The following is a 72,089-nucleotide window of genomic DNA, read 5'->3' on the forward strand; positions in this document are numbered from 1 at the left end:
TAAGTTTTGTCTCTGCATACGGGTATTAGTGTTGATGCCACTCGCAAGTGACCAGTCGGACCACACTAATTCCATCAAGAACGAAGATATGGTTAGTGGCATCCATTCCTAATCCATCTCAATTGTTGGGCTGGTGACCGATTGACACTGCAAATCGCATATGTAGGATACTCACCTATTTTTATTAAAATTAAATAGTCTACTTCGCACAATATTATTGTAGAAGCCCTAAGGCTGTGCCCCCTGCTCTTTTTCGACCCGCATCAACGTGGGAATTCGTTTTCCTTTTATTATCAAAACAATCTGTCAAATGTGACTCCCGTGGCTTATACTTTAAGGTTAAGAGTCATTAATGGACGTCTACAAAATTATACAATACTAATTCAATTCTAATTTATTAAACTAAATTTTTAAAATAGTTTTAGCTTTAAAAGTATGCCACGCTAGACACAATACTAGAGTAATATTAAACTTTTGTTAAAATTCTTATTGGTTTCTAAATATTTATTTATAATAATACTACAAATAATTAAAGTAACAACAACTACTTGTTTAACAACATTTATGATAACTTTAATGAAGTAAAATGGCCGAATGGTGCTGAGCTATTTTTTCCGTATAAAACATAATATACAAGGTTCAATAAAAATATACACGGAATGTTTGAAGTTGTCGAAACTTGATACGTAATTTCCTTGCGCTGCTCATCACTTTGCTCCTCGCGCTGCCGCCATCTCGCCCGATGTTGTCCTCCTGCCCACACACTGCTCTACTCACGCAATCAATCGCCATGCTCCACACTCGTCATTTGTCTTTCTATATAATGGACGATGAAACTGTGACAGCGTGCGCGCTATGCATTTTTAGTATAGTTAATTATATCAATGTCATACAATGAAATATATATCATTCAAAAATGACGCGTGCGTCTTGTGGCAAGCGCTCGATGCGTACTGCGATCGCGTGATTATGTGGCCAGTCACTCGCGCTCATATTGCCGGTCCTTTGACTCGCGCATAAAATCCGACAAAATAGGGAGCGGCGAGCACGACGAGGAGCATGACGAGTAATGTTGCCACACTACGTCTCTGCCTCTTTTTTTCTCTACTTCCCATGCCACTCGTCGAGTGTGTAGCAGGCCCGACCCATAAGAGCCTCGTTTTTCTAGATTGGTCCACATCAATACGTATCTTTTTTGGGTGATCCCGTGATTAGATTCATTTTGACGTTCCGGCTACCATTGCAGAAGCCATCTTCAGGGTAAACAGTGTGTTTATTTTTACTTTAGTTTGATAGTCCCTTAAAAAAAAAAGCACGGAACTTCCTCTGCTCAGCCAATTCTACGGTGGTTTGAATGGGATCTTCTTGAATAATTTGATGAGGCGGTGCTCATTGAAGTCCACGGGTTGTCCGGAATGCTCCAAGATGAAATTACTGTCTTAGAAACGCAAAAATCATCGACAATATGTCCTTTTGTTCACAGCATCTTCACCTTACACTGCGCAAATATCGTGAGAAGCTTTTTTGCAACTTTATTCCCTAGATTGAACGCAAAAAGAGGGAGGTGCAAAGAATACTTATTTTTGTCTATCTGACACAATATCTCGTAGAGAAGAAAATTTTATTTCAAATAAAGTATAACTTTGACCATTTTGTTATACTTTTTGTGGTCATTTTTAAATTAGAATTAAAACGGACAAAACTTATGTTAACACCTAATAAATAAAGTCACCAATCTATAGCAAGATACGTACAATTATAATACATTAATTATAGAATATTAGAATTATTAGTCGAACACAGCAGTTGCTAATTTAAAAAATATCATTAATTATCATAAACATTTTTACTACACATAAATAACTAACCGATACATGCTATCAAGAGTAAAATGAGAATCTACCCAGCATGCCAATAATGACATATGGCGTTGAAGCAAGGGCATACATTCAGGACTGAACAAGTAATGAGGACTTACGAGATGAAGACACTGAGGATGATAGCAGGAAAAACTTTAACACCAGAATAAGAGAGACATGCGAGGTTGAAGATAGAAGATAGTAAGATGGAGCAGACAATGAAGGAGGGACTGATACGATTATGTACAAAGAATGGACACCACCAGACAACCTCATTTCGCACTGCATAATCAGCCTCACAGGACTCCTCCTCATAGAAGACCTCCCAAAAAGGACAGCTGAAAATCTAACTCACATGAAGAATAACCCTTTGGATAATAGACCACATAGATTGATAGCAAAGAAGAATACGAACTACATACGAAAAAAGGATGATTTTTATGTAGAACTAGAAATAAAACTCAATTTCAATTCTAGTAAATGATCAATTATCATGGATTTTTTTATTAATGATAAATTAATCTGAAAAATCACAAGCCGGTCGGTACTATTCTTATTAAAATCTGTTAAGAAATAAGGGAGATATAAAGGATTAAATTCTAGTAGCTTGAATGGTGCCAAAAACAAACAATTCGTGACGTCATCAAATATGACGTCTTCGGATGTTTAGTGACGTCATCGCATTTTTTTTCATCGATGTCTATGGATTTCATAGAGTATTGTAGATATCTTCCTTTTTCTATGTGTCGTTTCCTTACATTTACGGCGTCCTATCCACTTATCCAACGCTACGAGTTATGATTTATAATTTTCATGATAAACTGATAATTCAATTTATCATTATCATTATAAATTAATATTTAGAAGAGGTTGAAAACCATTAAAAAACAAAAAAAAATCGAGATGCAAGATGTAATCCGTTTTCACTTTCATCTGCCAGTGCCTGGAACTGGAGTGTGGAGTGAGTAAGGGGGGGGGCTTAAGATAATATGCATAGACAACTCTCCTTATATTTCTACCGGAGGCCTGTGGCATTACCAACATTAAAATGAATGCATTACTTGTGAACTACTGTGACAAAATTTATTGCCAACTTACGAAACGATGGTTTTCGAAAGACCTTATTTTCGAAACGAAAATAATAAATGAAAATATTAATTATAAGGGTTTATATAAACACTAAAAAAATCTTTAAAAATCAAAGTATTTAGCCTACATAATGTTTCATACGTATAATAGCGTATTGTATAGTGGTTTAAACATTTACATTATAATGTTATTCTTAGCTTACGTTTGATATTAAAAAAGAGAAAGACGGTAGGTATATTATTTAGTAAAATGCCAAGCAAAGCTGACTACAATACACATATTTAAATACTTACTATGGAATATTATATTTTGATAAATATTTGTATACAGAGTGTTTAAGCGTCGAACATTTGGGAAAAAAATATTATAAATGAAAGAAAAAAAGCAGAGTGCGTGTTCTGTGTCGCGCTGGATAAAAACTACAGTTCTGAGAATGAAAAACAACGAGAACCTTGGACAAGTGTTTTCGACTCAACAACAAATTTCAGGTAGAATTCCCGAAAAAACAAACCGAGTAGAGATGAGTCCGCTTTATAGAGTAGTGGTTAATTATGCCTTCAAAAATGAATTAAAATAATTGAACCAAATAAAAAAATTTGGTTCAAACTAGAGATAGGCATTACAGTTATTTAAAAGTAGTAGCTGAGTCAGTTACTGTTTCACGAATTAAACTGTTTTATTACACAGTTTATAAATAACGGTTTATAGGAGCGGAACGTAGGCAAAACATCTGTCAAAAACAACGGCTGAAACAGTTTCACGAACATAAATTAAACCTTCTTTTATATTCTTTCCATTATATATATATTTTCTTTTTTTCTAATTAAATAAAAACATACGAACGAAAAACAAGTCTGGATATATGTAACCGATTCTCTGGGTATCCATGTTGCTTTAAACAGTTTTTTTAGAAACAGTTTCTCAAAGCAGTTTAATTTGTGAATTAATAATATCCTTTTAAATTTATTTCAACAGAGAGGGAAAACATTTTTGAGAAGGGAATATGGAAATCTAGAACCATTTTGCCATACTCAAACATTCTTAATAATAACAGCCAGTCTGCAAGCATTTGGCCATACTCAAAGATTAGTTTTAATATCCTGGCTAGTTTTTCTTTGTAGTAACCGTTTAATTTGTTTGTGAATCTTTTACAGGTGTTTCAATTTTTACCACCTCTAGTTTTAACATTTTTCAATGAAAACATATTTTTTGTATTTTTTTGGGACGAATATTTTAATTGTAAATATATCATTTCTACAGTTTGTTTATGGCAAAATTTTAATATTCGAATCGGCAATTCGACATTATTAAAATTTTGGTAAAGTGGATATGTGCTTATGTGTTGTTTTCAAAATATTGTTTTTTTACTATTATGTATGTGAATATTTATGTATGTGTATATTTATGTGTGTGTGTAGGTATATGTACACCTACTATTAAGGAATGTAAATTAATGTCTCGACACGGGGAAAAAAGTATTATGTAAAATAAGAAAATAAAAAGTTTGTATATGACCTCACTTATCTAACATAAAATAAAGAACTGTTTAAAAAACAAATCAATAAAATGCAAATGAACTTTTTTGACTAGAATATTTTAAAAAAAATCATAAATTGACCTCTGATTGAATGAATGTAATCCATAAGGGTTTTAAATAAATTAATAAAAAAAACAAGTGGAGATAAATTTGCTCTGTTGTGCAGTAGTTGGCTAGCTCGCCTACCATTTTTAAGGTTCTTCTCGTCTTAAATATTTTTTGGTATTTGTAATGTTATTTTGGTATAATAAATAATTTTAATTGTTTTTATTGATAAAGCCTTACGGCTTACATAAATTTAACAAAATATTTTTTACTTTTGAAATTCATGTTCTACTGTTAATGATAATATTTTAATCATCTTTTGTAAAGGTTGTCTGAGTCTTTTGTTTAGTTTTGACTTGTAGTTTATTGTATAATTTTAGTCCCTTGTTTATTAGTCTCGACTGTCCTTGTCTCGTTTTAAAAGGTTGTATTTGATATTGTTCTGATATTCTCGTATTGTGCCCATGTTTACTACAGTTTTTTTTCAAGTTTTAGTTCTTCGTCTACAATTACATCAGTGGCTGATTTATGAATACATTTTAAGGATTCTAATTTAAAGAGTTCAGTTGCATTTAATTGCTTAGTTTGTTTAAAGAGTTCTTTAGTTGATGTTAGATAGAAGAGGTAATATACTACCTTTAATATTTTATTTATCGGTGTTTGTAGTCTGTTTATGTCATTTTGATATTCCCCATAGTAGTTGCATATAACATATTTTAGTTCTTACATAGGCTTCATACATTGGAATTTTTTCCGTTTTTAGAACAAAGTTTTTGATTTCAAAAAAAGACTCTATAATGTTGCCACTTTTCTAATTAAATTGTTGATATGAATTGTCCATGTCAATTGTCTGTCTATTGTTAGTCCTAAGTATTTTAACATGTTTAACTGAAGTTAATCATTCATTATTTTATGTAAGCATCTACTTTATGTCATTTTTTTCTAGATTCAAAATGGATAATATTGCTTTTTTTTATTAAGTGTAAGTAAGTTTGTGTTGGTCCATTTAGTCAACATAGTTAGGTCTTCGTTTATGTCATTGTTTGTTAATACGTCAATTTGATTTTTACAGAATAGTCCAATGTCGTCGGCATCCATATTATTTTTTCCTTTAAAATTGTACAGTGATAAGTTTTTAATATTCAATATTATGTTCCAAATATTTCCATTGACAAAAGTGTATGAATTTAAAAAGTAAAATAATTTTGTTAAATTAATGTAATAAACCGCAAGAGATTATAAATGAATTTCAAAAAATAAAAATAATTTAAAAAAATGTAATCTTATGATTTACCAAACACTCTGTATACAAAAATGTATGTTTAAAAGTTACTCAAAAGCGAAGTGAAGTGTGATTTTATGATCGAATCTTGACAAAAAACATAGAAAGTGATGATCTTAATGGCGTAATTACATTTATTCTCTGTTGGCGTTCACTTGTCCTTTGTAATGTAAACATTTCTTACAAATATCGTCAACTTTCTTCCTAATGGGCGAACCTTTCTCATTGGAAGTGCTCGCGGAAGCGTCGTTTTTATTGTCTACATCAAACGACCCTTCGCTGAATTGTTGGAAAAAACGTTTGATATATCCCCCGGTGCCCTTTTCTCTGATGGAAAGAGGTACAAACACGTCTAATTCTTCATTAAGCAATAATTTATCGTCTGATTCTGGTGAGTTTGGTACATTTTCTACATTTCCCGCTAGTTGTTTGACGTTTCGCGTGCCTACATCGCCCCTATCGACAGAATCCGAAACTAACATTTTTTCAACGGCAATATCACCTTTATTATCGGTTGCACAGCGACCTCTTTCGGGTAGCTTAACATCCAAATTATCATCTTCTGTAACAACCACAATAGTATTGGAATTTTTTCGGACGATTTTATCGTTTATTTCGTAATTTTTTGTCGTTTCTGGTAGCGTAAAATCCGGTTTGTCGACAGTTTGGTTTTTTATGAATCCCGTGAGAGTTGTGTCGACCGAGCGCGATCTGTAATGCCGACCCGATTGTGAAGGAACATTTAATTGGTTTGAGTCCGAGGTATTGTAGCTGAGATCTTCTTGTACAGATGGCTCTTGAGATGACGCGAGGAGAGATCTTTCGCCCGGACTAGACCCTGTAATGAAATATAAATTAATATTAAAAATTAAATCTCGTAATTACATAATATTAACCAATAAATCATCAAGGAGTTTCCAAATTAAACACCACCCCCTAAGAAAAATCCAGTTCTGAATCCCTCTTCTGTGAATGATTTTTTTCCTTGAGAGCTTAAAGGAAAGTTTGATAAATATTTATTTGAAAAGTTTTTCTAACACTTTTTTCTGGCAAAGTGAATGAAACTGAAAAAAATACATAGGAAAAAAACTCCAAAAAGGTATAAACTGTTAAAAAAATAATTAGTGTACTGAAATAATCTATGAAATAATAAAAGTACAAGATAAAACAAAAAAAAAATAATACAACACCCTGACTAAAAAAATGCCCGCTGGATCGAAAAAAATACGTGAGTGGCGGTTGTGTTTGAACCACTTTTTTAAAGTTGCCTTTTTTTCAATATTATTTAATTATCAAAATGTTCTCTGATGATTTAGGAAGACGGGTCTTCAAAATTTGTTAAATTTTTCGTGATTTTGTTAAACTATATTTCTAATATGCGAGCGCTCAGAAATTAACTTTACACATAATCAGTATTTTTTAATACTTCTGGGTCTAATCGGACCCATCTCCGGAAGTAACTCGTCGTGTTTAAAGCTATCAAAAAATATCTTGTTTACACTTCTTCTTCTTAAACTTGACACTTATATTGTCATTTCAATCCTTATGGTGGAACTTCACGATGATTAAGATAACACAGTCTATCAGGAAATAGCGAGAACGTATTCCCCATTAGTAACAGCGAAACCGTTAGGAAGACCCACGGTCTTTAACAGTTTTCTGGTATGTGGAGGAAGTGCTTTCACGGTTGATTTTTGTGAAGTTAAATTGTGAAACCTTTGTTGCATGTTGAACTTTGTTATTGTTGATTTTATTTTATTTATTAAAAAAAAACAACAGCTATTTTTACCCAAAAATAAACCAAAATTAAAGGCTAATTGTAGTTTTTTATTATAAAAATGCAAAAAAGCAGAATGCAAGGCTGAGTTAAGCATTATCGACAAAATTAAGAAAGGTCTTTTGCGATGGTTCGGTCATGTGGAGCGAATGAATGATAAAAGAACGGCTAAAAAGATTTATGATGCGAATGTGTCTGGTTGTAGAAGTCTGGTTGTAGAGGAAGGCCGAGAAAGACATGGCATGATCAAGTACAACAAATTCTTGAAAGTGGTCATGTGAAAAGTCGGAATAATCGACGTGCGTGCATGAGAAGATGTATGAATGTGAAGGAAGCAAAGGAAGTGTGCCAGGACAGAGTGGTGTGGCGTTCTATCCTCTCTGCCTACCCCTCCGGGGAAATGGCGTGATGGTTAGTTAGTTAGTTAGTTAGCAAAAAAAAATATCCGTGAAAAGCCACTCCGTATAACTCTACTTGTAAAAAATATATGTATAACAATATTTTTTTATTTATATCCCTACAGAGATGAGGTAGAATTTTTTTCAAATTCAGGATTATGGATATTCGAGCGTTTACAGGGCGTATGACCTGTCAATTGGTGACGCGAGAGAGAGGCGCGAAAAATATTTCCTCGATAGCCTAGAGAGCGCATGAACTGATCCAAGATGGCCCAACAATGTCAGCCAACACACATTACTAAGGACGTTTACTGCCATTTAATATACGATGGAAATCGACTCACCTGTGTTGAAGTGTTCCCCCTGGCTCCACCAGATATTATTTGCGGGAATGATGCGGATGTTAGGTTCTTTCTTTATTCGGCTTTGTGATCAGGATTGGATATTGGATGCGGTGATGATAATATTGCTGACACTTTAGCGGTAACTTTATATGATAGCGGTAGGAATATTATTTTTCGTTGTAGTTTATCGTGCGGATCACAGAAGACATTCATTTGTTTGAAGAAAAAATACAGATGTCAGTTTTATTTGAAAATGGAATTTGTGAATTGTTGCAATGCGGTAGGTACTCCCAGGCTGCTCGGGTTCCTACTTCTCAAGGAAAAGCCGACAACCAAAACATATGAACGGCAGTAAACATTCACGCGTAACCAATAATAATGAAAAAGGAAATTATAATTTGACTTTCTTTTGTGACTAAATGTTGACTTTTTCTCTGATAAACAAAATACAATATAATAAATACGTATCCAACCACCATTATATATAAAAAAAACAAGACTTACAATGACAAGATGTCTATGGGTCATATCATATTTCTAATAGTTACAAGATCGCTGACGACAGACATTATTTGATTTGCATCCATTACCTGCAGAAAATTAAAAATTTAATTTACATTTCTTATTAGTATGGATATAAAAACTTATATTGAAATTGTTTAATTATAAGATAACCATAAAATAATCACTTTTTTGCTTTTTTACCTACCGACCGGTTTCAAAGCCAAACAAGCTTCTTTATCAAGGTATACTTAACTTACGAATTTTATCGAAACATTTGACCCTACAGCTCCATATTTTTCAATACTGTAATATTTAGTTATCACTGTAAAAGTTAAATAGCATAGAATTCATTAGTTACGTACCTATACCATGATAAAGAAGTCTACGTAGCTTTGAAACCGGTCGGCATTAAAAAAAAATTGTTGAAAACAACTACTACTACCATCACGCTATTTCCCCGTAGGAGTAGGCAGAGCTAATGGACCGCTACACACGTCTATCCTCGCATACATTTCAAGCTTCTTCCACATTCATAGATCTTGTCACACATGCCCTTCGGTTCTGCTTGCTTTTGATTTGAGATTTGAGATTTTTGAAGTCTGAATCTCTTAACAACAATAAAGGTTTCAGCTCTTTAACTTCACTAAAATCAACAAATGGAAGAAATTAAAAAATATGAATGTTCAAGTCTTAAACTTATTTTTGGAAGCCACCAGATCTGTATTTCCGACAGGACCTATAACTAGGCCACGGATAGTAGCGAGAAGCTCCGCTCGGTAATCGTATAGAAGGAGAAAGGGACAAAATCACAGGATGTGTTTAGATGTTTGGTTAGGATATCCGCAGCAGCACAAACGGGAGTCAACAATATTATAAACAAATAATTTTTGATTAAATTTACCACGACCTGATAAAAACAAATCAACAGGTGGAAGAATTGAATAAATGTGAAAGTTCAAACATAGGCAAAATGGTGAATGTTACACAGTGTGTAAAGTGGCCACTTTAACCAGCCAATGACAGGTCATAAGCCCTGTAAATGTCTAGACTTCCCTATTCTTTTTTCCAAGGTATTCTCCATCCCTGTTGTAATTTGTTAATCTTAATGACTCCCGAGGGAGTGAAATCCAGTCTTTTGTCTACAAACATTTAGACAAACTCAAATATTGTGATATAAAAATATAAAAAATGTTTTTCTTACTTCATCCATTTGGCTGTTCGCTGACTACACGAAGATTCTCAAACAAATTGGCAACCCTTCCGATTGTTCACTATTACAATCTGATTTATTGTCTTTTAGCACTTGGTGCTCATCCAATAATCTACATCTCAACTTAAGTAAATGCAAGGTTATGAGATTTTTTCGTCTGGAAAATCCAATCAAATACGACTAGTCTATGAACGATGAAATGTTATCATCTGTGTCTAGTTTACGAGATTTAGGTATTATATTTGATGCTAAACTGTCTTTTACGATTTATATTGAACATGTTATCAATAAATCCCTAAAACTCCTTGGATTTATTAACAGCAACACAACCGACTTCAAAAATATAAATACCTTAAAACTCTCTTCTGTTACCTAGTTCACCCGCACCAAAAGTATTCCTCTGTTATCTGGTCTCCAAATTATGATGTTCACATCAAAAATATTAAATCAGTTCAACATCGATTTTGAAGAAAGATAGGCTGGAGGTTGGGCTTATCCAGAGACCAATAAACGTAAAATGAGTTAGAAACTAGCCTAAATATATCATATCCTCAAGACCGTCGCAATAAATCCGACCTTCTAGTCCTATTTAAAACTTTCAACTCACTCTTTGATGCGCCCGAACTACTGAGCTCTATAAAATTAAATATTCCAACTAAAAACCTCAGACAAAACTTACTCTTTCACACCGATAACCATAGAACTAACTATGGTTTTCATTTCCCTATGCTCAGAATTCTTAGGTCTGCCAACAAACATATCAGTCTTGATTTCTTTGATAACAAGTTGTCTTCTTCCATACGATCACTTAATCAAATTCATTATTAACACCTCTCTCCCACTTCCACTCCCACCAAGTCTACTATTTACTTATGTCAATTTAACATTACACATTTAATTTTATAGATAAAGCAAAATGAGGAAATTCAGTGCTTCGGGGAAGTGGAAAGAAAAAAAAAATTACACCCGGAAAAATTAGAGCATTTAATTAATTGTATGGCGAAGTTTCTAGAAAATGTATGAAAAAATTAATAAAGACATTTTTTTTTACTAAAAAAAAAGTATTTACTTTCTTATGATTAACCCAAATATTTCAATTTTTGCGAGCGTTTTTAACGAGTTGTAAATAACTCACTATTAGAAAACAGGAATCGAGTTGTGGTAGAGTAGGGTTCGAACCTCGGACCTCTAATCTCTGAGTCCGTAGCACTAGCCGCGGGACCACAACCCTGGCTAAAATAAACTACTTTGAACTAAGTCACAACTGTTTAGGAATCAACCAATGATAGAGTGTTGTGATAGTTTTTCGGTTTCCGGGAAGCCATCTCACCAATCAGCAGAAATGAATGACAATAACTTGTGACGTCACAGGCGATGTAATTTCAGAACTATAAAAAAAAAATCTTAAATATATCTTAAGCTTAACTCGATAGTTTATTAACATTGTCGGACTCCAGGTGTAGTAGTCAGCGCATTTGCCTACCATGCAAGAGGTCTCGGGTTTGATTCCCGATTCGGTTGATATGAAATATTTAGTTGAAATGGTGTTTTTACACTAGAATATTTCATAGTCCGGGGGCGTAATAATCTGTAGCGTAAGACTGATCATCTTTCTTTCATGTAATAAAAATAATCATGATACGCTGTGGTTGGATTACCAAAGGGAATGATAATGATGGATTTTAATACCACTGAACTTCCTCATCATAAATGAGATATGAAAATAAGCCATTTGTTTGCATATAGACTAAAAAATATCTTAATTCAAGAGATGACGGAGAAAACTTACATACCTCCTGAGGTGACAGCAGTTTCTTCTTTCTCCTCGGCCATGAGGGGAAGGTCTTGATCCTCCGCAGCGGAGGCTAGCATACCCTGGACCATGTCCATGCAGGAGTCGAGGGAAAACTGTTTTCCAGCTGTCATGATCCCGCGAATCCGTCTCCTCATTGCTGCAACGCGGACAAAAATGCCAGGGTTAAAAATGTAGATTGCTGGATTTTACTAGTCTAAACAATTAAAATAAGGGACATTGTAAAACCATTACACAACCCCCATAACACACCACGGAGAAAGGGTACTCGCAAAGGTTTGCCTTCGATTTAATAAAGCTTAGCCGAAATCAAGTGAGGGTGAATAGGATTTGGGTATATTTAAAAAAAAAAACTTAACGTTTTCACAATTGACCCAAATATTTCAATGTTTTTACTCTTTTAGAGAGATAGAAATGTTAATATTCATTATGTATAATATATACATTATACATATCCGATGTAATTTTATTCTTTTTTCTTGTTTGTTTAATGAAATCGTTTAATTTTTTATCATTGAAAAAATCGGGTTGTGGTCCCGTGGTATTATTGAGGACCCACGGACCTCCGTACGAGGTTCAAATCCCACTCTATCACAACTCGATTTCCACTATTTTCAGCACAAGTTATTTACGACTGGTCGCGAATTATGTGGGTATGCATTGGTCAAGTATTGTCACAATTTCTACATCCTTTGTACTCACAACAACTGCTCATTTTCCACCTCAGTATCCTTTGATCGCTCGCCACATTAAAACCTCGTGTCGTAAATCGCGCGTTTATTTATGTTTTTTGCCATACACGTATGTTGATTTTTTTATTATGACTTTAAATCTGTTTCTTACTATGTACTCGTATTCTCAATATGTTTCTTTTTTGGGTAAAACCGCGTGTGTTGGATTTGTTCCGACGTTTCGGCTCCCATTGCAGGAGCCATTTTCAGGGTAAACTGTGAAGATGGCTCCAACAATGGTAGCCGAAATTTTGGAACAAATCCAATACACACGGTTTCACCCAAAAAAATAACATATTGTTAACAGTGACCGTCAAAACCTACGCATCTATTTACTCGTATTCTGTTTTAACTACTCACTTTACTGGGTTTTTAAATATATTTTCATTTATTAAAAAAAAAGAAAGTTATTTTACTATTTTTTTTTAGTTTTTTTTACTAGTTTTCACTGCGATTTTTACTTTGTTTATACTACGTTTATTACAATCTTTTTAATACATTTTTTACTATGTTTTTACTACATTTTTTACTATGTGTAATGGCCATCGGTTCGAATTCGTCACGGCAGTGACATTTGTTGAGAAAAGATGAAGTCAACCGAAAAGGACAACGTATTTGATTAGTTAATCAAATACGTAGTTTTAATGGGCGTCGATAGATGGCTCGCCTGGTCTTCCGTCACTGCACACGGGCGGAAATACAGTAAAAATTAGTCTTGCAAATTTCGCCATATTGGGCACGCCACTGAGTTTTTGTAATTTCCTTAAAAAATCTTCGAAATAATCGCGAAGGTGTTAAAATTTAAATTCAAATTCAAAAGAAGAGTCAACAGTTAATCCATCTCCTAGGAAGTGACCAGGAAGACGAATCGGATGCAGACCAGGACTTCGGGATTGCCCAGGTCAGTTGTATTCAATTTTCTTTGACGGATTACCTGTCGGTTGGGTTCGAACTGTTGGCCATTATTATATAAATTAACTTTGATTGTTACTTAAGAATCGAAACTGCAAAACAAGAAACATGTATAGCTTGTGAATGACATAACATTATACACTATGTTTACCTAATTTTTTTCTATTTCCATTTTTCTCTTTGTTCACTATTTTTATAATTAGTTCTCAATATAACTAATATAATTACTTTTTATATATTGTTTTGACTGTCTTAGAACGGGCTTAATAACCTTAGTTAGGCAGTCAAAACAAATTTATATAATTATTTATTTATTTACACCTTTTATCAAAATACAAATTTACGTTCACTTTGCCCAGCTAACAAAAGTACATACCCCGTTCTAAGCTGGGCAATTACAATTATATATATAATAATAGTCAAAAAATGAATAAAGAGCACAGACAAATAAAATATACACTTATTCGTATACACATTTTGATGCATATACATACACACATACACATATATACACACATATATACACACACCCATACATACACCCATGCGCATACACATACATACATTCATAAAAACATACACAATTTATTTATGCGAAACTTCATGGTTGCCATCTATAAATATAATTTTTGTTTTTTTTTATTTATTTATTAATTACATTAAACATACATTTGTTAAGAACAGAGACACAGTTTATAGCGACGCAGTCAGGAACGACCAATGTCTGTGAACTTGCTCCGACTCGCTAGAAAATCCGTGTTGAGTCGGGGCACTTGTAATGCATTCATAACCATACATTCACACACATATATAAATATATATTCGCACATACATATTTATATTATATTTTATACATACATATAAACTAAGTTTATACACATCATTGATACTTTATACATTATTACATTTTACATTTATAAATACATATTAAGCATTTACCAGTTAGTCCACATTTGATCGCAGAAATCCATTCCCGTTTAACAAACCAGATTTGAATTTCGAAAATGACTCAGATTCCTTTGTTACCTGATCTAGTAAATTAAAAATTCTTGGATCATTCCTAATTTTCATATTTTATTTTCGACATCCAGTAAGAATCTCCAATCCGTGGCATTATAATTATAATTTTAGGAATGTAATATAATATGATAATAAATAAATAAATAAATAACTAAATAATAGGAACTCAAATACATCTCTTTCTTATTTTTTCAAAGTAAAATAAAATTAAAATTGATTTTGGCGAAAACAGTCTTGACGTGATCTTTCCAATTAATTCTAGGCTGGTTGAATGTCTAAAAGAGAACAATATAGAATGAAAGATGTTTTGATTATTTTCTGATTTAACTGCCTACATTTACTAACCTGGACTATCTTTTTGTTCGATTTGCAGAGAAGAGAATGTATCGGCGTATTTGTTGAGAAGTCCCCCGTAGTCTCGTATGGCCACAAAGCTCCCATCTACAATTTTAGGGCTCATGGGACTATTGGCCAATAGCAGGCTTGTCCCAAACGCAGAATTAAGCTCCCTTGTTTCTGAAATCAATAAAAAAAAAAAAACATAAGTTTTTTTGTTATAACAAACCAGGCTTACATATTTATTTATTTATGCTTTATTAAGTTAGTTCATAACATCTTAAAAACTAAGATAAACTTTTAATAACATTACAATTTTTTTATCAAAATTTCTCAATAACATATTTTTTCTAACTAATTTGAAATATTTCAATCTTTTTTACCTCTTTTTTTCCTTCGGGTAACTCATTGTACAGCTTCATTCCCTTGTGCAGTGAGTTTTGAGATTCTGTTTTTCTCCTCATTGGAAATCTTATCTTTTTTTGTCCCTTGTTTCATATGTAAGACATTCTTGGTTAAATTTTATGATTATTTTTATTTTATTCATCCCCTTAATTATTTTATGTATAAAAATTGCAACATTTTATTTAATTTGCTGCTTTACTTTGAGCAATCCAATTACTTAGTGCATCCTTTCTACATTAGAATAGATATTTCTTTTGAGTATAATCCTCATCGACTTATTTTGAAGAATTTGTATTTTTTTAATTTTTCCTTCATTACATAAAAAAATAATAAAAGAAAAGTAATTTATGTGTGGACATATGATTGTTTTATATATAAGAACACTACTCTTTACATCTATTACCTACATTTCGCAATCTTCCCATAATTTATTTTTTTAAATTTCTTTTTTGTTACATACTGAGAATGTGTTTTGAAATTCAAATATCTATCGAAGTAAACCAAATAATATAACAAATTAATTTAATAAATTTATATCAAAACAGACCTATATCTCAACGATGAAGAAGAAATTATAAGTAATGGATATCTTAAACTATCAATGAATTATCACTCGGCTACAGTCTGTATTGAATGCTGCACCTAGACTTATTTTCGGAATCTCTAAGCTTAGTCATATCACTCCACTACTTTGGGAATTACACTAGCTACGTTTTCCACAGAGGGTCGAATACAAACGTATGTATAAATCACTGCCCAACTCTGCTCCAGAATATCTAAGGGAACTATGCATTCCAGATGGACTAGCTGACAGGCGTCTAACGCTTAGATCAGCTACGTCTACGGCGAGAGGAAAAGTTATTATACCTCTAAAGCTAGGGTTTCCTAGGACAGCGGTGCCCGTATCTTAACGGCCGTAGTGAACGATAATGCGGTAGACAGCCGTCGTAACGATGATTAGAGAGTGGTTTCCTAAGAAAACAGTGTTATCAACAACGTTTTTCTAGGAAACCACTCTCTAATCACCGTTACGACGGCTGTCCAGCGCATCACCGTTCACTACGGCCGTTAAGATACGGGCACCGCTGTCCTAGGAAACGCTAGCTTAAGCAAACAGCGCACTAAATTTAGTGAACAGAGAGGTGCGAGGCTGTGAAAGTGAAGTGATGTTTCAGAACAAAACATAAAACCCACTTGTTCTCTAAATCATTTGAATAAATCCGTAGCATGTGACAACAAAATATATTTTTTAACTAAATTACAATTTCAAAAACTTCAATTAAATTTATTTATATGTAAAACGCCCTTGACGTATTATATTACGAAAATGGCGCTGTATAAGTTATCCACAATAATAATAATAAACGAGAACCGAGAAAGAATAAAAGGGAAAATAAAATCTAGGCATTAACATTGGAGTATGACATGTCTTCATGCTGTTGAATGTGGCGCCCACTATTCCTAGCCGCACTCCCAGTTCTTTTTGAAAGATGCCCTTTTCCGTAACAAACTCGTAACTCCCAGGTATTTGAAACTCTCGACTTGATTTGACAAAGTCAGCGAATTTTGGACATCAAGGCACGAAGTCTTACACGGTACATGGGTTTTTGCAATTTTGATTTTTAAACCCATGCATGCGGAGAACCTATTTAAACTATCTACAGTGGCCTTAAGTTCTGTGGCTGAATCTTCAATTATAACCATTTATCGGCATGGTCTAAGTGGTAGAGTTTTTGGGGGGAGGAGATAAATATTAGAGTGGGCTGATGATGTATGAGGTTTTTTATTTTTTTAGACATCAAAATGAAAGGGGTCTAAAAAGTTGCATTTTGGATCACATCGAACAACGTCAAAATTAATTAAAAAAATATTCCATACTACTTTTGGCCCTCAACCGAGGTTTGAAGTTTATCACTGTCTGAACATTTTATTTATTTATTTATTTATTTATTTTGTTCATTAACGCCCAAAAGTAAATTTAAATAATTTTTGCAACCTAAGGAAAAAACTCGAAGCATTTACAAAGGTGTGGAGAAATTAATAAAAATGTAAATTAAAAATAAGGTAAACATACCTTTGAGTGTAACCCTAACTTTCTTATTCGGCTGAATGTTTCCATCTTCAGCTCCATACTCCTCCAAGAGAACGTCCTTAGCCACGTTTCTTATTTCTGCCCAATCCTCTAAAATAAAAAAAATCAAATTTCATCAAAATGCAGATACTCAGATATACATATTTTGCCATACACATTTTGTTATTTGTATCTTTACATAATTTGACTAAACTCGTACATAAATATATCGTTAATAAGTTTTGGAACAATATCATTATTATTATTTTTAGATCATACAGTAAAGTAATAATATTATTAGATCACAGCTAGAGTGTGCATCTACAGTTTGGAGTCCCGCTTATTACTGCAACTCATATGATCTTGAACGAGTACAAATAAAGTTTTTTAAATACAATAAATTTAAATTTTAACAGATTGACAACCCTTCCAATTATTCACTTTACAATCTGATTTACTGTCTTTTAGCACCTTGTACTCATCCAATAATCTACATCTCAATTTAATAATAAAGTATTATAATCTTTGTCTAGTATAGGAGATTAAGGTATTATACTTGACAATAAACTTTCTTTTACAATCTGTATTGAACATGTTATCAATAAATCCTTAAAACTCCTTGGATTTATTGACAGAAGCACAACTGACTTGAAAAATAGTATTGCACCTAGAGTTTCCTCTGTTATCTGATCTCCATATTTTGATGTTTACATCAAAAATATTGAATCAGTTCAACATCGATTTTGAAGAAAGATAGGCTGGAGGTTGGGCTTATCCAGAGACCAATATACGTTTAATGAGTTAGAAACTAGCTTAAATGTATCTTCTTTTCAAGACCGTAGAAATAAATCCGACCTTCTTGTACTATTTTCTCAATTCTCTCTTTGATGCGCCTGAACTACTGAGCTCAATAAAATTAAATATTCCAACTAGAAACCTCAGACAAAACTGACTTTTTCATACCGATAACCATAAAACTAACTATGGCTTTCATTCCCCTATGCCCAGAATTCTTAGGTCTGCCAACAAACACACCAGTGTTCATTTCTTTGATAGCAAGTTATATTGTTAAATACAGTTTATTTTACGTAACCCCTACGACTGAACCGCATGAGAAACAAGCCAGTTTGACAAACCATTTAAAACAAACGCATCCCTCAAAATGGTATAAAATGCATACGTTGGCAGCCAACTGTTGCTTGGAATCCTCGATATACAATTTATATATCAGAACTAGATAGGATACAGAATAGATTCCTTATTTCTGGATTGAAAATCTCTCACTTATTTTGACTCGTACCAAGACTATTTTCCTTTCATATTTAAACTTCCCTTACTAAACGTTAATTATGTTCATGTCATTAAAAAATATTTTTTGAATCTGTCAACTATATTAAAACTAGCTTAAATATATCGTCTCTTCAAGACCGTCGAAATAAATCCGACCCTCTAGTCCTATTTAAAATTCTCAACTCACTCTTTGATGCGCCTGAACTACTGAGCTCGATAAAATTAAATATCCCAACTAGAAACCTCAGACAAAACTTACTCTTTCATGCTGATAATTATAGAATTAACTATGCTTTTCATTCCTCTATGCCCAGAATTCTTAGGTTTGCCAACAAACATACCAGCGTTCATTTCTTTGATAGCAATTTATTTATAACTCCTATATCCTGTATCTTACAAGGCAGTAAATTAATAAATAAATTCGTTTACCCACCAATAATGTGTTCATTAGTAGTCCTTGTCGACGTAATCGTGAACCTGATGACGTATCTGGTATGAAGGCAGGCAGGAACACAGTGGATGTTTCCTCTGGCGTTCAGAGCTTTCAGGAGACGTTCAGTAAGCTCGTTGGCTCCGCGCAGCCTGAAAACCACCATCCCTGAAAACATTTTCAGAAATTCAGCGACACACTTTAAAAAACGGATTTGAAATAACGTCACATGTTTTGAATCAGGGTAGAATCACAAAGTAAATAAATCGGGTTGTGGTCCCGTGGCTAGTGTCTCGGACTCACCGATCAAAGGTCCGTGGTTCGAATCCCACTATACCCCAAATTGATTCCCATTTTCTGAAACAATTTTGTATCCAATTCCCCGTAGGGCTGAAGATCCTCATTATTATTCGCATAGTAAGGATACAATTTTTTTTCTAATAAAATCCAGCAAATTTAAACAAATTTTACATTTCAAATCCGGTGTGAAAATGTCTATTTGAAAATTGTAAAAAAATACAGCTTCATCGTTTAAACTTTAAACGAATGAGAGATATATGATGTCATATATCCTATGTAGACGTGTGTTTCTCTACAGCCACACACAAGTTAAAGACCTTGGCTTGGAGTAAAAATTAATTTACGGGGACCCATCACAATATTGATATTTATTCTTTTTTTATTGTTTTATTTATTTTACTTCTTGTACATAATGTTAATTGTAAATTGAAGCGCTTATTGCCAGGTGGCAATTTCTTCCAACAAACCACTTTTTTCAACCATACCAACCCCTGTTTTTACCAGCTGAGACAGATTAAATGCATACGCAAGGATTTGCCAGTTGAAGCCGCCCGTTAATTAATTAATGCGTTTGTAGTGTCTAGAGTGAGTCGATTATTGTAATGGTATCTACGCAGGTCTACTAATGAATAAAATGACTCTCTTACAGTCTGTATTGAATGCCGCAGCGAAACTTATTTTCGGAATCTCTAAGTTCAGTCATATCACTCCACTACTTTGGGGATTGCACTGGCTACATTTTCTACAGAGGGTGGAATACAAACTCTGTTGGCTTATGTATAAGTCACTGCACAACTTTGCTCCAGAATATCTACGGGAACTCTGCATTCCAGATGAACTAGCTGACAGACGTCTTACGCTTAGATCAGCTACATCAACGTCGAATGGAATAGTTATTATACCTCTACACAAACAGCGCACTAAATTTGGCGAACGCGCATTTGCGGTCGCAGGCCCTACGGCATGAAATGCTCTCCCAACAGAGGTCCAAAACTGTGAGAGTGAAGTGATGTTTCGGAAGAAACGTTAAACCCACGTGTTCTCTAAATCATTTGAATAAATTCTTAGCATGTGGTGACAAAATACATTATTTTTCTTTAATTAAAAAGTTAAAATAAAATTTATATCTCTATATAATCACTTTGTAAAGCGCCTTTGAGGTATTAAATTACAAAAATGGCGCTATATAAGTTATCCATAATTCTTATTATTATAATCAATAAATTTAAAAAATATATTTTTATAATTTAAGTTACAAAACATATTCAATAGAAAATAAAAATTGAAAAGGTAAATATATAAATAGTAATAACTGTATTTGTATATAAATTACATTAAATCAATACTATTACTCAATGAGGAAAAGGAAAAAAGAGGAAACAGGAAAGGAGGAGAGATTAAGGAAGAGAAAGGAGATGTTTCTTAAAACGTGATTTAAACAGAGATACTGTAGTAACATGTCTGACGGTGGATGGGAGATAATTCCACAGTCGAGTCGCATGGACACTATATGAGTCAGATAAGAAAGAGCAGTTGTAGATTGGGTATTAAGAGAGTGCTTTGAGAATTAGAATATACGCTGGTCACAGTGACTTCTGGAGCTTATAAAGCATTGATCTTCACCTCCAATAAATAGTAAAATGCTCAACCGATTGGAAGACTCTTGGCGATCAAAAGTATTTTTTATCGTAAAGTAATTTCTTACCAAGATGTCTAGCAGCTGGAATTTCAAACCTGGGATCAGCTAAAACCAACGCTTCAAATTTTTGAGCCAAGCGAACTCCCTGGAAAAAATACTTCAATTTCAATATTATAATTAACAGTACGGGTAGACGTCGTTTTAAGCCGGGGTTCTGTTCCGAGAGACATCGGTGCAAAAAAATCAGCGTAAAACGAACACAAATATAATAAAAGATATAAGGTTAGGTTCCGTGGCAAAATTCTAAGAACAATTTAACATGTTTATTCAATACATATCCCATACAAGGTGTTTATTCAACCCTGTCACACCCGAAACCACGATGATCTGTATGAGCAAGAAGACATATTGATGCGTTTTGTAGCTGCAAGACTTTTTGTGATGTTAGCTATCATATTATGTAAATGTTATCAACTATCAAATATCTAAATTTAGTTAATGGGGTCTAGAATTTCTACCGCCCATGCGCTCAGTAGCTGCAAGACTTGTTGTAATCTAACTTCTAATTTTATAAATTTGCTTTTTATTTCGTTTTTTTTAAATATCACTTAAACTTTAAACTTCATTGTCAAATCAAATGTTTAAAAATAAAAATGTAAATAGGAGCTAGATTTCTTGCTGTCCATGCGCTCTGTGGCTGCAAGACGTGCTGTTATCTAGCTCCTATATATCATAATTGTAATATATCATAATTGGAGACGAGGAACTAGAATCCCAACCGTCCATGCGCTCTGTAGCTGCAAGACGTGCCGGGATATTTATTTATTGTACAGCGCCCTTGAGATGATTTTCACAAAAATGGTGCTAGATGAATTACCCAAACATTATTATTAAAATATTTTTTTGGAACAAATATTTTTTAAAAAAATAAAATATCAAAAAAAGCAAATGGTTGCTTACTTCTGCAGGGGAAAGGGGGGAGGGGGGAGTCTAATACTGCGCCGCGCTCCCATCACATCTCCCCAGCAGAAGTAAGCAACCATTTGTTTTTTTAAATAAAAAATTCTTGGCTCTAAATATTTTTTTTAATATGCTAATATGTCCTCCCAAAATCACTCGCAAACGAGTGGAGGCGTATAAAAAAAAAAAAAAAAAAAAATATGTCTTCTTGCCCATACTGATAATCGTAGTTTAAGATGTGACAGGGTTTAAAGAACACCCTGTATATGTTTTAAATAAATTATAAATGTATTTAATAAATACAGTATAAATTCGTTTACAAAATAAATAATAATCTCTTAATATAAATAATATTTTTTTATAATAAATACTTACTCATTAGTTTGTCGGTACTACTTAAAATTCTCAAACTTTTTTGAAAAAAACATGCAATTTCATTGGCTTTGATTGTTGCTTCTTTTCTTCGTAGCATAAACTACAAATATTTAAATATTCTTTTAATTTTAATAATAATAAAATAAAAAATACAATCATACCTTTTTATTTTTCTTAAAAACAAAACGAAAACTAACTCGGAAACGATTTCACGCACACAATAGGCTGCTCGCGAACACGGTAATAGAATAAAACAACGTGTAAAAGCGTGTCTGCTATTAGAACCACGGTGTCTACTGTCGTTTGGTGTCGGCCGAACCGGGGAATCCCACGCCAGCACTTACCGGCGCAAAACGACGTTAACCTGTATTCTGAAATTGTCCGATTCTTTGTACTGTGTGTTAACATAAGTTGTGGCCGTTTTTTTCCAAATTAAAAAATGAGCACAAAAATGATTTAAATACAATTATATGAATTAAAAATTAAAACGAAACGGTAAAGGTCTATTCGTCATTCGAACAAAAATCTGTTCGACAAGATATTGTGTTGCATTTACGTTACATATTTAAAAATAATAAAAAAATATAAACATTAACGGCAAATCTGCCTTTTACAAACATTTATAATACAACATATTTGACTTTATAAAAAAAAAAAAAAAACATAAATTTCCTTATACCCAAGATTTATAAAAAAAATTAAACCTAAAAATCGTGCAAGATTTATTTTAAAAAAATTATACAGCATATTCAGTATAAAGTTTAAATAATAAAACATTCTACAGTAATACAACAAAAAAATTAAAAGTACTATTTTATACAGCTGGGCAAAGTGAACAAAAAACTGTGAATATTATGAAATGCATGAATAAATAAATATAATTACTATTCACCATCTTTGAAAAAGTTCAAAAGGTTTGTTCTATAAGAACAATACCCTACACTAAATATATCGGATACGTGGGATAACTATTGCCGAGTTCATGAAGTCTGTTTAATACAGCATTACAAGTATACACTGTCCGTGAATTGTTGCTACATAACGGTGGCACCTGTCTAGTCATTCTTCCAGGCACCCTGAAGTTGATGAGAGATAATAGTTCAGGGCAATCCCATATTGAATTTACAATTTTGGATAAATTTAAAAGGTCTATAATTTTTCTTCTATCGTTAAGTTTTAAAAAATTTAATGTTTTTAGAAAAAAAATCGATATTTAAAAATTCATGACTGATTCTGGAATGTCAAGAAGACTTAAGTGAGCATTTTTGACACCTCATTCTGTTCCCGTTCAATCGAGGTAAAAAGCTAATAAAGAATTCAGAAATACCTCTCTAATGTGTTTTTGCAATCCTTTGACTCCGTAGTTTCGGAGTACGAACCACAGTTTGAGAGCTCGAAAACGCCTGCTGAGGGGTATTTGCCAATGCTGGAAATGAGAAATGAGCGGGTTTTACATGTCGGTTTAATTGCTGTCCTGACGAAGAGACGGTTACGTCTCGAAACCGGTAGACATAGAAAAGTCGGTAAGTGGTTATATACAAATATTTAATAACATTTAGTAAAATGTTTGACAACAAAGTTAATGCTTCAAACATTAATAATATTTTATGTTTTATCGTACATGAACATTCGTTAATTATTTAAGTATTAATTATTATTACGAAATAAAAAAATATTAATAATTTCGCTAAAATAACTAAGCAAGAACTTACCATATAATCTATAGCATGACCTAGAAAAAAAACGTATTTTAATTAAAATTATTTGAATTTTTCATATTCATTTATTTATTTATTTATGCACCACAACAGGCCTGGAGGCCCAATTATAGTGGTGAATTACATCACAGAACACCCAGGCTTGATGAAAATCACATTTAATTTATGTGTTCCCACCGGGAATCGAACCCGGAACCTTTCGTGTATGAGTCGAGCGTCTTGACCACTACACCACATTTATTAAACCTTACGAATAACTGTACCTTAAAGGACACTACGGAAGTCTTATTGAAGGAAATGTTCTGTAGCTGAATCACAAATAACCATCTGGTGAATTGTTTACAAACTTTACAGTTTTTATACTATTCTTAACATGTTTTGGAGATAAGATCAAATAAGTATTTTAACAGGTGACAGAAAACATAAATATTTACAATTGCTAAACAGATCATTTTTGGGAGTTTTCGAACCGATATGTTGTAAACAATTCACCAGTCTTGAAGATGACTACATAGGCGAAAGCGCTCGTTAGTCAAAATAATAAAAAGTAAAACTAAACCAAGAAGTTTCATTGATAAGTTTATTTATAATTTTATCATAATCATAAACAGTATATTAGTTTCATGATTGTATTTTGTCGTCTTTGTATCCTTTTTGTGACTTTAATGACTAATGATAACAATTATAGTACCGAGATTAGAGCACGGCTATCGGCAGCAAACAGATGTTATTATGGTTTGTTTAAACATCTGGGATCCAAATTGCTCACGAGAAAAACTAAGACCAATATTTACAAAACTCTCCTCAGACCGGTCATTACATATGGTGCCGAATGCTGGGTTATGACCAAAAAAGATGAAAATATGGTATTAGTATTCGAAAGAAAAATACTTAGGAAGACATTTGGTGCTGTCAACCAAAACGGAGTGTGGAGGAGACGGTTTTATCATGAATTATAGGCACTGTATGGCAAACCCAACCTTGCACAATTCATTAAAATAAGAAGATTACAATGGTTGGGCCATGTGCACAGAATGCATGATAACCGCACCCCAAAAAATATTATTTATACCACTCCGGAAGGCAGACGAAGCAGAGGCAGACCAAAATTAAGATGGCTGGATGATGTGGAAAGTGACACAAGAGCGTTTGGCCTGACGAACTGGAGAAGAGCCACGGGGTGCAGGGACGAATGGAGACAAATTCTGGAGGAGGCCAGGGCCCACAACGGGCTGAAGCGCCACTGATGATGATGTATCCTTTTTATGTCTGTCTTGTTACCGATTCCCCAAAAAGCAATTATGAAGCTCAGTTGTGAGCTTTTAAAATAATACATATACTTCTCACGGCATGATTTTTTCCTGTTCATTCACTTCTAGCAAAAGTTTTCAGTAGAGAAACATAAATTCAAATAAATACCTGAATTTTCGTGCTGCAAATATATTGGGTTTACATTGAAGGTACTATGGAGAGCTTTGCTGTTTTTAACCCTGAAATAAAATAACAATAACTTTGATTATTTTTTTCGAAAATATTTTTACGTATACAGGTGACTAGAACTGAACCCGTCATAGCAAATTCGCATATAGAGAAAGTCATTTGCTAATTATTGGACTTCTCTTAGCTAATATTTTATAGTTTGGGAGATATACACATTTTTATACTTTATTGAGATTTTTCCAAAATCTTACTTCAATCATGTAGAATTTTTTTTTTCGTTATTAATATACTAATGTATTTTTTAATTATTTGTTGATAATTATAAACATTTGTGATTAAAATACGTCGAAGTTTCCTTCAAACTAGGGTTAAGACATAAAATATTACGCTTAAAAAAAAAGGCGACGAACTCGAGAACTAACTTAGAGCAAAATATTTTTTTTAAAAACCGTTTTTTTTTTTAGCGTATTATCTTATTATGTTAAGTTTTTCTACTGACATTTCTTGGTGGAACTGCACTTTAATTATAATAATAAAAATACTTGATAGTTTTATTCCACTTTTATTTATATATTTTTTTTTTTTTATAAATAAAACTGGAATAAAACTATAAATTATTTTTATTATTATCTTATTGATTAACCCTAGTTTGAGGAAAGTTCCGATGTATTTTAATTACAAATGTTTATGACTACCAACAAATATTTTTTAAAAATACTAAAATAATAAAAAAACTTAAAGTTTTAAATGATTGAAGGTCAAACTTTGGCAAAAATCTCAATAAAGTATAAAAATTGAAATATATCCCAAACTATAAAACTTTAGCTAGGGAAAGTGAGATCCAATAATTAGCAAATGACCTTCTCTATGTGCAAATTAGCTATGGTGGGTTCAGTTCCAGTCACCTGTATATATTTACGTATTGTATTATTTTTATTTTTTAATTATTTACTAGGAAACTTACTAAGAATAAATCAATAAAATATGTATTTATGCTATGTTTAAATATTCTGTTTGATTACCATAGAGCAGTGCAGTCGAAATGGACCATAAGCCATTTTGAGGGGTTGAAAGCAAAAGAGTCTGCCATTTCGATTCCTTTAATCCAATGCCTAAAATATTAAACGTACTTTTACAATAAATAATTGCCTGTAAAATAAACCAAAAAGTTTACAGATAAAATGCCTACTACTTAAATTTTATAACAAATTAAGTGAGGTCAAAAGAACCCAACACAATATAAACACTCGTTCAGCAACACAAATGAACTGTATTGTCCCATTTGTATCAACCGCCTTTGGTAAAAAGCAATACAATGTAATTGCTCCAAAAATATTTAATGATTTATTGCCAAATATAAAAGACTCAAAATGTAAAACAAATTTTAAAATAAAAATAAATGCCCTTATAAATAGTTTAGCGAGAGTTATTTTTGAAAAATATATGTAGATCAATAAACATAGTATTTTATATAATTGGTACACATATTATTTATATTTGTGTGTATTTCATTACTTCATATTTGTTTTTTATTATTGTTTAAGTAACATGTATTTTTTGCACACAAATAAACACTTTATATTTGTATTATAACGATTTTTAATTTCTTACATTTGATTAGCTAAGCATTTATAATGAAGAACTTTTAGTTTTTTTTTTGTTATTGTTATATTAGTATAAAACTATTTATTGATTTATTTATTCATATTTTTTGCTTACAAACAATAATTAATAATAAAAATAATGTGACAATATACTTTTTTTAAATTACATTTGAGAATAAACAAAGAAGACTAACTTAAAAAAACGAAGATAATTAACAAATATTCAGACAGTTTTAAAAACAGGGTATATATGTACATCTATATTATTTATATTACAAAACACACAATGAAAATAACTAAAACCTAACATAAGCTATACAGTTGTGGAGCAGTTGATTTAGCATTGGTATGGGCGAATGAGACAACCCATTTTACTTCTACCTAGCTCCACTATCCATTTTTTTATAGGCTTTTCAAACATTTTCTCGTTACTAATTGTTTTCATAGATAGTGGAAGTAGGTTATACATTTTAATTTAATAAAACTTAAAATCCCTTTGTCCGAAAGTGGTTTTAGTTTGTATTTGTTTAAGTTGTTTATGTGTTGAGGATCTAGTGATTATATTATTTTTTTGTGATGTATTATAGGGGTTATGTTTTTCATTTGAGTCAGAGTAGTTTTTGAATCTATAAGTGAGTCTCGTTTTTTTTATTTTTTTATGCTTTAATAGATAAAAAATCTCCATCTTAGAACAGGCTGAGCCATGTTAGATGGAGACTATCAATAATTATGTATGTCTATCAATAACTCTATGTATATCTATTGATAACTCTGTATGCGAATGGTATACTACGGCAATTGACTTATTACTATGTGGAAACCAAATTTTTTAGCATATAAAACGCATCGGACCATAAGACCCACCGCAAATTTGATTGAATTTTCAGAGAAAAATGTGCGTCTTATGATCCGAGAAATACAGTAACTCTTATCACTTTGTATCCCGGAGTCGTGTAAACACGTGATTATGGCGGCCTCCGTGGTGTAGTGGTCAAGACGCTTGACTCACACACGGAAGGTTCCGGGTTCGATTCCCGGTGAGAACACAAAAATTAAAAATTGTGGTTTTTCTTAAGCCTGGGTGTTCTGTGATGTAATTCACCACTGTAATTGGGCTTCCTGGCCTGTTGTGGTGCAAAAAATACAAATACAAAAATACAAATACAAATTATACAATCATACGCTGTGTCCCGGTCCCGTGTTTTCACGTGGTTTACCAGCTGTCTAAAAAAGTACATTTTTTTTATTATATTATATTATTGACTTTTATCAGTACTTTTTTGCTGCTGGTAAACCACGTGAAAACACGGGACCGGGACACAACGCGTGGTTATTGTAATCACGTGTTTACACGGCTCCGGCATACAAAGCACAAAAAAAGGAGTGAGGCCCTGTATATGTATACAAGAGTGTGGATATTATCCTTGGCTCTTCCCAACCAACTTTTTACTGGGGATGCTAGGCTATCAGTCGTTATGGAGGAGGAGGGACGTTCATTTGGGTGTTCACTTTTTCCAGGTGATCGGTGGTCGCATACATAGCTCAAAAATTCTGATGGATGTAGGTCTGTTCGTACCTGGTAACTATCTTCGACAAAGACAGCATCGATGGTTTTACCTACCACGATGCAGAAACAACCTGCCAATGGTTATGCCGGTTGGTAGAGCAATCTTGCTACTTAATCGCATCGATTCGGATGTCGACATATTTCACGACAGTGGGCCTTCCCTGAGTAAAGAACTTTCAAACTTTTAATTTTTCTTTTTACATTTTGTTATATAATTTTAATAACATAACTATCTACTGTAATTTGTGATCTTTTATTGTATTAAGAATGAATTGGGTCTTTTTTCTATAATGTTCTAAATATCTGAATAAATAAATGAAATGAAAATAAATGAAATATGTGCGCACATTGCAATGCAAAATGTAGCTCTCCATAAAGGCCATTGTTGGCAAAACTATCATACAAAAATGACTTATTTAATTGTTTCAAATCAATATTAATCGAAGTTTGAATTGATTTAACCCAGTATTTTCATAATTATGACACTTTTAAGAAACCCTTCACAATACATGAAATTTCACAAAAATGGGCCGGGCACAGTTAAATTCTATGTGTATTCTGCCGGTACTCAAAGTGTTTTTCTTTAATAACATTGATAATTATTATTTGTTTTCTGTAACTCCACACTACGTAGAAGTAAAGGACATTGAGAAAACATAAGTAATCTGTTTTACAAAAAAAAAGTTACAGTACAGTAATTTCGGGTAACATTGGAATTCAATATAACATTGGACAAAAACCTGACTTATATACGACTGATTACTTTCTAAAAGAATAAAAAAAGCTTTACCAATTTAAGCCAGGATAGTAAGCTAGGATAGATATGTTTGTTTACTATAAATATGTATGTAGAACTCTTGGTTTCCCAAATAAAATAAAAAATAGACGTGTGTGGCGGTCCATTATCTCTGCCTACCCCTACGGGGAAACAGCGTGATGGTAGTAGTAGTAGTTGGTGGTTATTTTTTAAGTAATAAATATAAATGTTCATGGAAGCAGAGAGAGAGGGGAGGAAAGTAGAGTTGGAGCTATACAATGTCTTCCCCCTTTTATGTACTTTTTTTTTTTTAATATGTATTTTTCCCCTCTCCTTTTTTGCATTCATTATAAATTAATGAGAAATCTGTGATTGGTCTTACGTTTTAAAATTGTTTTTTTGTACCGTAGTTTTGTTAAAAAAATTGTATGATATCCAAAATATTTTTTTCAAATATTAGAAAAACTAATATGACTCCGGAAAAGTTAGGTTTTTGGAGAAACAGTTGTTTACCTCTTGCATAATTCTGCAGTAAAGGATTTTTATATTTTGCTGATTACCAATTATGTTGTACTTGACATGGTTTTTTTTTTTTAATTTGAAAATTTATTTACAAACCAATAATACAAAAATGAAATAAACATTTTTTATTCATACTCTGTTGTTCAAAATAATATGTTTTACATCTTTTGAAAGGTTTGTCTGAGTCTTTTGTTTAGTTTTGTCTGGTAGTTTATTTATTATATAAATAAAACACGAGTGATACTTTAATCCACAAATTTGGAATATCCAGTGACCTTGTTTCATCGCTTTTGCGACATCTTCGAGACTGGTATCTTTATTAAAGAGTTAAGAAAAAAAAGAATTAACTCTTTAATAAATATACCAGCTCGAAGATGTCGCGAAAGCGATGAAACCGGTCACTGGATATTCCAAATTTGTGGATTAAAGTATCACTCGTGTTTTATTTATGTAATAAATTACAATGAACTTCCATCAAGAATTTTCACTTACAAACTTAAATGGTAGTTTATAGTATAATAATGTATCACTGTGGCTAAAAATTAATAAATTAAAATTAAATGTTAACAAAACTAAATATATGAATATAGGACACAAAAAAATAGAAATTACACCATCAATTGTAATAGAAAATGAAAAACTTAATGAAGTCACTGAAATTAAATATTTAGGTGTAATGTTGGATTCAAAACTTACATTTCACCAAAACGCTAAGATGGTAATAAATAAGATTGCAAAAAAATATCAATTTTGGGAAGGATCAGAAGATTTATTGATAAGGACTCTTGCAAAACTATTTACAAAGCAATTATTGAACCACACGTTAACTACTGTAGTAGCATTTTATTTGTATCAAACAAAGAAAACATAGATAAACTAACCGTATTACAAAATAAAGCCTTTAGAATCATTTTGAAAAAAACAGATACACGAGGGTAAAGTCGATGGTAAATGAAATTAAATTATTAACATATAAACAAAGAATATTTTACAATACAATGATATTTGTTCATAAAATTATAAACTCTAATAAAAAAACAGAATTTTGGAAAAAAAATGATCGGAACCAGCATGAACACGATCACAATACTAGAGAAAAGAACAAAATTAGACTTCCATTTAGGAAAAAGGCAAAGTCACAAAATTCAATTTTATTTAAAGCAATTAAAAAGTATTACGAAATGGAAAAAAATATTTATGAAGAAAAAAACATATCAAAATTAAAAATAATATTCAAGACATATGTGATAAACAATTTATAAATTAAATATATTTGCAATGTTATTATTAGAACACACATAACAATATGTATGATATGTGTGCCCTACTTTAAGATTTAAATAAAAATAAAATAAATAATTTCGGTCCCCGGTTCATTAGTCTTGATTGTCCTTGTCTTGTTTTAGAAAGTTGTACATGCTTTTTGTCTGATATTCTCGTATTTTGTCCATGTATGTTGACTACAATTAACTACTAAATTGACTACAAAATTGCAATTGAAAAATGTCAATTTATTACCTGAATTCGGGACATATAAATGCACTCCCGGCGTACGCCGCATCTATATGCAACCACAGGCCTTCCGCCTTACAGATGGGCCCCAACTCCTGAAGATTGTCGAATGAGCAGGCACCTGTAGTTCCGAGCGAAGCGCACAACTAAAATTAACAAATACGGCAACGTTTTAAGTATGTCCAAATGTTTGAAGACAGGCTGGATTTCCCCTAGGGCGTAATTGATATTTCAATTCGGTGCAAAATAGAAAGAAAGCAACTTGAAGAAGGGATTTTTTAAAGTTATTGTCTTAACTTTTGTACATAATATACTTATTCTTATATATATACTTACCAAATAATATACTTACTGTCAACTAATTTTTATTATTTGTTTTTAACAATAATTTGTAAATACCATTTTTTTTATACAAATAAGTAAATGTAAATGTATATATTTTTTTGTTTAAATTTGTTACAAGTTATTTACAATTTCCTTTTTAATTTAATTACTTTTCTGATATCCATATATATATTTTTTCCTTTTTTACTATGCAAAGTTTCACTTTTTATTTTGCATAGAAGTATGCTTTTTATTGTTTCTACATGTATACAAAAAGCGTTGTTTATCTTTTAAATTTTTACTTACTATGTTTGTTCTTACCTGTTTATTTTTTGTAAATGCCCCTTGGGCGTATTATTTAAATTAAATTAAATAAATAATGTTAATTGTTCATTGGCGAGCTTATTGCTAAATGGCAATTATATTATTATTATTATATTTTGGGCGTATTTTTATCACAATGAAGAACTTGAGCCCTACGGGAAATTGGATACAAAAAATGTTTTCTTGCGCGCGGTAAAAATTACAGCATTCAATTGTACCGCAAAGTTTCTTGAAAATATACAAAAAAATAGTCAAAAATATTTTAATAAAAACGCGCTATTTTGAACGACGTCACTAGTTCATATGAACCAACTAATGATATGAGAGCTGTGAAGGATATCCGGTTCGCTGAGCGTAAACGAACCAATCGGAAGAACTGACAGAGAAGAACCTCAAGTCGAGAGTTATTTCAGAAATACAAAAGTTCATTAAAAAAAAAAAATTTTTTTTGGCTTAGTTTATTAGTTAAATAGTATATTGCAAAACAAATAAGTATAAAAAAATACACTGAACTTACTTATTACCTCAGTAAACCATTGTTTATACGTAATGTTTATTTACTATATTTTTTTAGCAGTCCGGTTTTAAAAGAATGGCGTTTTTAAGTAGCAAAATCATATGATTTTCTTACTTTTTATTAGACTACAGCCATAGAATATGAAATATATGATACTTTAACTTTAATATGTACGTATTTTTATATTGAAAGTAATCTCTCCTTGACATAATTGGTTGTTTCAAGAGAGGATTGTAATCCTCTGAACAAATTCTTTATTCCATACAAATTGGTCCCACAGGGATGCCGACATTTTGTTATTTATAGCTAGGATCGAAATAAGACAAAAAAGAGGAGAGCTGGGTTGATTAGCCCCACATTTAATGGTTTTCTTATTTGATGTATTGAATTATTTAAAAAATTAAACAAAAAACAATGATGACTGTTATTGTGAAGATATTTATTTATTTATTCCCTTATTTTGTTCATTCAAATGAAATACATGCTAACATACTAAATAATAAACAGAATATGCAGAAAAAATTTGTGAAATTAGTTAAAAAGGATATGATAAAAAGTTTTACAAAGTACAAAAAAAATAAAATAATAACAAAGGTATGCAATAAAAAACCGTAAGCATATAAATAAAAAATGCAAAGATATAAGCTTATGAAATAAATTCTGTAAGGCAAACAATAAATAAAGTGTTACGGTAAGCAAGAAAGACATTTTTAAGTTAAATTAATAAACAAGCAAGCATATATTATCACGAAAAAATAAGAAATAAAAATATGTATCTATGAAATGCGTAGTTGCCAATACTACAGTGCAATTTGATATAATAGTAAAAAATAAAAAACAAGTAAAAGGTAATAAAAATAAACAAGTAAGTATTTTTTTAAATTTATGAAATTGAATTGTCAATAATAGTTTGACGAGATAAATCAGGCGCGTGCGGTAAATATTATCAGTAAAGACGCTGTCAACAAATAATCATGTCCTTACTTTTGGTAGGCATGATAATCTAACGAAAATCAATATAGAATCACTTATATAAAGTTCGCATGAGGTATTATTACATACAGCGGATATATTATTACGAAAATAATGCTATGTAAGTTTTCTATAAGTGATAAAAATACAAATGTTCATTTCCTTCACACATGCAGTAAAGGACAAAAATTAGATAAACTTGAAATTTTAAAAATAACCCGCTTAAAGAATTGCCCCTTTAAAATAATATTAAACGATCGGGTAACACACGTTCATTTCCATTAAAATACAAACAATGAAACTGATCGATGAGAATCATCCGCCGGGAGTTTTGCTTTCAGAAAATCACTTATTACCTCGGGCCCGGAGAACATAGCTGTCGATGGAACTACCAACCAGCGGCCCGGCCCTCATTATAGTTTTAAATTAAATTTAAATGCACATAATTCGAAGACATTTTTATTATAAAACTTCATAAAATTATATCCTATACACCAGTTTTTATTATATACATTCAAACAAAACTTATATTCTTATAATTGTTATTACCTTTTACTTAAATGATTTTAATTTTAAAAAAATATTTCCATAATTATATAAAATCATGATTTACATTTATTTTATTTTTATTATTATAATTTCCTATAAGTACCTAAAACTCGAGATGTTCTTAAGTTTTGGCAAAATTTTCATAATACGCTATTTAAATGTTTATGCCGTGTGTTAATAGAGCCGTTTTTTATTTACGTTACACGAGCTGGATGCTCTTATCTCTTATAAGTCTTGCAGAAAAATATGACAATATTATGAGCCTTAATGCGCGTGCGCGGAAATTAGATAATTTGTAATAGGACTGGACTCAAAATGAAGAGTAGTATCCAGATTCCAGCGTATCTAACAAATACTATCAAGGTCAAGGTACCTTGATATTCAGTACGTTAATATAGAAAATACGCATACTTAGGTAGGAATGAATGCGATAATTTACATGTAAAAAAAAATAACACATATTGAGAACAACAAAGAAACAAAGCAAGTTTAGCACCATTATAACTAAATACACAACAACAATATATACGCCTAAAACCTTTTCCTACACAAGCAGAATAAATATATATAAAAAAACGCTTTTAAGAATATTAAAAAAAGGAGCGAATCCACTAAGGGAGATAAAGTCATTAACATCACATGCCATGCAGATGATGCTGCCATAGTGATGATGAGAACATATCCATCTCAGTTAGTAAACATCTGGATGCCTAAGAAATGTCGTATAGTACAATGAACACATGATTATTGGAAACATAATTCGGATATCCAAAACGTGTGTCAGACCAAATCATGGTGTATACAACAGAGGCGAGGATAGATAGAGAGAAAATAAAAAAATACGAAAAACCAAGTAGAAAAAACTAAATAGAAAAACCAAATTACTGCTCAGAACGTCAGAGATGAAAGTACTAAAGACACTCGCAGGGAAACCCGACAGAGGCAGAATCTAGAGTCAAGAAGTTAGACGGATTTGCGATACCTATTGCATAGTAAATAGATTATGGAGAGATTACGTCCGTAATTCCATTTATCGAAAGCTTTAAAATCCCCTTGACCATTGCTCACAAAATCCCAGCCGTTTGCCGTCTGCCCTGAAGACCACTAAGGAGAGGGAAGAACAGCTGAAACTCAAAGTCTCAGGAGTTAGCTTTAAGCTGATACTAAATTAATCGATCTTAACCGAGAAGAAGAGGAAGATTAAACTTTCAGAAATAATTTTCACTCAGATCTTCCAAGAAAACGTTTTTTTAATCATCATGATGATTCCCTTTTCACACCTAATGGTGCATAAGGCACTGCATTAGTACGCCAATCGTAGCGTACCTTGATTATTTTTGTTAAATGAAGATAAGATGATCAATCTAGCGCTTCAAATACCTGTCCAGGGACTATGAAATATTCTAGTGTAAAAACACTATTTTCAATAAACATTTCATATCAATCATGTCGACAATCGAACCCGAGACCTCTTGCATTGTAAGCAAACGCGCTGACCATTACACCGAATCGTTTTTACAATTCACCAAATATTATATTTTAAGGGCCAATTTCAACGAGTTGCTTCACTGTTAGAAAACGAAAATCAAGTTGAGTTACAGTGGGGTTCGAACCACGAACCTTTGATTCGTAAGTTGGAGACATTAACCACGGGACCAAAACCCGATTAAATATCTATTTTTTTTCCCGATTTGTGGAAATATCTTTAATGAATGAATGAATGATATTTCTGTGTCCAGATTCACGAAGAATACATTTCCTGGACGAGTGTTTTCGGTATGATGGTTGCTCTCAGGTAAAAATTGAAAAAATCAACTAAAGACAAGTCCGTCTTGCTGCGCAGTAGTTGGTGCGTTCGCCTACCATATACCTGTATTCTTTATCCACCCGGATACAGACTAAAAATGTGATAAGAGATGTATCACGTATGTTAATAATTTACTTGTTGAAAAAATACCGTGTAGCCATTTTACCCCAATGTCCTTTTTTCTCAAAGGAAAACTGCTTCTGTAATTAACAAGAAAGCACCATCTGTGGCGGAGCAGACAAAGCTTTTTGCTTTGATTGTCAAATTAATTGTCTCTCATACCCAATCACGTACTGCGTACAAATGTCTAACTTGAAACTCAATACTCAACAAGAGACATACGGCATTAAACCTCCGAAAAAAGCCTGCTTATTTTAAACGTTTGTGATATGGAACCCGAACCTTGGAACCTGAGTAATGTTTCGCCCTTAAATACATCATACCATCATGCCGTTTCCCCATCGACCAATTATGTATAGACGCGCCCTGAGCCCACAAAGAAGGGAAGAGAGCATTTTGGAGACTGCTGCAAGATATTACATAGATTTAATTAAGCGTGTTGTCCAGATTAACAAATATATAGATATAATTTTTATTTTTAGTATTCTTTAATAATATGCATGCTTCCACTTTCCATTATGTTGTATTCCAACTCAACACAGGGCGCTTGGCCTCATAAATTGACCCAATTATTATTTATTTATTTTACATAAACGGCATAAATTGCCTTTAACATATATTGAACATAAATATGAAAAAAAAAAATACATATATGAAAACATAACAAAAAATTATAAAATTGCATAACATTGATGAACAACATGGGCTCAGGGAAAGGCCGCTCGGTTGAAACCAATCTAATGGTTTTTACAAACTACGTTGCGGAAGCTCTGGATGCAGGACATCAGGTAGACTATTCATAGAATGACTTCGCCAAGGCCTTTGATACTGTCGACAATGATGTCTTATCAAATAAGCTGTATGAGATCGGTTTCTCGGATGGTATGTTCAAATTAATGGTGAGCTACCTCCAAAACAGAAACCAATACGTCTCCTACGGTCTATTCGCGTCAGAGTTTTTCCATATTTTCTCGGGTGTTCCGCAAGGCTCTAACCTGGGTCCATTGTTGTTCTCAATTTTCATTAATAATATTAAAAATGTAATTTTGAACTCGCGTTTTCTATTTGCGGATGACTTAAAACTATTCTTAAAGATGACAACTTCTGTCGATTTTTGTCATCTCCAAGCGGATATATCTAATATATCTGAATGGGGAAGGCGAAACAAACTTAGGTTTAATGTTTCTAAGTGTTCGGTCACGTCCTTCACTAGAGCCCAAAAAGCTATTTTTTTTCGCTACAAAATGAATGACCAGAATCTGATACGAACATCGAATGTTAAGGATCTGGGCGTTAGATTTGTGATCACTCTGACATTTCATGATTACATAGAGACAATCAGTGGTAATGCATTGAAGATGTTAGGATTTGTTCTGCGTACTGCCGATGTTTTCGAAAATACCCGCGTACTGAAAACTCTTTACAACTCCTCGGTACGAAGTAGACTCGAGAGTGGCTCGGTGATTTGGGGGCCACGTGAACTGAAGTAATCTCTTATGATAGAGAAAATCCAAAAGAAGTTTCTCAGATATCTCTACATGAGAGAGTGTGGGTATTATCCTCGGCTCTACCCGACCGAGTTCCTCCAGGGTATGCTTGGCTACAACAGTTTAGAGACTAGAAGGAATGTGTATTTGACTACACATGTTTATCGATTGTTGCGCAGTATGATCGATAATTCTGAAATTATAATGAGCATTGGTTTGTATGTTTCTGATAATTACCTAAGACAGCGTCAGCATAGATTGTTTCATATTCTGATATTCAGGACCAATCTGCCTATGGTTATGCCTGTTGGAAGGGCTACCGCTATGCTGAACAACATCGCTCTGGATATTGATATTTTCCATGTATCCGAAGGGGTTTTCCGGAGCAGGATTCTTCTACTACTTTGACATGAATTTCTTTCGTAATTTTTTTTTTCTTTTTTATAATATGTACGTATTGAATATATTTTTGTAATGTAAATGTTATATTTAAAATAAATGAATTGAATTAATTTGAATTAAATTTAATAAAATTATGTTTTTTTTTTTGTAATATGTATCTTTGAAAGAAAATATACATACATATTAACCAAGATTTTATGTTTTGATTTAGAAGGTCAAGACCGAAAACTTTGCATCGTTCTTTACGAAAAACAAAACCAATCTCATTCTAAATTGGCACTACAGTAGACAATTAAACTCTTCATAGTACGATTATGCTGCATTTCGGCGGAAGATTACATGCATTATATATTTTTTAGTCAAATCCTCCACAAAACTATCAGATGTCAAACGATTATATTTTTTACATTCAAATTAAAGAGTGCCGAAAAATTGCCGGTGAATTTGAGCACCTGGGTCGGTTAGATCTTTTACGGATGTAGGACTAAATCCCGACGCAATATTCGCCAAGTTGAAGTCTGCGAAAAGCCGAGTTCTTGTGTACGGCAAGGAATCGACTGATCGACCTCGGGTTCTACTGTACACTTTAACGGACAGCGGCGATGTTCTCGGCTGGTCTTGCGTTCCTTTAACGTACGGGTTTTGGCTGATGATTACCAAACCGGTCGTCTCAAATCTGCCCACCAAAGAATCGTTGATGAGTTGACTGTGTAGGGCCATTACGCCTTCCGTAAAATGCGCGCAATGCGCGCAACGTTTGCACTAACGAACACTCATTTTGATAATAAAATGTTATCATTTGAACGTGCTGTTCAATTATGTTACTTGCCATGGTGATTTGGCATAAGTAACTGAATAATAAAAAAAAATATTTGACAGATGTCATTAAAACAAAATGGCCGCCCACGCCAGTTTAAAACTCTTTATATCCACGGTTTTTCAGGGCCAGACCGCAAAATCTCAGAGGAATATTCCCCGTGGGAAGTTTTTTTCCAAAAAGTCATTTAAAAAAAATAATAAGATATCAAAATGGAGTAAATCTTTAATTTCTCGGACAAGTATCCCTTTTGCAAACTCCTGACCCTCCCCAACAAAAAAAAAATGCGATAGAAACGTATTTGACTAGCGAAGTGATACGCACCAGACGCGGACTATGAAGCGGCTGGGTAGGAGAGGGGCAGGGGTTTTTGGAGGGACTGCTTGTCCGAGAAATTAAGGGTTTACTACGTTTTGATATTATTCTTCTTTTTTTTTAATGACTTTTTGGAAAATTTTATAAGGATTTTGTTTCAACCTTACAATGAGGAAAGTTACTCTGAAGTTTCGCGGTCTGGCCCTAAAAAATCGTGTTTATCTTCTTATATATTTCTCAGTCATTCCATCCCTAGTAAATACACTTTCAAGATTTTCAACCTGTTACATAAAATAAAAACGTATCTCTAACTCTATGAGAGAAAGAGCCCCATATTAAGTTGGGATACAACAAAATAGAAAGTGAAAGCATGCATATTATTAAAGAATACTACAAAAAAAACTATCAAATAAACATGTGAACAACACGCTTAATAGTACTATATTTAAATCTATGTAATATCTAGCAGCAGTCTCCTGCAACGTAACTCCACTACGTTCACAACCATCTCACATTTAGTCATACTTCGTCGGTAAACAAGATTTTTGGTACTTTAAATAAGCTTAGATAATTTTTTCAAAAAGTTTCATAAATAATGTGTTTCTATTCCAGGTAGTGAAATTTGCACTCACCCAAAAAGGGATGAGTCCCTTTGCTCTGTCCTTCTGCAACGCTTCGATCACTTTGTCTCCCCTCATACTCAGGTTCTCGTCTGCCTCTATGTACCGCATCCTCACAAGTCCTGCAAAAAAAAATTGTTTTGCTTTGTCACGCTGATTTATTTATTTATTTTTACACTTTATATACATATAAAATAAATATACATACAAGGGCGGGCATATTGCCTTAAGGAAATTTCTTCCTACCTACCCAAACCATTCAATTTGAGAAAATTACAAGTACATGGACATTATCTAAGGAATTTTACTTTTTCTTATAATTTTATACAAAATTAAAAACAAAAATTATCTAAAAAAATTAACACTAACTGTGAAGAGAGCAGAGGAGATGGGAAGGAAAGAAGGAGACAGGTACAACTCAAGTATTCAGATAGTAACATCTCCATCTTGATTTAAATATAAATAAAGAGTAGAAGAGTAAAAGAATACCCTGTCAGATTTAAAATTTACACTAAAAATGCATTATGTAACTTAGTAGACATTATAATAATAAATATGTACATCTCCCTTCCCCTCCTTATCCTCTCTTCAAGCATTATTGTTCTAATCCCGCCCAATTTACAATAACATACTGTTCTTTAAAAAAAAAAATTCTTTGATTTTTGAAAAACATAAATTTATAAAATAAAAATTTTATATGCATAAACTTGTATGTGTTTATATAATATGTTATATATTTTATTTACTAACTTTGTATGCTTCGTGAAAATCTGTTATTGGTTCAGAGTTTATACACTATATCTGTTTGTTTTCTATAAATATGTATGTAGAACTGTTGGTTTCCTAAATAAAATACAATAAGTGGGCAGATTATTCCACAACCGAGCAGCTACTACTGCGAAAGAGGAGGCAAGAAAATTAAAGCGGTGAAAGGGTATCAAAAGTTCAATATCTTGGAAAAAAATAAATCAATCTCCGTTTATTTCAAATTAGTGGATGACAGCGCCACTTGTCTTTTATTTATGTAATAAATTACGGTAAACTTCCACAAAAAAATATGGCGGTTTTCGGCTTTTTAAGGCGAGACGGAACAGAACTCAAAAGAACCTGTTTGAACTCTTGTGTGGCTGTGATGTCACACTAGTTGATATGGGATGCAAGACTTGATATATTTCTCTTATTTTTTTAAACGAAGAATTTGTATTTATTGTAATCTTCAAATGGACATTGTCACACCCGATTTGGAAAGCAAAATTTGCATAACTATGCTAAATGTTAATACAAAAAATATTTATCCTTGCTACGCGAAGAATGAATGTCCGCTAATTCAGCAACACATCTATACAGAAATCTTATACAAGAGAGAGCACGAAGATAGAAGTCATAATAAGGAACAGAGACGCTGTTCTACGGCGGGTGTTGTCTAAAACAGATTCAGTCTTCTGTGGGTTGATGACAGTGATGGGGGACGCACGCACGGAACATAAGCGGCAAATTTATGATTTTTAATTTATTTTGCTATAACAAGGCCGAATTGTATGTTTTTTTTGCATAAATTATGGAAAAGAAATTACGAAACCTCTCCATGTTTTTTTTTCAAATGTCTGAACTTTAGAATATTCCGTCTTTTACTAGTAGTAACAACTATGTTACATTACCGCGCGCAAAGGGATTTTTTTCCACAGTTTTTTAAGATTTAAAAAGCCAGTGGACCTGAAATGTAATTTGTATCTAAAGTGTAAAATATAATATTTGCTTATCCATTTTTGCTCCCTAGATTTATTTATTTCCTTTAGTTAGTTAATGTTACATTATTTGTATATTAACGAATATTTACATTTTATTTATTTATTTTTTGAGTACATAGTATGCTCCATAATTACTTCATATTATAAAATAGGCAGGCGTAGTTTTAAGGTTCTCGGGAGGCATCCGCAGTATAGTATGACCCAGCCACATATTCGTAAATACCCGACGTGTTATCTGTTCGGGATGTTTCGGAATCCCCCCGAAGCAGCTTCGTAAATAGCAGTCGTGTCGGAGAGACGCCTGAACCCACCCCAGCAATAACCGAAACAAACCAAATTATTTTATAAAGCTAGGGTTTCCTAGGACAGCGGTGCCCGTATTTTAACGGCCGTAGTGAACGGTGATGCGGTAGATAGCCGTCGTAACGGTGACTAGAGTGTGGTTTCCTAGGGAAACGGTGTTATCAACACCATTTAACACCGTTTCCCTAGGAAACCACTCTCAAGTCGACGTTACGACAGCTGTCCACCGCATCACCGTTCACTACGGCCGTTAAGATGCGGGCACCGCTGTCCTAGGAAACCCTAGCTTAAGACATTCATGGCGTAGCCGAGATACAACAATGAAAACGAGAATATTTATTACAATATTTGAGTTTTTCCAAATGTTTGTAGATAAAAGACTGGATTTCACCCCCTCGGGAGTCATAAAGATTAACAAATCACAACAAAGATGGAGAATACCTTAAATAAGTGAATATGGTAGGCATTTACAGGGCTTACGACCTGTCATTGGCTGGTTTAAGTGGCCACTTTACCCACTGTGTAACATTCACAATTTTGCCTGTGTTTGAACATTCATATTTCTTCAAGTCTTCTATTTGTTTTTAGTCATAAGCCCTGTAAATGCCTAGACTTCCATATTTCCTTCTTCAAGCTATTCTCCATCCCTGTTGTAATTTGTTAATGATAATGTTTATGTTTAGATAAATTAGCAGTAGATACTCAGGGGCAGTTTTCTGGCGTTAAAAATTTGAAAGCCACAAAACGTATTGCCGAGTGATAAAGAAGTACCGTATTTTAAGGACCCTCAAGCTAGGGTTTCCTAGGACAGCGGTGCCCGTATCTTAACGGCCGTAACGAACGGTGATGCGGTGGACAGCCGTCGTAACGGTGACTAGAGAGTGGTTTCCCAGGAAAACAGGTGTTGATAACACCGTTAAAAAATAAAACCACTATCTAGTCACCGTTACGACGGCTGTCCACTGCATCACCGTTCATTACGGCCGTAAAGATACGGGCACCGCTGTCCTAGGAAACCCTAGCTTAAGACGGACTTTTAACACTAAAAATTCAACCAAAATTGAGGTGCGTCTTATGGTCCGATGCGCCTTATCGTCCGCAAAATACCATACCCCAAATGGTTAACGAGTTGGGTATTTACTAATGTGTGGCCCAGCAAGCCGCAACCCTTTCGCTTGATGACAGTTACCTTGTTTATCCATTCAGTAATATTGTAAAAGCAAGCAAAATACCTATAAGCCCAGCCTTCTCAACTGAGGAATGTGCCTGGTCCGAGCAGTACGCTACCAGCCTCGCATTGACTTCAGCATCCTCAAGTTCCGGATTTACTTCTTGGAGCCTCTTGATTACCCTCGTTCTTCCAGCCAGGAGACAAACTAGAGTGGACTCGCTGGCTGTTGTCTGATAATAAAATAAAAACAATCTGAATATGCCCATTCATTGTTGAGAAAGATCTCGAAGCATCGTATTTTTCTCGTGAGAAACTAAAATTAATATTTTTATTTCTTAAATTACAATTGACCAAAAAACTACGTCATAATCTTTATCCGAACAGCTGAAATATACAAAAACATAAAAATGCGGCTAATATTGAATCATCATCATCATCATCAGCCACCCCCGTCCAATGATGAACATAGGCCTCCCCTTTTAGTCTCCATATCTCCGTATTCTGAGCCAACCGTATCCAACTACTTCCCGCAACTCATCTTATGTCATTAGATCACCTTGTCTGAGGTCTACCGACACTTCTTCTACCCGTTCTGGGTCACCATTCGAGAACTTTTTTGGTCCATCAAGAGTCAATGGTTCTGGCTATATGACCAGCCCAGCTGCATTTCTGGTTAGCAGCCCTATGGACTATAGACCATATCGGTGACCTTTTGTTCTCGCTTTAATCCATGTATTAGTTTTTCTTTCTCTCAACAAAATACCCAGCATTCTCCTTTCTATGGCTCTCTGTGTCACTGATTTTTTGTGAAAATTTTCACAGCCATATGTCAGTACAGGGAGAATACAAGCATCAAAAAGTTTCTTCTTTAAGTAATGTGAATACTTCGGAGATTTCAGGATATATGAGAGCTTACCAAATGCAGCCCATGCTAGACCTTGCCTTCATTCTATTTCTACTTCTTGGTTATCTTTTCCGAGCTCTATTTCGTGCCCCAGGTATATATAACTATCAACCTTTTCAATGATTTGTCCATTTTCTAAGATGTTACATGATTGGTTTGCATCACTCATTACTTTAGTTTTTGAAACATTTAGTTTTTTAACAATCTTGAATGAACAAGGTTCATACGAATAAGTTTAATGATTTGACGCAACAGATCATGCTGGGTCTATCGCTTTTTTTGTTGGATGGTGATGCTTTTCGTTAAAAACAAACATCCATATAGGTTACTAGGGTGTCATCAAAAAGAGTCTCAATTGAAAACATTAAAAAAATATGTATATCGTATGTTAAGGAATTACTTGCAACTGTCTGGATAAATGCATTGCATCACAAAAATATGACAACACTATCTACTGGTTAGTACAGTTTCTAGCACGGCAAATAAATCATAAATTATTAAACTTTGCGTAAATTGTAAGAACACTAGTTGTAATTCTGACAGACATCAGAAGCATAAAAGTCAAAAGGTGGTTGCTCAAAATTTGATACCAAAAACAGTGGACGATTGAGAGACAAATATTCAGCAGCTTCACTGGATCAAAAATGCTCAATCTTTAATAAAAGTAAATCTTAAACAGTTAAAAAGACAGTGCTTTAAAAGATGCAGCCTTAATTATAATGTTTTATACTGAAAATATTAATTCAGTACGAAATTGGGTGCTTTTTATACCTGGATAACACCACCTCCTGGACTGTCGCCCTTGAGTCGCAAAAAGTCTTCCGGAAGACCGATCATCTTTCCCAGCCAGTTCATGACTACTGTTTCCAGCTCCGTACAAGCCGGAGAAGAAGCCTGGAAGTGTATTGATTAACAAAATTAACGAATTGAAAAAAAAGACATTTGACGTGCTTGTGATTCATGCTTGATGTTTGGACTGCCAAAGGGGTCGTAATTTGGGACTCTATTTTAAAGTATTTTTACCACGAATTTTAAATATTCCTATTTGTTTGTATGGTAAATACTCGTCATATTAAAATAAATGTTGAATTCTTTTAATCTTTATATGCTTCTGTGTTGAAGCATGTATTTTATTAAATAAAACTAACTTGTGAGTATTGAATACAGTACTAGAAAGACTGTTTATGTATTGATCATCTGCTAATTTATTGATCTAGCTGACTAACAATCCATTTAGCGTCTTAATTTTGCAATTACCTACGTCACGAGGATTGCTAGTACTGAGGTTGGAATTTATATATCGTTCTTTATCAATCAGTATCAGAACAGAAAATATTATATTTTTATATTTTATTCATTAGACTCGCAACCTATTTCTTTTTTTTAGTTACTGATTTTATTTTCTTAAGTTTTTCCTGCAAGCACATGAAAATTTTAGGTTCAATGATCCATAGCTACGCTGCGCTTCCCATAAATTGTTGACTGATGACCTTGTAACTTTTTGAACGCAGGTAGTTTTTAAATCAATTATTATCCATTATTTGTAATTGTAGACATCACCAAATTGCACTGAAAACTTGATCATTAATTGTTTTTTTTTCAAATAACTAAACATATCAAAGTTGATATGGAATTTACGATGGTTCCATTTTTAAAAACAACGCTTAGACTACCTCAAGGTATGGTAGTAAACAATTGACAGCCATGCTTGGCCAGCTTGATTTCCAAAAAGCTCAAAATAAAATATTTACTAAAAATTTGGTTTTATAACAGCAATATTTTATCGTCTTTGGACTGGCATCTGAAGCGCAAGGCGTTACATCTTATGACTGTAATTCATGTACCTGTTTAGTATAAAACAGCATTTATTGATATAATTCCTGGTCGATTATATTTGTTTACCATCCTTCCCCTGACCCATCCTTATGGTACCTACCTAACATCAAGGCAGAAGATTTGTGAAAATAGAACGCTTAAAAAAAATTTACATTACATCAAATTGCATGGAATTCTTGGAATCGTCGCACGACGTTGTGAAAGTTATCATAAATCGATAAATAATTCATGGTGAACTTTCATCATCTATTGCGCCAATATTAAGGAACATCCTCATCGCATCAATGGTAGGTCCATTCCCGAGCTCCTTTCCTTTTTTCAAATACTCCAACTTTGTACAAAATTGAATAATATTCATTTTTAAATTATACGGTCAACTTTTTGTTAACAGTATCGATGCAATAAATTTTTACAGTATGAGCAATGAAATCATGATGGTATTGGGAAAAATGTTGTCCACTTTTTGCGGCTCTAGTATTTGCCTTAGATTCAGCATTAAACACTTTTCAAACTTGTTTTAAGCCACTTCACTAGTAAAAAATTTTCATTCTACCGAAAGCAATCACAAGACTTACCCATGTGAATCCCAAACAATTGATGGCATCAGCTAACATATCTCCAAGCAGAGACGGGTAAGAGTTTAGGGCTGGAAAATACGCATGCATGTGTGGGCTCTGCCAATGGGTAACCTAAAATTAAATCGCTTATCAAATACCATTCTATATAAAATTCTTGTTATTTAACGTTTTTCCAATTTCATGCAAAAAATATACATTTATTTATAAATCACACATACACATTTAAAAAAAAAAATATATTTATTGAAAAAAACTGTAGACAAAATAAAATATATAATTACAACTGGTATGTACTCACATAACAAATAAAAACGTTTCTACCTTTTTAATAGGGTGAAAACTCGTGTTTAGAGAGGGAGTTTGTTTTATATTAATTTTTATTTTTACGTATAGACTTATTTTCGGAATCTCTAAGTTCAGTCATATCACTCCACTACTTCGGGAACTACACTGGCTACGTTTTCCACAGAGGGTCGAATACAAACTCTGTTGGCTTATGTATAAGTCACTGCACAACTCTGCTCCGGAATATCTAAGGGAACTATGCATCCCAGATGAACTAGCTGACAGGCGTCTCACGCTTAGATCAGCTACGTCTACGGCGAGAGGAAAAGTTATTATATATCTACGCAAACAGCGCACTAAATTTAGTAAACGCGCATTTGCGGTCGCAGGCCCTATGGCATGGAATGCTCTCCCAGCAGTGGTGCGAGGCTGTGAAAGTGAAGTGATGTTTCGGAAAAAACTTAAAACCCACTTGTTCTCTAAATCATTTGAATAAATCTATATAATATTTAGATAGTTACTTAAATGTAAATAAAGAAGGGGCGTCTCTCACATTAGTGGGTAGATTATTCCACAATTGAGCGGCTACTACTGTGAAAGAGGAGGCAAGAAAATTGGAGCTATGACAGGGTATTAAAAGGGTTCTCTCGTTACTAGAACGAAGAGATAGTCCGGTTCTTCTCTCCACCAGGGGTGCACTTTACTCATGAATGCGATTTTCAAAAACGTATTAAATGTCACGATGAAATAACTTATATTTACATATAAGTTATTAATTTAAAAATACTTGGTACACTTCCACTTATTTATTTTGACCAATAATCTAATAGGCATCTTCAGACTGATGAATATTATACAGTGTAAGGATAATTTATATAAAACTAAATATTATCTTAAGTGTAGGTACATTTAAAAATAAGTTGAAAAAGTTAATATTTAGTTTTATATAAATTATCCTTACACTGTATAATATTCATCAGTCTGAAGATGCCCATTAGAGGGTGAAAGCGCTAATTGGTCAAAATAAATAAGTGGAAATGTACCAAGTATTTTTTAACAATATTTTGAGTTTGTCCAAACTTTTGTAGACAAGGACTGGATTCAACTCCCTGGGGAGCTGTTTTTATTAACATATTACAACAGAGATGAAGAACATTTTAAAGAAGGCACTATTGAAGTCTAGGCATCTACAGGGCTTATGACCTGTCATTGGCTGGTTTAAGTGGCCACTTTACACACTGTGTAACATTCACCATTCTGCCCATATTTAAACATCTATATTCCTTCAATTATGATCAAGATACGCTGCGATCGGTGTACCAATGCCATTGGGTGCAGAAATGGAATGATGATGATGAACAGCTCCCTAGGGGGTCGAATCGAGTTCCAATCTAAAAAAATTGACTATCTCAAAACATTGTTGATAACGTATTGTATCCAATAGAAAACGATGATTTGCTTGTTGTAGTCGTTGATCTATATTTTACGTGAAATCGTTTTGCGCCGTATGTGCCGTCGACCAATGGACTATGCGTACCACAAATATGACAAGGTAAATATTTATACCCCTGGCATGATGACCCGGTCCACGTCAGCCATGATTTCTTCCCAAGGTTCTCCATCAGAAGGGGCGGACTCTGGCAGAAGGGCGTGCAGAAACCCTGGCCGTACATCGGGGAACACTCGCTTGGACGCTACAGAGTCCAGGTAGTCGGCTATGTAATCCACCATCTCCTTGCCTGCAACCAAACTCCACATTGACACATATTACAACAGACATGGGGAACAATACACTGTGAAACACAATTTTTTAAGTAGCTGAATACCAGCGGCGAGCGGTGATTTTTTTACAGGTGATACACAAAAAATGTTCATTAATTTGTATTTACATATAGGAGTAGACCTTTTTATATCTTATATTTATTGTTATGACTAAAAGATGTGTTGCTTTTAATTGTCAAATATCTCCTAATTATTTATTTATATATTATTTGTACTTTTTATGTTTTGTAATTTATATTTGTTTAAATGTTATTATTATTAGTATTTACATTTTTTTTTTAAAATTATAAATGGGTTATTTTCTAAATTCTATTTGTGCTTCAATTTTTATTAATATCGGTATATTTTCCAAATCATATATATGTTTATTTTTTTAATTATTAATGGAATATTATCTAATTTATATTTATGCTTAAATTTTTAGAATTATCGGTATGTTTTCTAATTTCTATTAATGTTTCATTTTCTAATTAATAATAGTATATTTACTAATTTATATTTATGCTGCGATTTTTATTATTATTGGTATGTTTTCTCATTATTTTTTTTTGTTGAATTTTTAAAATTTATTATTATAACTATTACAAACATACCAGCCTTGATTTCTTTAATAAGAAGTTGTCTTCTTTCAAACGATCACTTGATCAAATTCAATTATTAACTCCTCTCTCCCGCTTCCACTCCCACAAAGTCTATTATATACCATATTACCCCAACACTAATGTATGGAAGTGAAACATGAAACTGGCAGAGGAAGGATGAAAGCCGAGTGAACAGGTTGGAATGTGATCTCTTAGACGAATGTGTGGAAATCAATGTATGACAGGGTTCCGAATGATGAAATCAGGCGAGAGTGTAAATCTGAGACAAGCATAATTGATAAGATTAAGAAAGGGTCTCTGAGATGGTTTGGTCACGTAGAACGAATGGACGACGAGAGAATGGTAAAACAAGTATATATGGCGAAAATAAACGGCAACGTGAGACGAGGACGACCGAGGAAGACGTGGCATGATCAGATTAACCAAAATCTTAAGTCTGGTCATGTCAAAAGCAGACAGAGCCAAAGGGCATGTATGACAAGATGTATGAATGTGGAAGAGGCTAGGATTGTATGCCAGGATAGACGTGTGTGGCGGTCCATTTTCTCTGCCTACCCCTACGGCGAAATGGCGTGATGGTAGTAGTAGTAGTAGTAGAGTTTTTCTACTTTTTTAATAATATTTTTCTATGTATAAATGTGTCCTTAAAAATGCCCATTGGACGTATATATAAAAAATAAATAAAATAATATAAAAATTATTCATTTAAATTTTTTAAGCATCATTTCATTTAATTATTTTTTTTTTAATGTAAAAAGAAGGTCCCTTCTAAACACGGGAATTTACTAGCGAGTCGGGACCTGAAACAATGAACTTCTGTACATTGTAAAACTGTGAAATAAGTCAATATACGTATCACTCCTCTTTTGTTTCTTAAATAAATTTCAATGAACAAATTTGAATGCATTATTTAAAAAAAATATTTTTATTTCAGCCCCAAAGAAATCGTTTATAATTTGATTAAAATTGTTTTAGAATAAACTTAATACTAAAAGTCTTGAAGTGCAACAATTGAACCTTGTCACACTCAAAAACAATTGGAAACAGGCGTCACAAAGAAGTTCTATTTGACAAATAAAGGAAAAAGGATTTCTTTTAAAGGAATGTGGTAGTAAAGGCTATCTATTTGAATTGGAACGAACAGAGTCCTTGCAGTCAACGGAAGTCTGTAATTCTGTGGAGTCATTATTTTTTATTTGTTTATAAAAAAAAAACCTTAATTCCTTAGATTCATAAATTACGAACTTAATGCACCCACTGAAAATATTGATTATGATTTTTTACTGTGTTCACTAAATACATATTTACACTCTTTACAAAAAAACAATTATAAATTATTTATTAAATTTAAATAGAACTAGCGGACGCGACAAACGTTGTCCTGCCCGAAAATTGGCTTGCCTGTTTTTAGCTTGGATTAAAAAGAATAGATAAGTAGGTACTTGTTTATGATTAAATTCCAAAACTTAAAATTATTATTATTCAAATATTGAATTTAAGTTCGTACCTAGGTACTTTGGATAATTTTCGTAATATAATACCTCAAGGGCGCTTTACATACTGATTCTATTGTTAAATAAATTTAATTGAAGCGTTTAAATTTGTAATTTAATTAAAATAATTTATTTTGTTGCCACATGCTACGGATTTATTCAAATGATTTAGAGAACAAGTGGGTTTTAAGTTTTTTCCGAAACATCACTCGCACCTCTGCTGGGAGAGCATTCCATGCCGTAGGGCCTGCGACCGCAAATGCGCGTTCACTAAATTTAGTGCGCTGTTTGCGTAGAGGTATAATAACTTTTCCTCTCGCCGTACACGTAGCTGATCTAAGCGTGAGACGTCTGTCAGCTAGTTCATCTGGAATGCATAGTTCCCTTAGATATTCCGGAGCAGAGTTGTGCAGTGACTTATACATAAGCCAACAGAGTTTGTATTCGACCCTCTGTGGAAAACGTAGCCAGTGTAGTTCCCGAAGTAGTGGAGTGATATGACTGAACTTAGAGATTCCGAAAATAAGTCTCGCTGCGGCATTCAATACAGACTGTAAGCGAGTCATTTTATTCATTGGTAGACCTGCGTAGATACCATTACAATAATCGACTCTAGACACTACAAACACATTTATTAATTGACGGGCGGCATCAACTGGCAAATCCTTGCGTATGCATTTAATCTGTCTCAGCTGGTAAAAACAGGGGTTGGTATGGTTGAAAAAAGGCGAGTCATTTTGTTCATTGGTACCATTGTGTCTTTCTACTTTCCTTTATAATAATTTTCTATCTATAAATATCTCCTTATAAATGCTCATTGGGCGTACATATAAAAAAAAATATTTCTTTTTTTTTTTACATAATTTCACATTCAGCAGCATTGTTATTAATTATGGGGGTAGTGTTCCAAATACCTGGTTAAATTAGGGTACTTTCGAGTCACAAATGAATACATTCCTAAACGATTTCAATGGATTTATATACGTTTTTTATAAATGTTGCTATTCAATATTTTTTGCGTGAACTATGTACTAACATAGCCGTAAAAAACCAGGAATTGTGAAAATGACAATGGTATTTAGAGGTTATCAGTGCAAAACAGAGTGTAACTAATAATTGTGATCTACAGATTCACTAACCGTTTCTTAATTCAGTTTTATTTGTTTATTTAAAATATTAAAACAGCGCACACAAAAAAATATATTTTGTCAATAAATGTTTTTAATTGAAAAAAAAATATTAGCGTTTTTATAATTTACCCGAATATTTCTAGGAGATTGGCTGGATTTTCTCCCTAGGGAGTTTTTTATATTTAAATTTGTTGCAACTGAGAGGAAAATTTTTTTGAGAAGGGAATATAAAAATCTAGGCATTTACAGGGCTTATGATCTGTCGTTGGCTGGTTAAGAGGCCGCTTTACACACTGGATCATTCATCATTCTGTCTATATTCCATCATATGGATAAGATTTTATTTATTTATTCATATTTTTCTCTTACAAACTATATTTAATTATAAAAATAATGTGTTCTCACTTATGTGTCCCGTGCCGAGGACACTTGACAATATACTTTTTTTTAAATGTTTTTACATTTGAGAATAAACAAAGAAGACTAACTTAATAAACAGAGATAATTAACAAAATATTCAGACAGTTTTAAAAAATATGTATTTATGTACATCTATATTATTTATATTACAAAACGCACAATGAAAATAACATAAACCTAACATAAGCTATACACTTTTGGAGCAGTTGATTCAATATTGGTTTGGGCGAATGAGACAATCCATTTTACATCTACCTAGCTCCACTATCCATTTTTTATAGCCTTTTCAAACATTTTCTCGTTACTAATTGTTTTAATAGACAGTGGAAGTAGGTTATAGATTTTAATTGAAAAATACTAAAAATCCGATTCACCCGGCTAAACCAATTCATCTACTAGGCAACGCCTGAAAACAATTTACCAATTTCACCCGTACGATAAAGGTTTCTGCACCTTTTTTCCTAACTTTTTTACTCCCAATAAGGAAAATTCAGTCTTTAACTCCTATCTTGAAAATATTTTTTATCCTAAGACCTTAATACGCTCTTTCAAAATATAAAACAATTATACTAATATTATATATGAATATTTTTGTCTAGGCTAGTCTAGACATTAACATGGCATTTAATATGTCAAAATGCTTGCAGACTGGATGAAAATTGTTGAATCAACTACCTAGAAGAAGCTTAAAAATTGCAAAATTGTTTTCAAGCGTTGCCTAGTATGTAAATTGGTTCTATGAAAATCTACTTAAACAACAATTATTATTTACATATATAGATATGAATAGCTTTATTCTACACTATTTAAATACAATACTTGTACAAAAGTTTATTAAAAAATACCACAATGACATTCAGCAGTAACTGTCAGCACAGCACCGGCCGATTCCTTTTAAAATGAATAATAGCAAAAACGACCACTGCGAACGCCACATGTCCTATATGATACATAATATGTCAACGGAATCCTATCAAAGAAAAATAGTCCTTCGGAAATGATGTTCGAAATGCCAGTTTCCAAATATAAAATCTGCACATAATAACATGCAAGTTTGTTTTGGGATGGAAAAGCTGACTTGGGTTAAAGATGTAAAATAATATACTGTATTTTTTTGTATGGAGAATAAGCTGAGGTAATCGGCTAACTTCATCGTTCGCTGAGAACGGGCTGGGCGCTGGGCGCATTACATAGATATTTTTTGTAGGAAGATATAAATAACAATTATTTTATTTATTTTTGCATACACATATTTAGTAAACAACCATAAAATTAAGAATAGTCCAGAAGGAGCGTAGCGTAATACATCGGACTGTGTCCAATAATCCCCCCACTATGCTCACTTTCACCGCGCGCATTCGTGATGTCGCCGCGTAATGTTGCACGATGGAAAAAAATATAAATAAAACACAAATTTAAGGTTTAAAAAAGCAATCTGTTAATTTTTCTAAAATTTTATTGTGCACGCGGAAGTATTGATTGACACAACAGAGTAGATAAGTAAATGGTTATTTAACAAGATTAATTGAATCAATAAATTTTAAACATAAAATATAAAACTAATTTAATTTTACGTAAAACGGATATTTTTATATCATGTTAAATAATATTTTATGTTTTGAAAATAATGTCGGTCAAATGTTCACCACAGGTTTGTTTAATCCGAGGTCCAATTTTCATTAGTTCTCTCATTAGATGAGCAAAGCAGGGTAAAAAAACTACAACCCTGGCAACACAGACGAAATGTTCATTTTGTTTCTTCGACAATCTGACATGAAAAAATAATTCAATTTTTAATTAATGCATTTGCTACTTAAACATTCGTTTGCTAATTACACATGAAATCTGATACCATCCTGTTTCTTTAAGATCCTAGCAGTATTTCTACACTTTAAAAGGACACAACACGGCATCGTTGAATTCAAATCAGGAGTTGCCTACTAAGCGACGTCTACAAAGAAACTAATGGGTTAAAACGCAAACCTACTCATTTATGAGTAGTTTAGTTTTGTTCGATGTGCGTATGCAGTTTATAAACTATTCTTAGTTCTATGTATACATCATTATTATCGAAAGTCAAATATAACAACAAATTACCAACAAATTTACTTGTGATGTAGACATTTTTAATACGACAATTATCCATTTTAAAACGTTTTTAAATGCACTGTTTGAAACTAATTATTAATATCGTAATAAAACTTTCTTTTTCACACAATTTTTTCTCTGTTTTTGATGTGTATTATTATTTATTATTATCTTTTTCTGAAATTAATGTATCAAATATTTTTGTGTACCAGATATTATGTTATTATCTTATATAAACTTACTGTAAACTTATTTTTATTATTTGTTTTTAACAATAATTTGTTAATACCAATTTTTTATACGTATAAGTTTATGTAAATGTTTATATTTTTTTTGTTTAAATTCTTAACAAGTTATTTACAATTCGCTTTTTAATTCAATTACTTTTCTTATATCCATTTTTTTTCTTTTTTACCATGTAAAGTTTCACTTTTTATTTTGCATAGCAGTATGCTTTTTATTGTTTCTACATGTATACAAAAAAGCGTTGTTTATCTTTTAAATTTTTACTTACTATGTTTGTACTTACCTGTATATTTTTTATAAATGCCCCTTGGGCGTATTGAAAAATTAAATAAATAAATAAATAATGGTAGCTGTACATAATCACTTATTTTGACGATTCGCCCCTGCTCAGTGTGTACCAATGAAGATAGCTTTTTTAATCATGGCCTTGGAAGCGTCTGGCGATGCCCACACGCTTCCGCGATTTACAGATTTTTAAAGGTCAATGTTTGGTGTTAAAGGGATATAAAATAAATAAAAGAAATGTGGAATCAATATTGATACGTTTTTTAAATTGTAGGGAAGTTATTGTGAAACATATACCGATCGTTATTGGAAACAAGTTTTCACCATTTTCTCTACAGCGATCAGGAGTATCAAACCTTTTTTCTTAAATTCAATCGGGTTTTTTTAACAGGACAGTGCAACAGGAAATTATACAAAAAAAAACGTCAGAAGCAAACTTAGAAACATAGAATTAAGAATAGTCCTGAAACCGCATACGCACATCAATCAAAAGGTGACTCAACTACTCATAAATGAGTAGGTTTACATTTTGACCCATTAGTTTCTTTGAAGACGTCGCTAATTACGAAACTCCTGATTTGAACTGTGTTGTGTCCTTTTAAAGTGTAGAAATACTGCTAGGATCTTAAAGAAACAGGAAGGCATCACATTTCATGTGTAATTAACAAACGAATGTTTAAGTAGCAAATGCATTACTTAAAAATTGAATTATTTTTCCATCTGTCAGATTGTCGAAGAAACAAAATGGAAATTTCGTTAGTGTTGCCAGGGTAGATTTTTTTTTAACCCTACTTTGCTTGTTTAATAAAAGAACCAATGAAAATTAGACCTCGGATTAAACAACGCCGTGGGGGACATTTAAACAACATTATCTTTAAATAATCAAATATTATTAATATCTTCAAACTACAATTTTGAAAAAAAAACTTGATTTTCGACCTAAATAACTCGCCTGTCTACAAACATGCGGACATATTCAAAACAATGTTTATTGCACCAACTGGTGTAAGAAGAAGTAGGGTCAAAACACCAACGAATGACCGTTCAAGGTTTATCTTGTAGTGAAATCGACATTAAAGGTATAAATTTCATTATTTAAGCGTGCAAAATAAAAGAAAACAATAAAAAACACATGAATTTTTCTAAGTACTTTTACTTTTTTATTGAAATGCGAGTATTACAATTTTAATTAATATTACTCTAAAAAAATATCAGAATCACCAGTGAAGGACCATTACTACCCCAGTAAAAATAATACTCAGATTTACTTACATCATAACATTATAAAACACCCTTACACATGAGAATATGGATATATTAAAAATCTTTAAAATCTTCTCCTTATATTGCTTTTTCAAATTTTAAATATTACCTATACCTGTTATTCTTCCCTTTTTCTCTGCTGCATTGACATGTTTTTATACTTTCAAACTACTCTTAATTACATAGATTGTATTTGTATATAAAATCAATATATTGCTGCTCTTACTATGTGTCATTAATTTTGAAGATGTTTTTAAATTGACTTAAATTTATTTTCTTATTTAAAGATTCTTTAAAGATTCGTCTCATCGTTTCTTTGAATCCCTTAAAATATGTTTGTGTATATTTATGTTTTTCCTTTTTAAAAAATGCTATTATTATTTTATTTTATTTTTACATCTGGGCACGTTTTTCATTCTTTATTTTAATTCTTAACTTTCAATTACTTTTACGAATTTTCTTCATTTTTTTAACTTTAATTTTAATTTTTAAACAACTTCTATTTATATTATTTTTCCTTCTCTTTTTTGTACTTTAATTAATAACCTTATATATAATTACTTAATAATGTGGAAACTTCGCTGGTCCATTAGATTTAAGTCTAACTGTGTAAAATATAAAACTTTGTAACTGTACTGTATGTTTCCTAAATAAAAGAAAATAAATATTCAAAGAAATAGCATCAAATAAAACACTTACCAAACCTTTCCGTATAAAAATACTATCAATCTCAGAACAATAACGGGAAGACGCACTATTACCTTTTGACAACTCACAGTTCAAAACTGATAGATTTGTTTCTTATCAAAAGATGTGTCCGCCTACTGCTTTTGTCATAGTTTCTAGTGTCAAGGTTTTTTGACTGGACACATTCACTGGACACATTCACTGGACACATTCACTGTAGCAATTCTTATTATATTGTGTTTTATTAACTAATGGTCATTTACTGGGGGGTGGTCATTTACTGGTGCTTTGACTCTATACGTAAATTAAAAAAATACAAGCGTTGTTTAGTAGGCAAAATGGTCACATGACAAAGATTTCAGCTCTTTTACTTCACAAAAGTCAACAGATGGAAGAGTTGAGGAAATGCCGCTGTTTAAACATGGTCACAATGGTGAATGTTACGGTGTGTAAAGCGGCCACTTAAACCAGACAGTGACAGGTCATAAGCTCTGTTAATGCCTAGACTTCCATTTCTCTTTTCAAAATGTTTTCATTCTCTGTTGCAACAAATTTAGACAAAATGTTTTATTTATTTGGGTAAAATGTTTGCTTCCCCTAAAAACCATGGGATAGGACTTTATGAAACGTCTAGGAGCCAGGGGTGCAGGGGTGGGCCATAAAGGCGAGATCAGTGTAATGTCTTCATATGTCCTACGGAAAGAGATTTGTACGAGCAATAAGCTAGAGACATTGCATGGGTAGTCTAATCCTACGCGAACAAAACAAATTGATCGATATTACAAAAGAGATGAAGAAGATTTAAAGGATTTTAAAAAAAATACCTGTCACAATTTATTACAACAGAGAGGGAAAACATTTTTAAGAAGGGATATGGAAGTTAAGGCATTTACAGGGGCAGAATGGTGAATGTTACACAGTGTGTAAAAAGTGGCTACTGAAAACCGCAAATTATTTATTTATTGAAACACTTTATATACAAATACAGTTGACAGACGTGGCGCAGTTGGTTAGACGGCCAACTGTGAAACTGGCGTCGCGGGTTCGATTTCCGCTAGTTGCAAGAAAAAAATCCAAGAAAGATTTTTATCTCAATTGGTCTGGGTGTTGTGGTATATTTTTTATGACCTCCTTCCATATCTCCTCTATCCCACCTGCTGACAAGCCTCAAAATAGAGGCTTAGCGGGTTATTCATTTTTAAAAATTAAATAATACATTTGCATAAGGGCGGGCATATTGCCTTAAGGCGATTTCTTCCTACCTACTTAAGTCGTTCAATTTGAAAAAATAATTGGTATAATGTAAGGTAATGTTTGGATAATTTATATAGCGCCATTTTTGTGAAAATCACCTCAAGGGCGCTGTACAATAAATAAATATCCCAACACGTCTTGCAGCTACAGAGCGCATGGACGGTTGGGATTCTAGTTCCTCGTCTCCAATTGTGATATATTACAATTATGATATATTTGAGCTAGATAACAGAACGTCTTGCAGCTACAGAGCGCATGGACAGTAAGAAATCTAGCCAATTATCTATTTTTTTTTTTAAATTTTATTTGAAAATGAAGTTTAGAGTTTAAGTGATATTTTAAAAACGAAATAAATAGCAAATTTATAAAATTAGAAGTTAGATTACAACAAGTCTTGCAGCTACTTAACGCATGGACGGTTGAAATTCTAGACCCCATTTACTAAATTTAGATATTTGATAGTTGATAACATTTACATAAGATGATAAAAAATAATATTTATTTATTTATTCATATTTTTCGCTCACAAACTATAATTAATAATAAAAATAATGTGACCTCGCTGGGGTTTCCCGTGCCGAGGACACTTAACAATTTAGTTTTTTTTAATTACATTTGAGAATAAACAAAGAAGACTAACTTAAAAAACAAACATAATTAACAAATATTCAGACAGTTTTCAAAACAGGGTATTTATGTACATCTATATTATTTATATTAAAAAACACACAATGAAAACAACAAAAACCTAACATAAGCTATACAGTTGTGGAGCAGTTGATTCAGCATTGGTATGGGCGAATGAGACAATCCATTTTACTTCTACCTAGCCCCACTATCCATTTTTTATAGCCTTTTTAAACATTTTCTCATTACTAATTGCTTTAATAGGTAGTGGGAGTAGGTTATAGATTTTAATCGAATAATGCTTAAAATCCCTTTGTCCGAAAGTGGTATTAGTTTGTATTTGTTTAAGTTGTTTATGTGTTGAGGATCTAGTGATTATATTATTTGTATGTGATGTATTGTGGGGGTTGTGTCTTTCATTTGAGTAAGAGTGGTTTTTGAATCTATAAGTGAGTATTGTTTTAGCGTATAATTGTTTTGGTGTCATAAGTTGTGATTTATGGAATATTTCTTCAGTAGATGTCTGTATCGGGACTCTGGGCTAACTATGATAGCAAACATCACAAAAAGTCTTGCAGCTTCAAAACGCATCGACAAATGGAATTTCAACAACAAACGAATGATTTTTAAAAGTTAATAATAAAAATTAATAAAAAAAAAACACAATAATAATACATCGAGCAAAGAACTAGTACGTATGGCAATTAAGTGAACATGTAACAGCACAAAAAGGAAACGATAAAAAACTAAACGAAGAAAGCATTCCTTATATTTTTATATGCATCATTATGACGTGTCATTTGTTAATTTAAATGACCACTGTGTGTGTACACACTGTAAAATTCACCGTTTTGCCAATTACAGGTTAATAAGCCCTGTAAATGCCTCTCATTCAAAAATTCAAAAATTCTCGCATCTAAAATATTATCCATCTCTGTTGTCAGTCTCGTGGTTTAATGGCCAGCGCGTTTGCGTACCATGCAAAAGCTCTCAGGTTTGATCCGACATGGCTGATATGAAATATTTACTTGGAATGGTGTCTTTACACCAGAATATTTCATAGCCCCTGGACTGCCACCCTAAGCGTAAGATTGATCATCTTACCAAAAATGATCCAGATACGCTGATATTGGCGTACCACTGCAGTACCCTATGCACCATTATGGCAGAAAAGGAATGATGAAGATGCATATGGGATTAGAAATTCATTTAAAGTAATAATGAAATATTTCTTACCTCGTTTTCTGTACTCATCAGAGTCCATTTTTTTCTTTGGTCTGTTGAACGATGTTTTAAATCTGAAACAAAATTGGACAAGTTAGTGGAAATTTCTCGAAGTGTTAGCTTCTTATAGCATGTGGCCTATCAGTACGTTGGTTTGTTATTTTTGCGCAACTGATGATGCCTTGAGATGTTTGATCATAAAATAAATGTTTTGTGAATCATTTTTTTTTGTTTTCATACATTTTGTCCATTTTTTGCCGCGTTTAAGAAAAAAAAATTGAATATATTTTCACAAAACTTTATGAAACTTGAACATTTACAGAAATTTTACAAAACTTGGTTTGATGAAACGTTACATTAATTTTGGTCCTTTTTACAAAATGGTGTACCAATAAAAAAAAAGGATAAGTTATTTTTCAATAAAAAATTATAAAAGCGCCATCTATGAACAATTAGTTTAATATTTTCGTTTGAAATCACCATAATGTAAATAACTTTTTAAAAAGGTGGTATTATGATTATTTTGGTAACAATAGGACACATTAAAATTGCATACCCACTGATGTTTTTAGCATTAAAACAAGGTGGACTTAAGATTTTTATTTCAACTTAAAAATGCATTTTATTTTTTCGGTGTTTTATGCACGTATCAAATCACTTATTGCGATCATTTCTTCATTTTTTACTTGAAAACGGAAAAAAGGACACTCCCGTGTTTTATCCTCTAAGATACAAATTTTAAAACTTTAATTTATAAAAAGGCAAAATAATTACGTTTCCGCCATTGCTACTAACCATAAAATCGCGTTCACATTTTTTTGATGTGACAAAAAACTGTTTTTTAGTTTTGGTTTAGAACTTTCTAAATTAAATCTTGTAGCCTACAATTTGATAACTTTACACAAGACGACATTTTGTCAGAGAATGTAGACGCTACTGACATATACTAAATAGGCGATAATCCTATAATCCTCATTTGTAGTTTAGACCAGTGATGTTAAAATTATTTTTATTTCATAATAGGCAGATATTTATTTTTAAATTTATTTCAACAGAGAGGGAAAACGCTTTTGAGAAGGGAATATGGAAGTCTAGGCATTTACAGGGCTTATGACCTGTCATTGGCTGGTTTAAGTGGCCACTTTACACACTGTGTAACATTCACCATTCTGCCCATGTTCGAACATCCAAATTTCCTCAACTCTTCCATCTGTTGACTTTTGTGAAGTAAAGGAGCTGAAACCTTTATGATGTTGGTGAGATTCATCCGGCTGAACCAAATCACCTACTAGGCAACGCCTGAAAACAATTTTCCAATTTTTATTACTTCTCCTTTTACCAGGTAGTAATTCAACAATGTTTGAGTATGTCCAAATGCTTGCAGACTGGCTGGATTCTCTCTCTAGGGAGTTGTTCATGTTTAAATTTATTTCAACAGAGAGGGAAAACGCTTTTGAGAAGGGAATATGGAAGTCTAAGCATTTACAGTTCAAACATGGGCAGAGTGGTGAATGTTACACAGTGTGTAAAGTGGCCACTTAAACCAGCCAATGACAGGTCATAAGCCCCTTTTCTCAAGCCTGGGTGTTCTGTGGTGTAATTCACCACTGTAATTGGGCCTCCTGGCCTGTTGTGGTGCAAAAATAAAAAATAAATAAATAAATAAAACAACTCTCATTAAATCATTGACACAGCTAAAACGGTCTAATGTTATAATGGTCTAACGAATAGTACCTACAGTGGCGGCTTTCCCTAATGTCCATTGGGTCAATGACCCCCCTAAATTTGCCACTAATTAAAATAATTTACTTAAAATACATTATAAAGAAAGTATGTAATATAATGCAATTAGTGGATCATGAAGATTAATCTTCATGTTTTTTATAGATGTTATCTAGAATACTATTAAGCACGTGCGCCGCCAAATATTCACGTTATGTCGAATGCGTGGGTCATTTCTGTAACTGTCCCAAGGCTATCTCCAGATTTTCTTATGAGAAAGAAAGAGATGAAACGTCCCGTGCGTACACGAAAATCGGAACATTTCTCCCAAAACTAGTGAGAACGCGGGCATTGTCCCGGGAGATAACAATATGAAACAAGGAAGATAAGAATAAGATTGATAATAATAATATGATATTGGCATTGGTCTAGACTGGAAGAGATACGATGATAAATAAATTCCTACGTATTTTACATACCTTTACTTAAATAACGAATTCTTGATGGAAAGGATATACATAAGCTTATATTTTCTCTTTTTACAAGATTGAAATAAACTTTGTGAATCAATCTTTATATATATACTTTCTCTGTACGTGTGATGTCACTTTACTCCTAAAGAGCTTAACTAATTTACGTGTGGTTTTCAGAGAAATATAGATCATTGCGCTGTGCGTGTTCGTAGATATTAAAATCTTCAATCGAATATGTAAAAAAAAACATATTAAAACAGATATGAAGAACATTTATAAGAAGGTAATATAGAAGTCTAGGCATCTACAGGGCTAATGACCTGTCAATGGCTGGTTTAAGTGGCCAATTTACACACTGTGTAACATTCACCATTCTGCCTATATTTGAACATCTATATTCCTTCAATTCTTTCATCTGTTGATGTTTGTGAAGTTAAAGAGCTGAAACCTTTATTTATGCGGGTGAGATTCATCTGTTGTGTGAAAATTATTTTGAAATACAAATGTACCTATTTTGTAAAAGAAATTACACTCCCCCCCATTATAACCTTTTCAGCCGCCACTGGTATTCATTAACAGAAGGAAGAATATGAGGAATTTATGATGTTTTAATATTGGCAGAATGGTGAATGTTTCACAGTATGTAAAGCGGCCACTTTAACCAGCCAATGACAGCCCTATAGATGCCTATACTTCTATTTTTACTTCTCTTAAATGTTATTCATCTCTGTTGTAACTTATATGTAATGAGAAACGTTAGTGTAAATATATAAATTATATTAATATCAAATTTGTATGTAGTTGTAATATTATTTTATTTTTTTCTGAATAAAATAAAATATGTATTAAGATTTTCTACAGATTTTTTGGCCACAAAATTAATGTTTTAAATATCTATTTTATTGCATTTATTTATTCATATACATAAATAACAAATAAAAACAATAATGTATCCCAAACTCTATGAGGTTAAAAGCCCTGTGTTGAGTTGAATACAACAAAATGGAAAGTGGAAGCATGCATATTACTAAGGAATACGAAAAATAAAAATTATTACACAAACATTAATAATATTGAAATTTAAGCATTACTCCACATGACAACTGTAGGGGAGCGTGTGTTAGGGGTTGTGTGGCTTCCCTGACTAATCTTTTGATAGCAAAGTATTGCTTTCATCAAACACATACAAACGGGATAAATTTTTTTAAACTTAAAAAATGTTTTCAGAACTATTTAAATATCATCATCATACTGTATGTACACAATAGTTCATAGGGCACAGTATTTTATCACTGAATAATTTTTTTCATTAGATTTAGACTACGAGGTGTACATTCAACAACAACAACAACAACAAACCATCACGCCGTTTCCCCGTAGGGGTAGGCAGAGAGGATAGAACGCCATAACACTCTATCTTGGCATACAGACCTCGCTTCCTCTACATTCATACATCTTCTTATGCACGCACGCCGATTATTCCTACTTTTGACATGTCCATCTTCAAGTATTTGATTGACTTGATCGTGCCATGTCTTTCTCGGTCTTCCTCGTTTTCTGCATCCATCAACATTTGCATCGTAGATCCTTTAAGTCGTTCTTTCGCTGTCCATTCGCTCTACATGTCCAAACCAACGCAGCACCCCTTTATTAATTCTGTCAATAATGCATGTCTCAGCCTTACACACTTCACAGATCTCGACATTTTTGCACCTATCATACATCGTTTTACCACACATTCGCCTGAGGGATCGCATTTCGACAGCATTCAACCTACTTTCATCATTATTTTTCTAATTCCATACTTCGCTCCCATACATTAGAGTTGGAACTAGAACTCCGTTGTGAACTGCTAGTTTAGCCTCCTGCGATAAACATTTGTTTGCCAAAGTAGATTTTAGTGCACTGTTCACCCTGTTCCCGGCACTCACCCTCCTTTCAATATCTTTATCGGCCTTTCCGTCTCTAATAAATATACTTCCCTGTACACAAATTCTTCTACCTGATTCAGAATATCTCCGTTCTCGCTGATCTCACATTTAGTTATATTTTCATCCTTTTCAAAAACCATCACTTTCGATTTATCAACATTCATAAGCAAATCGCTTATGAATGTACATTCTGTATATGTAATTTTTAAAAATTGTAGAAAAATCTGCATTTTTTTCATGTATGAGAGCGAAGTATGAAATTGGAAAAATGATGATGAAAGTAGGCTAAATGCTGTCGAAATGTGATCCCTCGGGTGAATGTGTGGTAAAATGTCGTATGATAGGTGCACAAATGTCGAGATCCGTGAACTGTGTAAGGCTGAGACATGCATTATCGACAGAGTCAATAAAGGGGTACGGCATGGACAGCGAAAGAGCGGTTAAAAGGATCTACGATGCAAATGTTGATGGATGCAGAAAACGAGGAAGATTGAGAAAGACATGGCACGATCCAGTCCATCAAATACTTGAAGATTGACATGTCAAAAGTAGGAATAATCGGCGTGCGTGCATATGAAGATGTATGAATGTAGGGGAAGCGAGGTCTGTATGCAAAGATAAAGTGATATGGCGTTCTATCCTTTCTGCCTAACCCTACGGGAAAACGACGTGATGGTTTGTTGTTTTTGTTGTTGTTATTATTCTTAATTTATTGCGAACTTAGATCACTCTCGCCTTGTAGAATGTTTGGACGATGCTGGGATCAGAGAAAGTATAAAGAACTACTCGCTAACTATCTCAATAATTGAAATATAATTGTGAAAATACAAGACATATTCAGCAAAAAAGTACAAGTAAAAACGGGAGTAGCCCAGGGGTCAGTAATTGGTCCCCTAGAATACCTGATAAACTGTAACTCTATGGCAAATGTCATACAACACTCACTGTGCTGTCAGTTTGCAGATGATACGGTAATTGTTGCTATTGGAGACTCACAAATAGACGCGCAGCAAAAACTGCCATCGGATTTTAATCAAGTTTTAAGATGGTCACATGATTATAGCCTAACAATAAATATAAAAAAAAACGAAAGCGTTACACATTACGTCCCCATATAATAGACCAAAATTAGATTTGTTAATATATGCCCACACTCACGAATGCTTGCATATCAATCTACAAGACTGCAAATGCACAAAAATAGATCACGTATCAAAATATAAGTATTTAGGTATTATTATAGATTCCACTATTAATTGGGAAGAACAGATAAAAACAGTTTGCAATAAGCTAAGAGTTTGCCTACTTAACATGTACCATTTAAAACCATACATACCATACCCAGTGCTGAGACTAGTTTACTTGGGGCTAGTTGACCCAATTATTCAATATGGATTAAGAATATGGAGACTAAGTTTTAAATCTTATACGGATAGAGTCTTGAAATTACAGGTACAAATTTTAAAAATTATCGTACCCGTAAAAATAAAGAATGATGCAAAAGACAACAATAAAATATTATTTGATTTTGTTAACGTTTTGCCAATTAACAAACAGTGTCAGTATAAAATAATGACAGATCATTTCCTCGATTGCAATTTTAAATCCAAAATAAACCACCAGATCATGACCCGACAAGTATCGGCACAGCAGCTGATGGTATCACGACAGAAAAACTACTATGTTGACAGAACAATGGGTAGTGTAGTACCAAAACTGTACAATTTAATATCAGCTAAAAATCGTGAAGATAAAAACCTAATTTTATTTTTAAAAAATAGTCAAAAAATTATTAAACATCAAGTGAAACTTAAGTGTATAAATATATTTTATTCTTCAATTATTATTAAACTATGTACTTACTTATAATTTTTTTTTTTTTAAATGTAATGTAACCCGCAGACAAGCTTCGACTTTGCAGGAACAAAAATACAATTATGTATGTTACTTATTTGTTAAAATGAATAAAACTTTAAAAAAAATATAAATAAATATAGACGAAAAACATTTTTGAGAAGGGAATATGGAAGTATAGGTATTTACAAGACTGTCATTGGCTGATTTTAGTGGCCACTTTACACACTGTGTAACATTCACCATTCTGCCCATGCTTGAACATACACATTTCCTCAACTCTTCCATCTGTTGACTTTTGTGAAGTAAAAGAGCTGAAACCTTTATCACGCGGGTGAGATTCATCCGGCTGAACCAAATCACCTACTAGGCAACGCCTGAAAACAATTATTCAATTTTTCTACTTCTTCTTTTACCGGGTAGTAATTCAACAATGCTTGATTATGTCCAAATGCTTGCAGACTGGCTGGATTTCCTCCCTAGGGAGTTGTTCATATTTAAATTTATTTCAACAGAGAGGGAAATTTATTTTTTTTTGAAAAGGGAATATGGAAGTCTAGGCATTTACAGGGCTTATGACCGGTCATTGGCTGGTTTAAGTGGCCACTTTACACACTGTGTAACATTCACTATTCTGCCCATGTTTGAACATCCACATTTCCTCAACTCTTCCATCTGTTGACTTTTGTGAAGTAAAAGAGCTGAAACCTTTATCACGCGGGTGAGATTCATCCGGCTGAACCAAATCACCTACTAGGCAACGCCTGAAAACAATTATTCAATTTTTATACTTCTTCTTTTACCAGCCTAGACTTCCATATTCCCTTCTCAAAAAAAATAAAAATTTCCCTCTCTGTTGAAATAAATTTAAATACATTATTTGTTTTCATTGACTAACTTTATTGAATTCTTCTTTTTCTTTAAAAGTTATCAGAATAAATTATTACTAACAGGTCATTACAAATTATTTTACCTAACTAACATAGAGACTATTTGATTTTATAAGTTGCGTTATAGTTTTCCTATAACGATATCAGCATTACTCTCTACATTATATATATTATATAATTTTAACATACGTATAATGCATTAAAGTGCGCCATATTATTATTAAAGGTTGAAGATAAAATGTTGTGTACGATCTCAATCGCCGACTGGGAACATTCAGGGGTACATTCTCTAAACAAAATGTAGAATCAACATTGAAATTAATTATTTTACGAAGATATATCAAGTCTAAAATCTGTCTCCTAAATTTCTATTTATCTAGACTTACTAGATACTCCACGCTGATGCTGCAAAAAAAATATAACCTTCGGTCAAAGAGGATTGGCCTACTACTCGGTTAAATCAAACTTCTATAACTAACTTATACAAAAAAATATTCATTTAAAAATGTGAATTGAACAGGAATGTTGCGTCTCATAAAATGAAATAATACGGACCAAAATGGACACCAAGTCGTTGGAACAATAGGCATAATCCCCCAGTCTACACACGTGCGTTTCCAGAAATTCTCCAGCAGCCTAGTGGACCACATGGTGACGATATCTACCTACTGTCTACAAAAGATTCTCTTCGGACATCTATCTCCCTTTGTTAACCATGGAGTTGATACAGTGCTTTATTTATTTAGTTTTTTATTGCTTAGTTCTTGGCATGAACACTTGACAAACTAACTACTATGCTCTATTTTTTATAAATTTATTGATATCATTCTAACTTTGCTAGAATTCCACTCGTCCATGCGCTTTGTAGCTGCACGATGATTGGTCATCTAGCTTTCATATACCAACTTTTTATACCTAAATTTTATAAATGGGGTCTAGAATTCCAATCGTCTATGCGCTTAGTAGCTGCAAGACGTGTTGTAATCTTACTCCTTTTTATTATTCATATTATTTTTATTTTTTTTTTGTATCATTAATACACTAAATTTATTTGTTGATTTTTAAAATGTGTAAATGGGGGCTAAATTTCTAACTGTCTATGCGCTCTGTAGCTGCAAGACGTCCTGTAATCTAGCTCCTATCTGTTATAATTTTTTATTGATCTTAATTGAAAACGAGGAACTAGAATCCCAACCGTCCATGCGCTCTGTAGCTGCAAGACGTACTGGGATATTTATTAATTGTACAGCGCCCTTGAGGTGATTTTCACAAAAATGGCGCTATATAAATTATCCAACTATATATATAAAGTGTACAATCTACTTCCATTATCCATAAGACTGACCATTGACTTTTAACTTTTAATTTGATTTTTAATTTTGTCTTTCAATTTTAACTTTTTAATTTTAATTCTTATTTTTAACTTTTAATTTAAACTTTTAACTTAATTTTAATTTAAACTTTTCATTTTAATTTTAATTTTTACTTTTAATTTTAAACATTTGATTTCAACTCTGAATTTATACTTACCTACATCTACTACTATTTATTGTTGGTTGTGATTTTTTACAATTAAATTGAAATGTTCATGGAAGCAGAGAGAGAGGGAGGAAAGTAGAGTAGCTTTACAATGTCTTCTCCTTTTTATGACTTTTTATGTAATATTTTTATTTTTACTTTTTTAGAATTAAATTATTTTTACCCTCTCCTCCTGCATTCATAATAAGTTAGTGTGAAATCTGTAATTGGTCTTACTTTTTTTTTATTGTTCTTTTGTACCTTGTTTTATATAAAGACTGTATGATTTCATTAATAAATAAATAAATAAGGACAATTAGTAAGTTCTCACAGTATAAAATTGTTATTGAGAAATGGATAGTGGAGGTGGGTTGCACACGGATCGATGAATGGATCAAGCCAAATAAGTAAAATGTGTGTACTGTTTATTAAATTTGTTCTATTGGTCTATATAAATTGGTTATGATTGTCAAGTAAATAACAGCATTTATCGATATTATTCCTGGCCGATTACCTTTCGTTCCCATCCTTGCTTTAACCTATCCTTACGGTACCTACCTAACATCAAGAAAGAAGATATTCAAAATTAGAAGATTCGGATTTAGAACAAAAACAATACAACATTTTGACTTGACATAAATCGGATAAAAAGTGGTTAGAATCGTCGCGCGTCGAGAAAAACATTGTTATATTAAAGTTTATTTGTGATCCAGTGCCAGAAATTAAAGATCATTCAGATTATATTAAAGGTAGGTATCCACTCCATGTACCTATTCCTTTCTCAAATATTTCCAATTCACAAAACTGAATGAAATTTCGATTTTCATTTACAGTCCGCCTTTTCGTTAACAATGATTATTTTAGTTTTTATTTTTTATTATGTTAACTTTGTTAAATTGATAATCTTAGGCATGTTTCACATTTTGTAAAATGTTCCCCTTGGCACGGGACACCCCAGTGAGGGAACATTATTCTGTATAAAAAAAGAATTGAAAAAAATGTTCTAGGCGCTGATAAGACTTAGCCCCGTATGCAGAGGCAAACCTTAAGGTGAGGAAAGTACATTCTATTGTCTTCACCTTCAGGTTATTCTCTGCATTTGAAATTAGAATGTACTTTCCTCACCTTAAGTTTTGTCTCTGCGTACGGGTATTAGCCCCGTAAGGTGACTCATTTCCCATGAAATTAATACATATAGAACGGCTCTTCTTCTTTATTTCATTGGTAATAGTTCTAGGTAACTATTTGTTACTATTGTTAAAAAATTGTTTTAAACTTCTTTATTAGTATTTTTTTTTCTTTTTTCATTTATTTTCTTGAATTAATTTATAAATAAAAAATATTTCTCTTTATCATTTTTTTACATCATTATATATTTTTATACATAAACATATACTATTTACCTAAATATTAGTTTTCAATAATAATACATATATTTTATTTTTTTAATGTTATTCAAAATTGTTTTCTTAGTTTTTTTTTTAAACAGGTTTAAAGTATTTTTAATACCAATTTATCTTTTTTTATCGATAATTCTATAACTGGTAATATTTTATTCTTTTATATAGTTTATATTTCTTAGATTTTCTTAATTAATCATATTGTTTTAAATGCTCTGTATTACTTATGCTTACATGTATGTATATTTAATTGTATTTGTAACTAATATGTAAAAGGCACTAAGTGCCGTTTATTTCAATAAAATAAAAATAAAATAAAATAAGTAAACAATGTTTATTTCTTTAAAATATTTCTTAAAGAATCGCGAAAATTCAAGTTGTAAATAACTCTCACTACACTCTTTTGCAAAACAAAAACTGCGGAAATATCGGCAGCCCGACCCCACACTAAAACGCCGAAAGACATAATAGTGTGAAAGTAGCTAAAATAGACTATTCTCGCTGTAGCTACATCAGTTATTAGTTGGATCTTCCTGACGGCGTATGCTGCTGCGCTAAGTCTTGCCGCTAAAGCTTTTACAGTTACAGACTACAGCTCCAAATTCCAAATTACTACGAACCAATGATCCATATCCTCATTTCCTCAAATCATTAGTCTGTTGACTTTTGTGGAGTAAAAGAGCTGAAGCCTTGATACAAATTCTTCTTCTTTTTCTCGGTTAAGATCGATTATTCTGGTATCAGCTAAACTTCTGAGACTTTGAGTTTCAGCTGCTCTCCTCTCTTTGGAGGTCTTCCGGGCAGACGGCAAACGGCCGGGATTTCGTGGGCCGTGGTATAGGGAATTTTGAAGCTGTCCATTAATAGAATTACTGACGTAATCTCTCCATAATCTATTTACTATGCGCTGGGTATCGCAATTCCGTCTAACTTCTTGACTCTGTATTCTGCCTCTTTGGAGTTTCCCTGCGATTGCCTTTAGTACTTTCATCTCTGACGTTCCGAGCAGTTATTTGGTTTTTCTATATAGTTTTTCTACTTGGTTTTTCGTATTTTTTTCTTTTCTCTCTATCTATCCTTGCCTTTCTCGTATTCACCATGATCGGTCTGACACACGTTTTGTATATCCGAATAATTTTTCAATAATCATGTGCTCATTGTGCCATACAACATTTCTTCGGCATCCAGATATTAACTAACTGGTATGGATATGTTCTCATCATCACTATGGCAGCATCATCTACGTGTCGAATTATTTGACATGTGATGATAATTACCTTATCTCCATTAGTAGATTCACTACTTTTTTTATTCTTAACAACGTTTTTTTCATTTATTTTTTCTGCTTGTGTAAGAAAAGTTTTTGACGAATATACAGGGTGTTCTTTAAACCCTGTCAAATCCGAAACTACGATGATTAGTATAGGCAAGAAGACATACTGCACACTTAAAAAAATATTTGGAACAAAGTTTTTTTTTAAAATAAACTGTTTAAAAAAACAAATGGTTGCTTACTTTTGTATGGGAGAAGTGAGGGAAACGCGGCCGCATATCAGACTGCCTCCTCTCCCCTTCCTCTTTACTCCTCTGCAGAAGTAAGCAACAATTTGCTTTTTTGATATTTAATTTTTTTAAATATTATTCATTCTAAAAATTATTTTAATGTCCCAATATGTCTTCTTGCTCATACTAATCATCGTGGTTTCGGATGTGACAGGGTTTAATGAACACCCTGTATTATTGTGCTATATTCAGTTATAATAGTTCTAAACATGCTTTGTGTCTTTGTTGTTCTCAATGTTTAAGTGTTAATATTATTTATGTCCCGAATTGAGTTGTTGAGTATTCCTGGGAATGAAATTCAACATATCACACTTGCAAAATACTTTGTATTAAATGATTAAAAAAAATATTGATCAAATAATTGTTCCTATTGAACTTGACGTTTCAATATTTTATTTATTTACGTTACAATATTTTTTGTTTATGTCTTGCTAACCATCCTTACACCATAGTTAAAATAATTAGAAGGAACATTTATTTTGCAGTTAAAAGTCAAATCAAGCCTTGTTCATATGAACAAGGCAAAAAATAAGCGAATCCCATTTAAAAAAAATAATAAAAATACCCCTTTGTTATAAAGGATGAAGGAACTGAATAATTTCGATGGCACTGTATTCGCTTAAGTTAGTTTTCCAGTTAGAAGGATTTCAAAGCACCGACTGGTTAAGTTTGAATGGAAATTACATTTGAACTTGTGACGTCACAATACGCTTATTTAAATCCATTTTGGTCTAGTGCAAAATACATGCGACAGTAACGTACGTTTTGATATCTTTATATATACAATACTCACTTATAGATCAAAAAACTACTCTTACTCAAATGAAAGAAATAACCCCCACAATACATCACATACAAATAATATAATCGCTAGATCCTCAACACATGACAACTTAAACAAATACAAACTGATACCACTTTCGGACAAAGGGATTTTGAGTATTATTCAATTGAAATCTATAACCTACTTCCACCATCTACCAAAACAATTAGTGACGAGAAAATGTTTAAAAAGGCTATAAAAAAATGGATAGTGGAGCTAGGTAGAAGTAAAATGGATTGTCTCATTCGCCCATACCAATGCTGAATCAACTGCTCCACAACTTATGTT

The 72,089-nt window shown here is 32.6% G+C and overlaps 1 protein-coding gene across 1 annotated transcript; it reads right to left on the reverse strand.

The window, feature by feature from the left end:
- Positions 1–5,846: 5,846 nt before the first annotated feature.
- Positions 5,847–51,409, reverse strand: LOC148271219 (aromatic-L-amino-acid decarboxylase-like). Its single transcript, XM_088241691.1, has 18 exons — positions 51,388–51,409; positions 48,093–48,265; positions 46,239–46,352; positions 44,599–44,721; positions 42,985–43,153; positions 39,714–39,823; positions 31,454–31,593; positions 26,508–26,597; positions 25,465–25,535; positions 24,040–24,059; positions 23,655–23,753; positions 21,059–21,137; positions 19,057–19,221; positions 17,337–17,444; positions 14,867–15,037; positions 11,835–11,997; positions 8,332–8,411; positions 5,847–6,650 (listed from the first exon to the last, which is right to left on the reverse strand). The coding sequence occupies exons 2-18, from the start codon at positions 48,255–48,257 to the stop codon at positions 5,947–5,949; spliced, it is 2,571 nt and encodes an 856-aa protein (XP_088097817.1). The 5' UTR covers positions 48,258–48,265; positions 51,388–51,409; the 3' UTR covers positions 5,847–5,946.
- Between the last annotated feature and the right edge of the window lie 20,680 nt (positions 51,410–72,089).

The sequence above is a fragment of the Micrasema longulum genome, unplaced genomic scaffold (genome assembly GCF_059751315.1).
Source record: "Micrasema longulum isolate JH-2025_06_02 unplaced genomic scaffold, ASM5975131v1 h1tg003019l, whole genome shotgun sequence".
In the NCBI taxonomy this organism is placed as follows: domain Eukaryota; kingdom Metazoa; phylum Arthropoda; class Insecta; order Trichoptera; family Brachycentridae; genus Micrasema; species Micrasema longulum.

What these genes read in the sequence shown, in the direction of transcription:
- LOC148271219 (XM_088241691.1), bottom strand. Translation starts at nt 48,257, where the DNA reads ATGGTGGATTACATAGCCGACTACCTGGACTCTGTAGCGTCCAAGCGA. An exon ending in TTCGACTGCACTGCTCTATG is followed by an intron (nt 25,536 to 26,507) that starts GTAATCAAACAG and finishes ATTTTATTTCAG; the next exon opens with GGTTAAAAACAGCAAAGCTC. An exon ending in TCCAGCTGCTAGACATCTTG is followed by an intron (nt 19,222 to 21,058) that starts GTAAGAAATTAC and finishes AAATGTTTTCAG; the next exon opens with GGATGGTGGTTTTCAGGCTG.